This window comes from Triticum aestivum, chromosome 6A (assembly GCF_018294505.1).
Source record: "Triticum aestivum cultivar Chinese Spring chromosome 6A, IWGSC CS RefSeq v2.1, whole genome shotgun sequence".
Classification (NCBI taxonomy): Eukaryota; Viridiplantae; Streptophyta; class Magnoliopsida; order Poales; family Poaceae; genus Triticum; species Triticum aestivum.
The window spans coordinates 598,682,022-598,754,110 of record NC_057809.1 but is presented as its reverse complement, the minus strand read 5'-3'; the positions used below and the strand labels follow the sequence as shown (position 1 = coordinate 598,754,110).

At 46.1% G+C, this 72,089-nt stretch overlaps 1 protein-coding gene, 1 long non-coding RNA gene and 1 pseudogene across 2 annotated transcripts in view; 2 read left to right on the top strand and 1 right to left on the bottom strand.

Moving 5' to 3' along the window:
- LOC123128855 (26S proteasome regulatory subunit 6A homolog) overlaps positions 1-4,834 on the top strand; it is an 11,616-nt gene extending 6,782 nt beyond the window's left edge. The window contains exon 9 of the mRNA XM_044548963.1: positions 4,634-4,834. The gene's annotated coding sequence lies outside the window, so the exon portion shown is untranslated. The remainder of the gene's footprint in view (positions 1-4,633) is intronic.
- A 10,127-nt stretch (positions 4,835-14,961) lies between these two features.
- LOC123128856 (uncharacterized) lies at positions 14,962-17,858 on the bottom strand. Its single transcript, XR_006463467.1, has 3 exons — positions 17,073-17,858; positions 16,112-16,238; positions 14,962-15,012 (listed from the first exon to the last, which is right to left on the bottom strand). It is a non-coding gene; the product is annotated as an uncharacterized lncRNA (long non-coding RNA).
- A 12,679-nt stretch (positions 17,859-30,537) lies between these two features.
- LOC123129783 (26S proteasome regulatory subunit 6A homolog) lies at positions 30,538-33,463 on the top strand (annotated as a pseudogene).
- Positions 33,464-72,089: the final 38,626 nt, after the last annotated feature.

The following is a 72,089-nucleotide window of genomic DNA, read 5'->3' as shown; positions in this document are numbered from 1 at the left end:
GAGCCCTCTCAAGAGCGGCCAGCCCAATGACTCTTCTTTTTAGTCTTCTCCTAAGATCACACTCTTCCGGCGTCAACCGTCTGCACTCTTGGGCGAAATCGAGACGAAGAATGACATCCAGAGCCATATGTAGCTGAACCTTGGTTCTGGAGAAAATGGTTTTACTCCAAGAACGGAGCCTCCGACTAGTCGTCTTGAGTTTATGGAAGAGGGCCTGACAAGGATCGTTCCAAGCCTTTTGGACGGCATGCTTGAAGCCCGGCATTTTGATCCAAAAGTTCTCGAAGCGGAAAGTCTTAGGACGGACCGGGCCATCAGCATTGGCAAGGAGCAAAGGGCAGTGATCGGAGAGGGAGGAAGACATCGCGTGTAGGATGTGATTAGCAAAGGTGATGTCCCAGTCCTCGTTGCAGAAGAAAGTGTCCAGTTTGCTCATGGTAGGGTTGATTCATTCATTGCTCCAAGTAAATTTGCGGTTTTGAACATGGATTTCCTTAAGCTCACAAGCATTGAGAGCATATCTGAATTTAAGAATCCGCCTATGACATGCGTTTGGGCGGTTTTTGTCCCGGGCTCGGTGTATTTGGTTAAAGTCTCCATTAACAAGCTATCTATCCCCAGGGGGTGGTTTTTCCAGAATGAGCTCTTGGAAAAAGGCATCCTTGAGGTTTGAGCGAGTTGGGCCGTAAACCGATGTGATCTTGAAAGGGAGACCGGAGCTCACTAGGGTAATCTTGGCCGACAATGAGTACACGCCGAAATGAACATCCTCAACCTTCACTGACAGCTCATCCCAGAGCATCAGGATTCCACCATGGGTGCCGACAGCAGGGCGTTGGGCGAATTTACCCAGCCTCTGCCCACCGATGGAGCTTGCGATGAAGGAGTCGACGTGCTCGAGTTTAGTTTCTTGGAGGCATATAAGGTGACAAGGAGTAGCGGCAATGGTTTCGCGAACGGTCGCACGGCGAGCAGGACAGTTTAGGCCACGAACGTTCCAGTTCAGTACAACAAGGTTGTGGCTTTGATCTGTCATTGAGCACTAGACAAACATCGTTGTGAGCAGAATAGGAAACAGACAAGGTTCAATATCAAAGGGCACTTCCCAGTTACAGATAAAGGCCTCACACATGGCCAACGCCTCGCCAAGGCAACCTCCAGCAGACACAACAATGGTCTGGGACAAACAGGCGTACAAACTGGGACCATCCGCTGAACTAAAATGGCTACACTAATCAGGTAGTTGTCTAACATTGGCAACAAATTAACTCCAGCAGCAGGCAATCTTCCCAGGATCAGCATGAGGTCGAGGCGCCGCCAAGTCCATCCTGTAGCTCAGGAGCCGCCACACCTCCGTGCTCAATCAGAGCATCTTCAATGGCAGTAGCAAGGTCGCAATCGAGCTGGAAAATGGCTCGCAAAGCCGCCACGGCGATGTCAGGGAGTTGGCCCTTGAACAGCTCCACGTACCTGCCAATGGCCGCCTCCGTGACAGGCTCACCATCAGCAACAATCCCCAACCTGCGGTAGAGGAGCTGCTCAGCCAGTTGCGCGATGGGGACGGTTTGCTGCTTCTCTTTGAGTCTGGGCTACACCTTCCGAGGTTGAAGCCAGTGATGCCGGCGAGCGTCTTGCGCCGGTTCTTTAGAGCTCTGGGAGCCACTGCAATTGGATCAGCAAGGATGGCGGGCTGCAGCGGTACAAAGAGCGGCGACAAGCTTGAGGGAGCGTGAGCAGGGGCCGGGGCAGCAATCCCTGCCTGGAAGACGGGAGTGACAGGCGAGGACTGGGCTGGGGAGATCGCCGCAGAGACCGGGCAAACTTGAACCCTGCGTAGCCAGTCTCCACCTGACGGAGAAGCCATGATCTTACAGGAGGCTGACCTCGGAGCTGGTGGTGGGGAGCGGCCACGACCTTCATCTTCAGTTGGTGCCGCAGGCGCCGGACCCCATCCATGGCCTCGGGAAAGGAGGCGGAGCGGACTCGAGGTAGCCTCCTCGGCGCTGAGAAGTGGCGCGAAGCCCCTCGCAGGAGCAGGCTGGACGTGCGACTCCAGCACGGCAGGAGGGGAGGCGCCATCCGGCTCTGCAACCACCACGGTCGAAGCAGGCGAGGCGTCATGCACACGCTCGCACGCAGCTGAGGACGGCGTGGTCAAAGCTGGGGAGAAGCAGGCGCCAAGGCTTGTCCCCAACTTCCTGATGCGCCATGCTAGAGCAGCCACAGGGGAGCGGGTGCGTCTTCTGGGCATGGCCGAAGCGCGGGCAGCAAAGGCAGTACCGGAGCGGCGGCGAGACACCGGGGACACATCCCTCCGACGACGGCCAGCAGTAGGGATGACGGCACCTCCAGGAAGAACCTGCACCTTGGAGCGATCGACACGGCGGTAGTAAGCCTCCTGCTCGTACCCGTGTCTGTGTCCTCCATCTCTTCTATCTTCACGGCCGCGGCTACGCGCATCATCACGCCGGTCTGCAGGACGCGAACGGCTTCGGAAAAGCCTGTCCCGCCACGAGCCGCCATGATCTTCGCGACGACCACGGGTCTCCACATCCCGACCATGGCCGTCCTGCCAGTCCCAGTCGTCATCGTCCCTGCGACGCCGCCGGTCATCGGAGCGTCGAGGTACGGCAGGCTGCCTGTCGCGCTGAGAGGACTCGCCGTCGACGATCTGATAGTGCCAGTCAAACTTGTCCGAGGAGTGCGGGCGTGAAGGGAAGTGCCCATCACTGGAGGGTGAGAAATCTTCCGACCGGTGCATCGGTCCAGATGCACGAGGACCCGATAGGTGAGCCCTCTGCGGCCACGCAAAGGGGATGCCGAAATCGAAACCTCATTGTCGACAATGGTCACCCACATGACCTTGGGTATGGCAGAAGGGTTTGAGCACCAAGCCCACAGATTGAGGGTCTCCGCGTCTTCCCTCTGCACCGTTGCCACGTCAAGGTAGTGCTTGATGCAGGAGCTGCCAACAATCTTGCTGACTACATCAACATCCCAGGCTTGAAGTGGCACTTCCTCCAAGCAAAGGTGAACATGGTGGTGGAAGGAAGCGGCCGTGGCCCTAGTGAGTGGGGACCAGGGGGCCGCATGAATGTCAAGGCTGCCATGACGAAATCTTCCCAGCAACGTAACCTGAGCTTGGTGGTGCGGGAAGTCGAACCGCACCAGGAAATCCTCTGGCTGATGCGGCACAACACGGAAGACCTCCAGGGGCACGCCAAACTTGCTGTGGATGGCTTCAGCAATGGTGGCTGCGTTGACTCGAGGCCGGTTCCCGCCGAGCCAGACAAGAGCAGCAAGGGAGGCCAGGCCGGCTGCCTGGGCGTCCATGGCCGGAGTAGAGACCGTAGCAACGAAGCCCTCCGCCGGGCGTGAGGCCGCATCCCCCAATCGAGCCTGGTTGCGACGCGGAGGCATGGCCGGGGCTTGAGCTTGGCGTGGTGGGGAGGGGCGGCTGTTTCTTGGGTGGAGGCTGCAGCAAGAGGTGCGGTGACCTTGCCTGCCACAGAGGTTGCAGACAATAGGGTCGCGACACTCAGAGGATTTATGCCCCCTCTGCTTGCAACGGCAGCATCGCCGCTTGCTAGGCTTGATTTATCTGCACCAGTCACTTGAATGAGAACCTCTTGAATGTGAGCTTGACCGGGATCTGTCTCCATTGCTGCTTGACGGGACACGCGCGCCGCGCGGCTGCTGCCTCTGACCCGTCGCGCCTTGATGGCGCCACCAGTGAGCAGGGCGCACCAACAGCCATGGGTGTTGATGAGCTTCCGCCGAATCTCTTGAATGGGAGTTGGGGAAGCAACCAAGCGCATTCATGGCCGGATCTTCGACTTGAATGCATCGCGAGAGGGATTTCCAGCTGGAGCTGCGGGGGCTTCATTAATGGTGGTTGCCGCTTTTCCCCTCTTGGCGCCAGAGCTTGGGGAGCAGCCATCGAAGCGCACCCTCTTGGGACCGAGCGCGTCGGGGCGCGGTGCACGCGAGGCGCCGACCACCGCAAACTCTGGGGACTCGGGGACCATCGAGGAGCCCGACCTCGTGGATCTCGGTGGCGACAGGTCCGGGTCCCAGATCCGCGGCCTGGGGGGCGGGGGCGGGGGCGGCGGCGTAGGGAATCCAGGGGGTCGCCGCGGCGTGAGCGAGCCAGGCGCGGGGGAAGGGGAAGGAACGGGATGGGCTTTGGTGGCTGCGGCGGTCGGAGCGAGCGGCCGCAGGTGGGTGGCTGCGGTCGCCGGAGTGGGGACGCGCAGGAGGCTCGTGGTCTGTTGCATTTTTTCACCGCTGTAGTGAATGAGGCGCATAATGGAAGATGATAACCGCAGATAAAATCGATTAGGATCTTGATGCTCAGAAAATGAAATTTTAAACAAATCAGCATTAGTTCTATGGTATGATTTTTTAGGACAGTTCTACTGTATGTTCAGTATGAACTGAACAGCCTGAAATATAATACAGTACACAATAGAGAATCATAGTGGAACATAAATACAATATGTAGATGCTGCTTTGATATCTCGAAGCATTTTTTGTGGCCTGGTAGCATGTGATTTACTGCCTGAAGTGCACTTCCTCACGAAGCATGTTTAACTGTATTGTTTCGCTCAACCCTATCTGTTTGCATATGCAGGTGATCAATGCAACGAAGGCATTATCCAAGTGCAAGCAAAGAAGAAATCCAGCTTGAATTATTACGCTTAGTTTCCCTGAAGTATTCAGAACGCTTGGTCCGGTGACGACTGCTGTTTGTAACACTCGGCTACCATTTTCATTTGGAATATAGTTTAATTCTCGAATCCTCTTGATTGCGTGAAGTAATCTTGCTTTGTGCCTGTACCTGAAAAATTGTTTCTAACCAATTGCTCTACGCCGAAAGTGTGAATTGTGGACCATACGGTTCAGGATGCATTAAAGCAACTCCAATGGGCCGATCCAAACGGACGGCGCATTTGTCTGTTTGGATCGGCCGTCCGCCCTGTTTTACATTTGGGTCGGTAGTGCGCCCAACGCGTCGACCCATTTTATATCCTCACTCAATTTTTAATAAAGGCCCGCGGCCATGTCTCATGCTGGCACCATGCCAACACCGGTATACAATGTCGGCTTTAAAAAATATCACCACACAGTTCATGCTGGCGCACTCGTCAGCGGCCGGCACGCATGCCAGCACACAAAAAGAGGTGAGACTTGAGTTTAACCACGCCATCGCGGCCCCGTGGTCATGCCGGCATACAAAAAAAGGAAGGCGCTCGCCGCCACGAGATCACTCGTCGATGAACTTGAGCATGTCGGCTTGCATCTTCTCGAACCACTGCCTCATCTTTGGCGACACGATGTTGAGATCCATCTTCATGATCTTCACCCCGGTCATCATGCTCGCAAGAGCCACTTCTTTCGCCTTGGTCTTGGCGTTGGCGGCCTCAATCTCTAGCATCTTGGCTTGCTTCTCCGCCTCTATCTCAAGCATCTTGGCTTGCTCCTCCGCGTCCATCTCAAGCCTTCTCCTTTGGATCTCCATGAAGGCGTTCATTTGCTCTTCTTTGAAACGCCGACGCTCCTTCTCCCTTGAGTCTTTCTTGTTCATCATGCCATCCACGCTTGCAATCAAGGCATTCGATGCCACATCCGCTTGTCCTCCTTCCTGGAGTTGGTCTTCCCCCGCGCCCGTGCCAGCTCGCCGTCCCCAACCTCCTCCATGGCTTGCTTTCCCCCACGCGACTTGAGGGCGGCATATTGCGCCTTGAACTTCTCCTCGTCTTTGATGACCCTAAAGCAATGGGAGAGGTTGAAGCACTTGCCATTGTGTTGGACCTTGAATGCCTCCAAAGCTTGAAATGCCTACAAATATATTTCATGCAAGCATATTGGCAAACGCTATGCAAATGAACACGCAAGCATAACCTTGAAGACACAAAAGAGGGCGGCTTGCTAGCATACCATGTCTTGCATGCCGATGCCGCTCACGAGGCGGGCCTTGACGCTCTCAAGGATGGCACAAAACTTATTGCACTCTTGTTGGATCACCCTCCATCGCTTCAAAATGGACACCCACCCACCCGCGCGTGCTCACTATTTGGTAAGGCGGAAACTTCTTGCGCTCATGAAACTCCCGGTGGACACGAATCCCAAAAGTTGAATGCTTTTGTTCGGCGCCCGTCTTGAGGTCATGTCCAATGTCTCGCCAACACTCACAAAGAAGCTTGTCCTCGGTTTTCGTGCATGCCTTCGTCCGCTTGCTCTTGTGCTTCGGCTTTGGCCCAGCGGCTTGGTTTGCGAGCTCGTCCTCGAACAAAGGCTCCACTTCGACGTCGCACTCGTCCTCTTCCTCTTGCCCGTAGTCGTCCGGAAACTCATGGTCAAGTGGGAAGCCATCCAGGTCCATGCCGACCTGATCACGCATGAAGGACGCCTGATCGGGATCGTAGCCAGCGACCGGCGTGAACGCCCCTCGATCGTCTTGGCTTTGTGTCTCGTTGGGATCGTAGCCAGCGACCGGCGCACCGCCCTCGAAGATCAGGTTCTGCATGTAGTCCTTGTTGCCGGCGGCCGGCATTCCGTTGAACAGGTTGTGGGCGTCCGACAGCACGTCGGCCGGCATCTGCCGCGCGCGTTTGCTCGCGCCTCCGGATGACGAGCCACCGGCAAACTGTGTGGCGTTGAGGTCGATGGGCGCGGGCATGGAAGGCGCCACCACGCTCACGTCGGGCGAACACTCCCTGAAAAGGCGGGAGGCCTGCAGGTACACGTGGAAGCCGGGCATCGGGGTGCAAGCCGACACGCGGGGCGAGTCGGGGAGCACCATCCAAAGGAACGCAGATGAGCCGGTGCTGACCGCGGCCACGGCGGCGTTGACGAGGCCATGTTGGCTAGGGTTTAACCCTAGCATATAGAGCACCTTCATCGTTGCCGCCACGACGCGGGCGTTGGTGACCTTCTGCTGCGCAGCGGCGACAACTTCATCCCTCGTGTCCGCGGCGTGCCTCTGTAGCTTCTTATTTGGCTTGAGCGCGGAGGGGGCGGTCGTTATGCTGGACGAGGCGAGATGAGGGAGGCGAGGCCGGTGTTGGAAATTCGCCACAAGATCGATCACGTCAAATCGCACGAACACGCGCGCACACAAAACTGATAGCCAAGGCTCTTATCGTGCCCTCTTTCTCCTCTTTATCTTTTCTACAGGACCTTCCATTGTACAAGGTCTAAGCTGGTCAAGCTTCCTGCAAGCTACCGGGGTGAGACTAACATTACAAAGCACGAGCAGCCGAGCGGGCGACTCGGCGCGAGCCGAAAAGACCAGCCCGCCTCGCTTTATAAGCTGGTCAAGCTTCCTGCAATCTAGCGAGGTGTGACCAATATTACAACTAGATCGGGATCGCGCCTTGGCGCAAGAGTGCCGGTCCCAACATTTGATTAGGCAGGTAATGCTAAGTTAATATGAATTCAGTTTTAGTATATACATTCATACAGCATAACAAAATAGTGAAGAAGAAACACTCAGTTGTGATAGGAGCAAGACACAATGATGATAAACATCGGCATGAGACTAAGACAAAATCAATTTCAGTGCGTTTGGTAACATAGGGAATTAAAGCAATTGCTCAGAATGGATTAGACCAATACAGTAAATTTACATAAAAAACAGGGCATTGCCAAACGGCAAGACAACATATATACCAAAAGTATGACAAACATGACACATTTTGTCATTACAAAAATATGTCTAAAGTAGTGATCCAATAATCCAGCGCCTGGTATTTATCAGGGGAGTATGTAAACCAATACAAATCATATAAGTGCAGTACAAAGTAAGATATGGTTCAATAAAAACCATCAAAATTCTTGATAGATCAGGATTACAGCAAGTCATTTATATAGAAATGAATGCATCCCACAAGTTGAATTACCATTATTAATAATTAGAGTAAGTTGGTTACATAGCAAGGGACCGAAAACTAAGTAGCACATTACAGGACAGCCGAACATCACAAAATACTAAAAGCAAGGCGTTTATACAAAGGCTGGTGACAGTTAGATGGCAGTCTTGATAAGTACACAAAGTTAGAACCAATGGTGGAGCTCATCATGGCGAGTGATACCGCTGGAAGCATATGATTGCCAATTCCAACCACTCGGGTATCGCTTCGTCGAGAATCTCATCGGAGTCCATGACGACTATAACTATCGCTTGTCCAGAGAAGGGGTTGCATGGAGCAAATGGATCAAAGGGAAAGAATCACAGGTGATAAGTTTAGCTTGAGGCACCAACCTTTGGATATTTTCAACCGAGAGCAGTCTCGCACAAAGGTATCTCCTCTGGCGTCTCTGCTGAAAGCCCGACCCTGGGTGGCCTGAAGTGCACTTATCCTGTCCAAAAAACTAGTGGGCCTTCTTTGTGTGGCCTGGGTGGCCTGAAATTAATCACCGAAGGAATAAACCAATACAGAATATATGTTTGATCGTTCTGTAGCATGGCATGGTACATATTGGAATGACACGGAAGATCTTCGAATAGTATATGCAACACTTACACACATGCCTCTTAACTCCTGTTCATCCGTAAAGGATACCATGTTGGATCTGTCATCTTCGTCGTATTGAAACTGATGAAAGCATGCCGCCACAAGAATTAGGTAGAGAAATTAAGGGAATCAAAAAGTAAACTTGGGTCAGTGTCATCTAAACATGGGCATAATGTGATCTCATTACAGAATATAACGGCACGGATTTACTAATTATGACATTGGCTAATTCAACAATTCATTGGAAGTTGTTTCAGGCAGAACCACTCTAATCCATCAGGAGTACCTATTTTTAGGTTCCAACAAAGTTTGTAGGGTTACCTAACAGTAATACCATACCGAAATTGTTTGAAAATTAAGAGAGGGAGAAGGAGAGGGGAGGCAAGATATCAGCAATTAGGCCGTTTTCAGAGAGGAAGGGACCCCGTGGATGGGTCCTTGCGGTCGCCGGCCAAGTTCACGCTGTCGGTGGAGTTCACCTCCGGGCTGTCGCCTAAGAGGGGAGGGGATTAGGTGGAGGATGTCTCAAAACGAAAAGGAGAAGAGGACGATGCAAGGCGTCGGAAGGGGGTTCTCGCCTCACCTCGACGACTTCGTCAGTCGCTGTTGAGGCGTCTTATGGTTCAGCCCGGCGGCTACGGCGACGGTTCGTCCTGCTACTGCCGCTGACCAATGGTGGACGGAGTGCGTGTTTCTCACCGTCTCCAGCGGTGTCGTGCCCAGGAGGTCGTCGTAGATCACCCCCCTGCGTGCACCGAGGGTGCGCCTGGATCTGCCGGTCAGCAGCGGCGCCGATGAGTGCACCTTGACCCGCCACTCCCCCCTGCGCGCACTCCTATAGCGACATGAGTGGCGGCAATTGCATCCAACTTGTCTATTTTAAAAAATAAGAAAGCAGAAGGTCATCTGTAAGGAGAGAACACCATATCGCTAAAAATCAAATGCTTAAGCTTGAAAAGGCATGCTTACATCCACTATTTAGAAATGATCCTACCAAGAAGAAACATTTAAACTAAGCACAGCAAGCACTGACAAAAATATAGGAGCAGCTATTTCAAATAAATCTGAGTGCTAAAAACTCCATTAAAGAAATGAAAATCTGGTTAGATACATTATATCTTAGTACAAGTATAGATAATTTGATATCTGATATAAAAGATGCTTTACTTAACTAAGCTCTAAGGACCGAGACTCTAGTCAGATGATTCTAAGATAATATCAAGATGCATTAGAAATAACTCGCATAATATATACCATACAAAAAATACACCTACAACAAAACCTTTTTAATTGGCTAACAATACAATAAAATAAAGAGAAGTAGTCAGTATCTGTTGGAAATATCAATCAACAAAAAGTGTTGCTCTAGATTTTGATGTGTTAGGCAAAAGAGAAAATAAACAACTGCCAGCTTAATATTGGTTGGGAAGTGACATCAATGATGTAATCCTAATAGGAAAATGAATAAGCATCTACCATATCCAAGCAGGAGCTAGAACCCAAATACTTGAACCTTCATAATATAATACAGTAATAAAAACAGAGTTTCAGAGTATCAGCTCTATAGACAAAATACTCTTATGGCTAAAATAAGGATAAGCTGTGTAAGTTCATCCTTATTTAACTCCTCTTTATGTAGGTAACATATTTTAAACTCTATAGTTGGAAGAGTGTTCAAACTACAGGATCCAAAAAAATGCAGTGGTGACGTACAGAATTGGGGAAAGCTTCAGAACAAACTAAAGAAAACGAAAGGAAATGTCTGCTCAATGGCTCGGATTAACCCAACAACCTAATCACAGCAGTCAAAAAAATGTTTATGGATACAAAATGGGACATGCTACCTCGGTCACTCTTTACATGAACAATCCAGCATTATCTCAAGAAAAATCTCAAAAAAATCCTATAGTATTATTTTCTGTAGCATGAACAAATAGCTACAACTGGTAACTTGCAAAAAATAGAAGTAATAGTATCACAACGAATTAAAACAAGTCATTCAACCGATAACTTGTTGGGAGTGAGTCTTTCTAGTATAACAAAGTGCAACTTACTCTTAACCAGATTAAATCAAAGACCAACAAGAAACAATAAAGGATCAAGAACAACTTATATGCAATAAAGGCATGAGAGAGAAGAAAACTTTACTTAAAACGGCTATAAACACTGGAGCATAAATAAGCAACACCTTTAAATACAAATGAAAAAGGGTTTAGGGTTAATTGCATAGTGGGCTCAGATTCGCCTTTCCTCGATCATATAACCTACCCCCGTCATCTCTTACCACCAGATCAATCTGTTTACATAGTGGAGCTGCCCTGGTTATCACTCAACAAGAATGACCATCCAAGGACATAACCATAAGTATCACATGACCAAAAATGATTTTAGGGATGAGAGGGAGGATCCAACTTGATACCCACAGGTGCCTCGATTGCTCAAAGGCACACTTATTTCAGCCACAGTTAATCATCATCGCCCTAGCAAGAATAGCCTCTGACACGAGCATCGGCGGCGAGAGGAGAGGAGACCCAGAGAGAAGGGGGCGAATGGGAGCACGAAGAGGCAAGCCGCTGCCCTCCCCCACTCCATAGCCGCACGGGCCAACCACCGCCCACCACGCATGAGGCCTGGACGCAAAAAGACCGAAATACCCTCGGTGGGGGCAAGATATTACGTGCAGTGGCGCGGGATATTTACCCGTTGGTGCGCGCGACGGGACGAACATGCCACACCCGCGGCCACGGTCACTGACAAACGCAGCCCACCCACGAGGGGCCCCACACGTCAGCTAGTCCCGGTCGAACAGACAGAGTAAGCGACAGCGCGAGGAGGCAGTAACTATTCATTCCTATAGTGCTACTCCAGATCCGACGGTAGAATACGTCCGATGGCTTGATCCGACGACCCAAACTCCATCAAGCGAACGCATCCGACGGCGAAAGTCGCTGAGCTCTGAGGAGGCTCGGTGAGACCCTCTTCTCTTGTTTCTGGAAGTGAAATTGCCCTGGTTATCACTCATCAGAAATGACCATCCAAGGACAGAGCCACTAAAATAAGCACATGATCAGAAGGTCTCAAAGAAACGAGGGGGGGTCCAACTTAATACCCTGCTCCAGTTTCCTAATTAATTAAAACTGAAGCAATAAAGGAGATATCTGGCACTACATCTAGTGGCATTATATGGCTATAATGATCACCTAACACAGAGTAGCAACATGCGATAAAACAGGAAATAATTCCCTACAGAATAATCTGCACTACTTATGCATATAATGAAAAGGAGATAGTTCTCCTAGCCTCTACATCGTGATCATATGGAAAATAATAAATTACCCGAGTGTCCCGAGATCTTCGCCAAGGAAATCTCTGTAGCTGTGATTTGATTAGAAGACCACCATAAGTAGTGTGTATCAGTTAATCAATATTTAAACTAAGGTACATGTACCACAAAAGAAACCAAGTTACATGAATATCCGGTAGTTCTAACAGAAAATACACCAGCTTAATAGCTTATAATTGCAAAGGCGGAATTAGGTGTCCCAGCTAGCCACTATAATTTTGCAATCACCAGAGCAAAATTTCCTGGCCAATTAACCAACTGATGTACGTACATTTTAACAAAATAGAGCAAGTAATAGGAAGTGCATTATTATTTTGAGCTTAAGTGTATGCATATAGTACAAACACTACAGGTATATTCTGATTATTCGTGCTTTAAGCCGAAAAGAATGAACAAGAAGAAATATATATCTGAGAAAAATAGATTATACATTTGAAAAAAATAATCTTGTCTGATAAAAAATCCATGCATGACAGGAGTACAGGCACACATATAGAGGTTTTGGTGGATACAACCGGTTCTAGCTTACAACATATACACACTGACTCTGCTCATACACAGATAGGTTCTGGTGTGTATAAATTGTTCTAGCTTACAACATATACACACAGACTCTGCTCGTACATGAGAAATACAAAACAGAGCACAAGCCTGGATTCATGTGTGTTCTTTATCTATTTGGGTTGACCAAGATATCTATGACCACCTCTAAATTCCCGTAGTAGCTTACAAATATTGTGTGTATCTATATTTCATTTAAATTGGGGTTGTTGGTTCTGAGTCAAAAAAAATCTAGTACTGGACCTGACAGACATAGGAGACTATCTCATCAAAGAACATGTGCACAAAAATTTAAATCAAGCCATGTAAAAAATGAAGTTACTTTTATATTCTTCTTCTTTTTTAATTTCTTTGCTATTAGCAATCAACGATGCTCACACCCAAAAGGAAGAGGAAATTAAAGGGCTCCTGACATCATGGTTGACATATTTGTGGCGTGCACCCTGGTCTCAAATCTCAAAGATATGGATGGGTGAAAGACTATCTAAATGTAATTAAAGTCGAACATTCCAAAAAAAATTGATTTGCTAACTACAAGACCAAGGTAAAACCAAGAGCGGACCTCATGTATACCTGATAGTGCATCGGACACCAACGATGTGCAGCCAACTCTTCAGAAACCCATTGGATCCTTGGCGAGCACACACTTCTCTAAATGCTCATCTTTTAACATGGTGATCTGCTCAACATTGCAAGTCGATCTGCAATCACAAAAGCAAAGCATCAGCATTAGAATAGGAGGAGGAAGTAACTAAATCAGAGGAGACCCAAACTTTAAATCCTAATACAATGGCACACGCACACGCGCACGCGCGCACACACACACACAGACACACACACATGTCCACACACATACACATCTTTGTCATGAACATGATATGGGAAAATCCGATATATTACTAAAGAGTGGCAAAGGATAACCATCTACATTTAAGTGTTGCTTGTTAATTAGGCAATTTAAGAATCAGCCTCCATAAGGCAATAAGTGCCACTGAGCTACAAAAAGAACAATATTTTCCTTTTTATTAAACCAGAGAAATGATGGACCAGTTGGCTGGAGATGAAAAGAAGCACGCCAACACTTCTATGTTACAGAACTGAACGCAGAATGCAGACATTTATTCAATAATTACAGAATCAAGGATACATTGGATTTAAGGCCACAAAACAAGCCTGAAATAAACATGAAATAAAGACATAATAAACCATAGCATATCTCAACACGGGTATAACTCGCAAGACTCTGGGCATGCTTGTCACATGAGAGTAAATAAAACGACATTTTTCTGTCACAACTCCTATTTGTTAGCACCTCAAATACCAAATAAATCACAGCCAAGAAAGAAATCATTAAGTAGCTAGAGAATATACAGAACCCTCTAATAGGACAAAATTAGTGTAATCAGCAAGGTACTACCACTCTCTCCAATATGAAAGAAGAATAAATAAATCATATATGTGCACTACCCTAGTTCTGTTCTCAAGAAATGTTAGTACACATTTTAGTGTAAAAGGAAGGGAAAACTAAATATAGGCTTAAGAAATACTATTATCTTATTATCATCACTTCTGTCCCATTCTTCAGATGATTTAAACTCAATAGGTGCTTCAGCAGTATGCACACAACAGGACCAATTAGGCCATTATAGCAAGAATCACACACAAAAAGAGAAGTGGAAACTCCCTCAAGCAATCGCCCAAAGTCAGGTTTGGAATCTAATAGGATAAAATCAAGAAACTTCAATCTCAGACTGAAGCAAGAACTAGTATATAGGAATGATTCTTAAAATGGTGATTAATAGAAAGCACTGGCAATACAGAATGATGCCCAGTATATAGGAATATGATTACAAAAAAAGACTGAAGCAAGAACACAGGTAACAAGTGAGGTGCAGATGTGAATGAAGATTCCAAACCTGTGTGACGCCCTTGAACATAGCTTCATATACCACATTAGTATATCAACTTCAAGTCTTCACCATATTTGCCCATCAAGGTTACACGTGCCTACATCACAAGCCAAACAAACCACAAACATGAACATCTAGCTGACAATCGCATACACCTGAACAAATAATGCCTTGCTAACCTTCCAATGAAGTGGTCAACGTCTAGGAGGTGGATCCATGTGGAAGCGACAGCCATCTCGCTCACAAACACTCACCAGCTAAAGTAAAACCCCTACAGTACCAAGAAGTAGAATCATGTCACATCTAAAAACAACAGCTGCAACAATCTGCAAGTAAAACAAAGAATTACACACACTTTGGTAGAAATGCAACATATGTTGTTTGCCTTGAAGTGAAGAAAGTTTAATTTATTAAAATAACAACATGTTTCACTGAGCCCAGAGTAAGAACTATGAATTATATCACATTGTCCAAAACACCACATTTGGGATAGGTAAATTTCAAAACATCATTGCATATAGTATTAATTAGCAATGAACGATTTCTTCATATAATCTGTAAGAAAATGTGAAAAGAGCACATAGATAGAAACAATGAAGTTGAGATGAAGGTACCAAAAAAGGCATACCTAATGTGCGTAGGTAAGTTCCATTGAACCAGAAAGAGTATAACAAGTTCACTGCACGACAGAAAACACATGTGTTACGAATACTTCAATCTCCTTTGTATTGCCATATAAAAAGAGTAACAGTAGTGTGCCCACATAAAGCCAAAGCTAAGATATCTGGAAAAGGCCGAGTTGAGTAGAACAAAATGTGAAACTTGATTGCAGTTAGTATCACAAAGAATGCTTCAAGCGACCATACTTAATTTTGAACTGCTTGTCAAAATTGAGTCAAGCAAACCATGATACCGCCACAACAGATAGGGCGACAACTCAAGCTCTTGTTATACAAAGAAATCAAATAACTGGATTCAATGATCCTTGATGATACATTGCACTTAAATTTCTGCAGAAGTCTGGGAAGGCAACTAAGTTCTGCTATGTATGGTTAGAACAAAGTCGCTCTGAGGAATTTGAATGGCCATATTTATGAATGTTCCCAAGATAAGTTTTTACATCAGTTTATTATGTCGAAAGAGAGGTGGGCCGCTGGCCAGCATCCTCTTCCAGCTCAGTGCAATACCTACAAACAGTGTACCCCTTTAGAAATAATGAACCATTACAAATGCAGCCCCAATAAAAACAGAACCATCTTCTGATAACTAAATGTGCACCTTGGCACACCCTAGTCAGGCCAGTGGAAGGTTGTGGCGATAAAAATACACGTATGAACAAACATTAAATACTGAAGATGACAAAAACAGGGAAAGATAGAACGAACAAACATAGAATGCATTTTTTTTTCATTCCCTAAAACAACCAATCTAAATGAAATATTAAGCAAATCTCTGGAATGAAATTTAGAACCAAGATGTCCTGATATAACATAAGGTCAAACTTAGGCCTTTTATGAAATCATAACTACATGCAAATATCAAACAGACAATATATCATTATCCTCCTCTATATCTTAAGAAGAAAGAGCAGATTGTATGCTTAAGTTGGAACTGAGACTGTATGCTCAATATTTCTGAAATGGCACACTCAATATGTGCCTAATCATATCTATCAAATGCCTTTGTCAAAGAAACAGGGTAAGTACTAAGTACTCGAACATAATAGGAAAAAGGCAAGGTATCGTGATGGTACTACTCCATAAAGCAAGTTTCAATACCCTAATATCACTTTCGTAGCGGCGTGGACCAAAAAGGAAGAGGGGCCTCTTCGTCCTCGACACCTCCTCCTGTCTTCTTGCTCAACTCCGACGTGCTCAGGAGTTGGGTTCTGTAGCAGCAACGGATCTGGCAGAGCTGTCCACGGGAAAGGGTATCAGCAACATCAAAAATAATAATTACGCATCACGAAGTGGCTTAACTGTGGAGGAGCATGGTATTGGTGGTTGGCGCCATAGAATGATTGTGCAAGTTTTGCAATAAACACACCCATGGGTGACTTATAAACTGCATAACCAACTAACCAAATTGAATCATCCAACCACTCAAAGTTCTTCCAATAAATCACACTAAAATTTATGTTGCCTTATCATCTTGTCAGTCTGAAACTTATATTTTTTTTCATTAGGTGAAATTTTAACATCCTATAATCCTTCACTAAATTGCTCTTCAATAAATACTAAAACTAATTCCATAAAATTCCTAAGCAGTAGAAATACTACTTGTATGTGCTCTGAATAAATGTCAACAACTCCTCTCTCAGGCTCAATCAACTCATATGCATGTTTTTTTCTTCTCATAGTCAGATGAATACTTTCCAAATACAATATTGCCAAATTAATAGCAATCTTGATAATTAGCACACAAATATATGATACAAGATGATAAAAATTAAGAACACAGCTAGTTAAATAAAAAAAGCTTAGGAAAGGCATGAAACAAATGCTCCTGGTTGGCTAGGAAATTAGAAATTGCAAGCTTTTGCTGCAGCTTACAAGTCATGAGCAGAAAATTTAGTTTCCCTTTCCTAATCCGGCCCAATCAATACAAGAAACTGAAGTGTAAGCAAGAGATACGTAATGAGGATTAACTTCACGAAGCGAAACATCTAACAAGACTACAAACAGATGGGATTTGAGTTCACGAGGAGGTTCATGCATGGAATCGAGAAAATCCCATTACCTTCCTGCACTAATCACACCCAACAGCCGGAAATCGCAATTAGACGGTGTGGACAAGGCGCCGTTGACCTTGGCATGGCTGGTTCGTTGCCAATTGGGGAAGAGAAACCAGAGAAGATCACGCGCATGCAGCAAGCCAAGAATTAGTCGTTTTGTTACCATTTTTTTCCTTTCTCAGAATCAGTCGATCTGCTACATGGGCTAACCATCAAGTACGTATAGAGGAAACAAGCCATCGGCCGGCCCTGGTCCCTCTGCTCCATACGCTCAACCTCGCCACAATCTGCGCCATCAACAACACCAAGTGGTCAGTGCACGAAGATTAACCAAAGAAATTGAGCAGTGAACCAAAACAAAATTTGCCTGAGAAGGAAAAGGAGAAGAGGACGATGCAAGGCTGCACCTCATGGCCATCGGGAAGCGGAGCCGCGCGTGGGGGCGAGAGAGGAGACGGAGAGGAGCCGTCGGAATCCACCGGAGCCGCGCGGGCGACGAAGCCGATGCCCAGCCTGAAACCCTTGCCACGGCTCAGGGTCGCGAGCGAGCGCGAGAGGCCGTGCACCGTGGATCTGGCCGAACGAGAGTAAGAGGCGGAGCATCTGCCGTGTGCACGCGAGGACGACGGCGTGGATCCGGCAGGCAGGGCGAAGGAGACGGCGGAGCCAAAGCAGCGGCGCTTCTCGGCGTCCGGCCACCGAGCGGCAGGCGGCTGCCCTTGGGCTGCTTCTCGGAGGACTTGCCACGGGAGAGGAACAGGGAGGGGATGGTAGCGCGGTTGCGGCTGGTCGGTGGCGGCGGAGGACGGGGAGGATGGCCGGCAGGGCGAGGGGAGGCGGGGAAGAGAGGAGTTTGGAATGGGAGGGGGCGGCGGTGGCTCCCTCGAGTGAACAGGAAGAGGGGACGAAGCCGATTGGGGAGAAACCCTATGGGTGTTGCACTTTTATACAACATAGTGAAATTACGAAAATGCCCTCGGCGGGGCACGAGAATTACGCGCGGTGACACGAGATCTTTACCGCGGGACGGTAACTATTCATTTCTACAGCGCCGCAGCTTCGATCCGACGACCCAGCTCCTCCCACCTCTCGATCCAACGGCCGAAAACGCATCAAGCAATCGAGATGGACGGTCGGATGTTTCAAATCGCTGAGGAGGCTCGGTGGAACATCCTTCTCTTATCTCTGGAAGCACGAGCAGCCGAGCGGGCGACTCGGCGCGAGCCGGAAAGCCCAGCCCAGACTAGCCGATCTGGGAAATACTGCTAGCACTCAGAAAGAGAGATGCTGTGAGCAGCACTGGAGATTTTGTATATACTTTTGCGTTTTTTCTCCATGCTTATAACCTTATACGAAAATAAAAAAACTCTTAAGATCAAAAGCAAAAAACGAAAAACCTCTTTGCTCATAGAAAAAAACCAACTAAGAAAAAACGACCCTTTGACCCCCATCGTACGTGCAGGAAATGTATAACGTGATGTGTCCTCTGTTTCATCGTGTTTGGAGAGCCGGAGTCCAACAGTTGCCAGTGATCGAGCTTCCACAAGCAAAGCAAAACAATCACTCAATGCAACCAGTAATGTTCCTTTCCATTTTATACACAAAGAGAAAAAAATGCAGCAGTGGAGCTGCACGCATGCTCTCTCTTACAGGGGAACCTGGAACTAAACATACTCATTCCTTCCATCTATATAGGCTTAACGCGTTTTTCAAGGCTAACTTTGACCAAGTGTTAAAGTAAAAATATATGACATGCAAGTTACACAAAGCATACCGTCAAATTCGTACGTGAAAGGAGCTTCCAATGATATAATTTTCACATTATACATCCCATGTATTATTAATCTTATCAATAGTCAAAGACGGTCTTGAAAAACGCATTAAGCCCTATATAGATGAAAGAAGGGAGTAGCCTGGTAGGACACACAGAGAAGAGAACATAGCCTCGTACCAAACATGTCGCATGACAAGGCAAGGGTTTATTAGAGCATCAATAACAGAAGCCCTTATATTCGCCTCAAATGTCTTGGCGGCCTGACCGGTCATTATCCGGACAGAAAAGAGCCACACAATCGGATCTGGCAAATTCGGCCCAAGTGCCCGGGCGAACTGGCACTCCCATACCCGACCCATATTGGGGCAGTTATGGGATGCCTGGATGCGCCCGGGCGCGCCCGCCACGCCGGACTCATCACAAGGGCCCACACGAAAATACGTAGAAACCATTGGTTTGACAGACACCTCCTCCAGTTTTCAATGAGGACGGATTCATGTCGCCGTGTGACGCCGCTTGGGCGTGCCGCCCGAGGGACCAAGTGCGGCTATTTAAGCCGGAGAATAGAAGCCCAACCTTAGCCTGCCCAAGGATCTCATAGACCTAATAGTTTGATGCGGGGAATTCCTCGCCCTGATACCTACGCAACGCGAGCATTGCACTGGACTTGTCAAATTTACCTCTAACATCACCCACAGAATCATCTCTTATGAATCTATCCAACAGCTAGGACCAACCTCAATCTCTCCTTGGGCGTGGCTCTCGCAAAAATCTGTAGAGCCAGCTTCAGGTGCGCCTTCACCAGAGCATCCTCCGCCATCGCGTGCTCTCAAGTACACATGGCCTTTGGGAGTCACCAATGGAGTCAATGCCGCGCGTGGCGATCCTCTGGGGTTCATCGCCTTTGCCGGTAATGGATATACTGAAATGGCACCCGCACCCTCGTAGATCTCCTGCCCCTGAGCAACCCAGAGACCCACGCAGGAGGCCGGGGCTCGCACGAGTGGTGGTTTGACGATGAGGGGGTAGTGGCTAGGAATCTTGTCGGAAAGGACGGGAACACGGTACGGTGGTAGAGGGGTCGGTGGTGGAGTGAGATTGCTCACGAGAGGCCGAGTTTCTCGGTCACCTCAGGATATGTATTACATTAGAGTATAAATTCCTATTCACAAATCACGATCCAATTTCTTCCATAAGAAAACTCTCCAAAACACTTCACAACTCATTTGGCACCTCTCATTTCATTTCATTTGGTTGAAATGAAATCTATGCTGGGACTTCATTTGGTTGAATCTCGATTCCAAATCCAAACATCATGTTTGGGTGACAGTGACACTACAATTTATCAATTGAAATGATATGCATATCTTGTTTGGATACCATTTTGGCAATAATTCATTAACCCGGGCCAAGGTTACCTTGGAACGAGACAGACATAGTCTTTCCGAAATTTAAAATCCAACTAGCATAAAGGGTTGCATCACACAATCATAAGTAGCTCCATAAAGAAAAATCTACATAATCAAATTACAACCGCCATGAACAAGTTGCAACACACAATCATAAGCATTTCCATAAAGAAAAGTCCACATAATCAAATTACAGTTGTCACAAACAATTTGTAGCACACAATCATAAGCACCTCCATACAGCAAAATCCAAATAATCAAATTACAACTACCATTTTATAGTTTGTGGCTTGACTTGAGATGCATCCAAGTAAGGCTTGATGAGTGTTGAATTTGTGTCTTCTTTTTGTCCCGCAAATATGATGAGAACCATGTAAGTAAATTATTAAATGCAAAGTTGGAGGAAGCAAAAAAAAGTCACATCAATATTTTAGTTGCATTTATTGTAAAGGAATAGTAACGCTAAGAACAAGTTCAAGTACTTAAGCTAATAAAGGGAAGATTTAAATTGCACCAAATCCAACGGTAAGATTTGAAAAATATTTAGTACTACTTGTCATGAAAAAATGATCTGAACCTGAACATGAGCAAGAATCTAGCAACTCATGCTCTATTATAACGGGTTTTATCCAAACGCATAACTAAAATTACACGTGAAATTTATCGTGCAAGGCCTTTATGTTTCGGTGCATTAATAGAAAGGGAAACTACATGTGAACTTTTCATAACAACATGCACTATCAACAAGCACCCACCGCTGCCCCACGTGGGGGAGGAGCAGCCGACAGGGCAGGCGACGGCGTTGGGGAGGCACGGATTGCGCAGGCCGCTTATCGGAGCTGCACACATGCCGGAAGGGGCAAGCGTCGGCATCCGAGCTGCGGCTGTGGCGAGGGTGCAGATCCGGAACTGCCCCTAATCTCCACCTTGGACCGCTCCAAGGCGATGCGGAGATCAGGCTCATAGTCCGGATCCAGCTCAGAGCCGGAGCGGCTGCCGGAGCTCGACATTGCGCCGGATTCGGTCGAAATCGATACGGGGAGAGGAGAGGACGGAGCGAGAGAGGAGAGTGAGTGAGATCGGGTTTCGGAGCGATGAGCCAGATGTTTTTTTTTGCGGGACAGACGTGGGGTCGATGGTGGACCGGGCTTGTCAGGCAGACGCGCCTGGGTGTGCCCGGACCACCCGATATCCGCCCCATATTTTGGCTGGATATGAGGAGTGCCGGCCAGCCCGGGCGTTTGGGACCCGTTTGAGGCGTCCTTCTGGGTCAAAATATCATGACCGGTCAGTGACCGGGCGAGTGGCCCAGACGTTTGAGACTGGTTTGGGGCGCTCGACTGTAGATGCTCTAAGCCTCGGCCTTCACATGCTCTTGAGCACACATGGCTTCCTCCCCATAGATCTCCTGCCCCAGAGCAACCCAAGACCCACGCCGGAGCTCGCACGAGTGGCAGCTTGACGATGAAGGGGTAATGGCTAGGAATCTCGACCGTAATGCGGGCACCTGATTTTTAAACCTGATTCAAAACAGTTATTTTTTTGAATTTTAAACCTGATTTTTCTGTTTTTTTGCCAATCTATAAATATCAGCAATATAAATCAAAGAAGTAAGGAAAAGAATCTACCTAATCCAATGGTGGGCCATAGACCCAGGCGTGTGACACCGTCCCCTGGCTCGGCTCACGGCTCACCTAGCCGCTGGGTAGTTCCTCCAGCCGACAGGCCCGCCCGCTCCACCGTTCCACCGCCGACCCGCAACCAATACAGAATCAGCAACCGCAATACAGCCGACGCCCGCACCGCCGACCACCAGCCCGCCGTCGCCGCCCCTGCCCCCCGGCCACCCTTACTTCGCCTTCTTCCAGACCGGCAGGGCGCTCCTTCGCCACCTCTACGCCTACGATGTGGCCTGCGCCGCGCACTGGGAGGCGCTCGCCGCGCCAGAAGCTCGCGCGGCGCCGGCAGCCGTTTCCGCGTCCCTCGCCACGCCCGCAGCGAACGGGAGGGCCCTCGCGCACAACCTCGTCGCGCTAGCCCAGAGCATCAGGGCGCACGCGGAGTCGCTCCCCCCGCACGAGGCCGCGCTCGCCCACGCCTTCACGGCGCTCGCCGACGCCTTCACCGAGCACGCCCAGCGCCTCGCCGCGGACGCGAACGGCCTCACCGGGTACGCCGCGGGTCGCCGCACGTTTGCCGAAATAAGGGGCCTCGCCGCCGCGAACGCCGACTCCCACACCGTGCGAGCAGCGGCCCGCGCCGCGGGTCGCCGCACGTTTGCCGAAATCACGGGCCTCGGCGTGGTCGCGCCCGCCGCGCCCGCTCCCCTGGGGCCGCAGCAGCAGGGGCCTTTGCCAAACCAGCACGCCCGAAAGGTATTTCTTGATTTCTTCCCCGTTGGTCTCTTGAGTTCTTCTGCATTGGTTCTTTTGAAATTTTGATCCGCAGACTGCAAGAACACAGTGCATTTTGTAGATTTGGCCAGTTTTGTTTTATAGATCTTTCCTCGAAGGCTTTTTCATCTATTTTTCTTGTATCTTTGTGCGGGAGCTTTTTCAGTGGGCACGAGCCTTCGAGGATTTGGGCGTGGGGGAGGATGAGGACGACCCCTCGTAGAGTTGCAGTCTGAAGAAAAGGTAACTTGTTGCAGTCTGGAAAAACAGTTAACTGAATCTGCTGCAGTCTGAAACTGTTAGGAGTTGGCAATTGTCTAAAAACCGTTGTAGATAATCTAAGACGGCTAGTATGTTACTGTGGGGAACAGATCATTTCACAAGTAACATGCTTGCATTCAACATTGACGTGGAAAGTGTTGTTTCATACATGTTCTGATTCAGATATGGAAAGTGTTGATTTCATGTTTGATTCAGATATGGAAAGTGTTGGCTTCACAAGTAACATGTTTACAGTCATTTCATGTAAGGGAGAAACAGATTTTATATCCTTCATTATTGCACACGAGTTTGGTACACACCGGCTTACTCAAAATATTCCGTTAATAGATAGACTTAGACGTGCAGGTCACCGTCATGCGTGGATGATCGACAGTTGAGTAATTAGCAAACTCGTGGTGTGCATTTTACTTGTATAAGTCGTGCTTTTGCGGCTGCATGCATATAGCATTTCAACAATTCAAAGTGTTTAAAGGAAACAAAAATAAAATTCAAGATGAACACGCAATTATTTGCAGATCAATAGCGTGCTCGTGTTTAAAGAAAACAAAAAATAAATTAATTGATTTTTGCAGCACATATATAAAAAAACTTCTGGCTTAAAAATCTATATAAAATGCATGTTCTGAGTTCACAAAAATTATTCTTTCTTATGTATGATGTATGTAATTTATGCATGGGACTTATAAAATACACAGTCAGACCAGTGTTCCATCGGTGTTAAAAAAACAAGTGTTTGATCGAGACTTAGAGGGTGCTTAGATCAAAACATTCCATACTGTGCGAATAACACGGCAATTTTTTAGTTTTCATTTGTTGCTTTGTTGGGCTTAGCGAACAGAGTGGTAATGATGTGTTTCTCTATTTATAACTTTATAATAGTTGGTTCCTGGTCTAGACGCCACGTAAGCACACGATACGGCTGAATATGGGAGAAGTGATCGTATTTGCACGGTCGCACAAGTTTGATGACCGAAATCACGTACTTTACAAGTTTGTGCACCAAACTGACCGCCACGTGCAAGTTTTATGACTCCTAGTGTGTTTACCTCTCTAGACAATTCAGTTCCTCTATTTGGTCCTATTTGCTGCCATTTTTTTTGTAAAGATAGTAAATCAAGTTCAATCAGCTGATTTCAGTTCCTTGCATATTATATTGCTTCAGGTTTTGTCTTGTTCATTGATTATTAAGGTCTCACCTGACTGCGTTATTATTGGTTCTTTGCAGAGTAAAGCAAGATCAATTCGGACTCCTGACAGTTCACCTCTTCGGAATTTGACCTGCTTATACACGATGACCAGATTTTGGTATATAGATAGATAGAATCAGGTTTAGAAAACTCAGCAGCTGCGTGTTCAGAAAATCCAGCAAGCTTTGATACTGTTTGTCCTTGCGGTTCTATGATTCAGAACTGCTCGATTCGAAGTGTGAAATGGTGGAACAAGTTTGTAGTGATGGTGATTGTTGCAATGTCGCTCTTCTGACATTCATATCTGTTACGCCATTGCTAATGTTTCCCGGAAGATGTTCTTGATGATGATGCATTCCTGTTTGATGGATGCATTTTACATAAATGGAGTGTAGTGCTTCTTGCTGTGAACTAATGATGTTGATGGCTTCTCTAACCGTTCAACATATGCACACTTTATTTCATTGTCTTTCTATATTCAGTCCAAGTGTTGTGTTTATTTAGCAAATAGAGACTGTAACTATCTGATTTTCTCTGTCTGCAATCCTATATTTTTCAGTCTGAATATAAACACTCTGTTTTTCTCCATCTGTAAATAGGGAATTAAACACTCTGTTTTTCTCTATCTGCAAATAGAGAAATAAACACTATGCTCTTCTCTGTATGCAATCCTATATTTTTCAATGTTTCTTCAGTCATCTGACTATTCAGCCACCTTTCCGTCTTGTTTATAGTCCTCTGTACCTCTATCTCCGGTTCTTCAGTATTCAGTCTTTTTTTGGAATATCAGTTTTTTTAGTGTTTCTTTAGTCCCATTTATGTTTTGTTTTTCTGCCTCCAGGTTTGGTTATGGATATTAGGACAATCACCTTTAGATGTAGGGTCTTGCTGTCTGTTTTTCAACACGGGAGGAAACTCTGTTCTTAGGGAAGACTCAAGATAGCAATGGATATGCTTATCACCTTCCATTTCATTATTTAAGCGCTCAAGTTTTATATTAAAATCTTTTTGCACCTAAGCATTTGTCTCGAATTCAGTTTTTGTTTGTGATAAAATCAGTCTGTCTTGTTTTTGCAAGTTTGTTAATTGCATAATTATGGATTTTACCTTTTGCCTGGGAAGATCATCCGACATTTAGTTTCTTTCAGCTCTACTCCTTATCAGTTATAGGAGGGCCCGTGAACAGTGTGTGGTGGGGCAGAAGTTAAAACATGACCCGTTATGTTTTTTGTGGATCTGTTTATTTTTTTCTGAAGAAAATTCCTTATTTGACATTATCTTAAAATCTGCTTTCTTATTTGACATTGGAAAAAAAATTCTTCCCTATTTGAAACAAGTTTTAAATTTTATTTCCTATATGACATTTCCGTCCATTTTGAGCCTAAATGACACTTGAAAAGACTTTTTTGCTCCTCATATGGTATGTGTGTGGGGGGCAATAGCGCACACACGCAACATCAGGTGCGAGGGCAGGAGCACACACGCAACAACACATACACATGCACCAACACACACACGCGCACACACACGCAACAACACGCACGCGCACGTGCACACACACACGCAAACACACGCACGCGCACGTGCACACACACACATACACACGCACACACACGCCGCAACACACATGCACGCGCACACACACGCAGCAACACACACACACACATACACACACACACACACACGGAATAGCAGCACACACGCAGGCAGCACATAGGCACGCAACGGCACACACACGCGCGCACGTACACACGCAGCAGCACACATGCACACACACATGCAGCAGCAGCACACATGTGCGCGTGCACCCACACACGCAACAGCACACACGCGCGCACACACACATACCGCATGAGGGGCAAAATCGTCTTTTCAGGTGTCATTTAGGCTTAAAATGGACGGAAGTGTCGTATATGGAATAAAAATTAGGACTGGTGTCAAATAGGGAAGAAAAACTTTTTCAGTGTCAAATAAGGAACTAGATTTTAAGACAGTGTCAAACAAGGAATTTTCTCTTTTTTCTGAGCATCCAGATGCAGACACGTGCCAGCATCTGATAGGAGCAGAAATTCGACTGAAAACCAAATGAAAAACAGTCAGACTGTTGGTTAGGCACTCTCTCTTCTTTTGTTGTCTTGTTTTAACAAGGTGAGATCAGTGATCTGCTGGAACGGTTGCAGTAGTACATGTGGCATGATGCCTAAGTGCTTAATTCACATAAGATTCACCGAGATGCTCTCTTCAGTATCAGAAGGTGGTCTGAGTCCCTGCCTCTACTTCATTTAGCCTTCACAACCGTTTTTTGAATATAAGGTAGAGATCACTACCTTTCTTTAAAAAAAGGCAAATGTTATGAAATCATTTATTTTTCTTTGGAAAAAAGGGTGACCCCAGCCTCTGTTGGAAATATTAGCACTTTTTCGACTAATCTAATCTACGAGTAAACAGTAAACATGGCAAATACGGTATGCATCTCATATAGATACCTAAACATGGCAAATACTGACCGCCACCTGGGCCAATAGCTCGCAAACTTCTTGGCCAAGATTGAACGGCTGTCCAAATTGCCCCAATGGTAGAACAACAACATATGAAAGATCCATCATATTCGAGATTTTAACTAAGCACATCAACTGAAACTAATATGAGGACTTGGACTTGTGCATAAATCAATTGCATCTCAAATGCAAATCAAATGATGAATTGGCCTCATCACATATTCATGATCCATTTTGTTTGCTAATGAGTTGGAGAGGGCAGACTTTAAAAAAAACACATGACAAACTTATTTTAGATAGGACAGACGTTTAGATAAATCACCGGAGATTTCTAGTCTTAAACAACTACATACACATAATATTTCCTAAGCAAAGAGAGACTGTAATGTACTATATGCTGTAGGTTGACGGTGTCATCATGATCAAGTTGTAGGTTGACGGTGGCGAGCACTCCCCAAAGATGAACAAATTACTGGAGTTGCTCGATGGTGCTAATTTTTGCCAATGCGCGTACCCACGCCTCACCGCAAAGCTCAAAATAAACCTTCCTTCGCTTCCTGGTGGCGGTCTTGAAGAGATCCGGGGCGAGGTGTTTGCATGGGCCGCTACCCGTCTAGTTGTCATGCCAGAAAAGCACCTTCCTTCCATTTCTAGGGCAATTGTATAGGCATGAAAAAGTTTCATATCAGCGTCATGACATGCTTTGATCCCACCCAAGGTGTATTGGGGACATTGCATTCAAACCAGCATGGCCAGTGAAGCCGAAGATCCCTACTGAATCTCTCCAAGCCTGCAAATGCTAACCCGCGAAGATCATCCCATGATGAGTTCAACGAGAGGCCTGCACCCATATTTGATTATTCTCCTCACCACCATTTCATCATCATTGTTCCAAGGAAATGCTTGCTGCTCGACCATCTCCCAATCCCAAAGTCCATTGTATCGAACATGATCATCATCCTTGAGCAGGATAACACGTTGCAACATATGCACACGCTCACCACATACTTCAAAAACCATATGTGGCGCCGCAAGAATCCAGTAATGGCCAGCTCCCTGAGGCAGTGATGGCGCTGAAGCGCCTCAAGTGAGCTCATTCTCATGCTCCCGTAAGTTGGCTCCTCCTCCGAGCAAGGCACATGGATATGCATGACCTCGAGTGACGGCGTGGCCAACAGGAGGCCGCGTGGCCATGTGATGTCCCAGTTCGCAGGCAGATCGGCGACAAGGAGCTTTTTCAGGTTGAGCAATGGCTTGGCCGGTGGACTGGGCACCATCCATCTTCTCAGCCCAGTGAAGCGGAGGACGAGATCCGTCATGGTAGGGGGCATGCCGATGATGTAATGGCCGAAGTGATCCGTACACCGCTTTGGAACTATCCAGCTTTCTGTCGCGAATGTGAGGTTAGTGTGCGTGAGGCTGGGGACCAAGCCGAATATGAGTCTATAAGTGTCGGTTAGGCAGCACGCCAGGCTGACAAGCATTGGAAGGTGGCGCAGCTCGGTCGCCATGAACTTGCACTGGTCGAGGATGAGCTCCCTGATCTGTGAACACGGCGCGTCCACCACCACATAGTCCTGTGCACAGCAACAGGATATCAGGTGAAGCACCTGCAGCCTCGTGCACTCAGTGAACACCCTCTGATACACGTCAACGGGCGTGGAAGCGGCCATCTCTCGCAGGACCAGCGTGGTGGGAGCGTTGTAGCTATGCAGCGGCGGGAGCATGCAGTAGTTACCCAACGTCAAGCTGCGTAGGCCGTCCTTGAGGCAGTCGTGGTTGTGAGGAAAGCGGTATGGCGGCGCCTGAAGGACATGGCAGGAAGCTTGCCTGGCAACGACCTCCAGATCCTCCACTCCCCATGCGCCTACCGCGGCGGTGATCAGGCGGTCGAGGACGCAGCCGCCATCTTGTGTCTGGAAGAACTCCAGACGCAGGGTCTTGGCGCGCCGACGTGCGTCGCCGTCAGCAGGGCCACGGTCCGCTTCCAAGAATCCAGTGATGCCGTCGACGAACGCGGCGATCGTGTCGAATTCGCAGCGCGCCATGAGACGGTCCAGCATCTCGGCCAGGAACGTGTCACGCGGCATGTTGCGCCGGCGGAGGGCGACGGTCCGGTGGTACTCAGGCGGGATCACGTCGCTGATCCTGAAGTGGAGCTCCGGCAGATCACGAGGGATGTGCGCCCAACGTCTGGCCAGGACTCAGGGTGGACGACACGAGCGGTCTTTCGGACCGGCTCGTGGCCCGCTCGGTCCTGGCCAGCTCGGGCCTAGCCCGCTCAAAAAATCAGTCGGTCCGAGCTCAAGAATCAGGCCCGACAAAGCTTCGGTCCGGTCCAGGATTTAACCGAGCCGACCGAGCGGACCAAGAAAACGTAGTCACCGCCGCCGCCGCTCCTCGTCGTCGCGGCCACCGGCAGCCCCCGGGTGAACCATCATGTTCCCGAGCTTCCCCTATTCTTCCTTCCTCTCCTCCCCATGCGCCATAGCCTCTTGCTGCCACTCTCCATCGCTGCCGTGCTTGCACCGTTGCCAATCTGGAGTTCTCGACCATGGCCATGGCTGTCGTTTGAGCGCAGCTCGCACACTGGCCACCAGGTGGGCGAACGCCTCGCCGGCGCCACCAGGATGAACTGGACGGCCTCTTGCATGTGTGGGCGCTTCACCAGGTTCGCCATGATGTACTGCAACTTCGAGGCCACTGTTTCAGTTCATGCACCGACGAACTCGGCGCACAAGCCCACGATTTCTCCGTCGGAGAGCCAACGCTGCCGCCTTCAATTGCTACCGTTGTGGTCTTCCAGGACCCAAAGGGCGATGAGCGTGTCCACATACGCCGGCGGCTTGCTGTTAGTTTCGTCAAAATTCAGTTTCGTCAGTTTCATCAAAATTCAGTTTCGTCAGTACGGTCAGTAGTTCAGTTAGCTAGTCTGTCAGTAGATTCAGTTAGATGGTTAGCTAGTTTCGCTTGCAGGACCTAAACAGCAAGCTAGATGGTTAGCTAGATTCAGTAAATACTCTCCCTCTCTCTCTCTCTCTTGTGCGATCGGCAGCTATCTGCAGCTAAATAGGACCTAAACGCAGCAAAAACAGCCTGCGAGGCAACATCACTGGTCGGTCCATTCGGTCCTCTCGGGCTTGACCGAGCTGACCCCCAAACGGTCCGGTCTCAGGAAAGCAGCTCGTTGGACAGCTCGGTCCGGTCCGGACCGGACCGCTGGCGGCCGGTCCAAATGACGGCTCGGACCGGGACCGGACCGGCCCGGACCGTGTCCACCCTGAGCCAGGACGGCGGTGGACAGCGCGGTGCGGGTGTCCAGCCTACGTACTATGAGGCGGACGAGATCGTCGGGTAGTGCGCTGAGGCGGTCCTCGCCGTCGACGCCGGCCGTGCCCGCGCGTGGTCGCACGCGACGCAACATTGGCATGGCAGCAGGCATGGAATTGGAAGTCGGGTAAAGGGGACTTGTTGGGGCTTGATCTGTGCCGTCTTCTCCCGCCGTCGTCTCTTCCCGTCGTTGAGCTCGTCTGCGCCTCTCCAGCCGGTATGTCCCAATCTCCCTCACTCTCCTCCTTCTCTTGCCACTAGGGTTAGGTTTATGGCGTTGCTGCCGCCGCTGGGCCTAGTGTACGCCCACCCCAAGCCACCGCTAGGGCTAGGGTTAGGGCGCCGCCGAGGTGCCGACAGTAGGGTTAGGTCGCCGCCGCCTCTAGCCTAGGGTTAGGGCGCCGCCGCCGGTAGGGTTAGCTTGCCGCCATCGGTTAATTTTAATTAGGTGGTGATCAAATGTTTTCTATATATAGTTCTGCAGGTTCCCAGGTCCATCATTTTTCCACTTACTCCTCGCGCATCTGGAATATTCCCGGGTCCAGCATTTGTCCACTTAATTCTTCTGGGTATAGTTCAGGAAGATATTAACTTTTTTATGAATTGTTTCAGATGTTGATCGGTGATGGGGCAAAGCTCGTCCGAGATGCCTTTGAGCTGGCAAAGGAGAAGGCCCCCTACATTATTTTTATTCATGATATTGATGCAATTGGAACAAAGCGTTTTGACACGTGCATTTTGCATTTTTTTTTCATTGTACACTAAGCATTGCGATTTTTTCAGTTTAGTCTAGCGTGAATGCTTAGTGTCTCTTTACGTCTGTTGATCTATTATGGTTGAAGTATGTCTCGCAATGTTGTTACTCTTCTTTTTTTAATTTGGCGAATTGCTGATGAAAACCATGCTATAATCTTTGTACAAAGAAAGTCAGTTGTATCCCTGCAAGTCGACCACTCCTTCAACCTTCTATTTCATATGTAAAATAAAAAAAACTGTTCATGATTTTATACTTCAAAGATATTTTTTTTGAAAAGGAGGATGTACCCCCGGCCTCTGCATCTAGACGATGCATGCCGCCATTTTATTAATTATTCACAAACACCATACAAACTAATACAACAGTAAGCCTGAAGCCACCATGTAGGCAACACTTGTTGCTACTCCTATCCCCTTGATGAAGGGGTGTCGAATGTCCGAGCCAAATACCAAACAGATATCGCATCAAAGCCTAACATCTAAAGCCGGATGCCCCAGCCCAACCACATACCAGGACTAGGTCATACACCAGACCGACTCACTCTCAGAGGCTGTCGCCGCCATCTTCCACTAGTCCATCTCCGGAGTAGGAACTGACGCATCGACCTTGCCTGCCCTGCCGTCGATGCCACCACGGCGCCAGACAACGCCACCATCCTGCATGTATCCGTCCACACGCGCCTGTCGCCGAACCTCCGCAGCGCCATGCCGCTGGGGTCCGCCATCAGCCTTGTGGTAGATGTAGCACCGCTCCTTCTCTTGTCCACTCCAGCCAACACTTGCTCCAAAATGATGCTCCCAGGAGGGACAACGACATCGAAGGTGCCATCATCGTCCGATTCGGTAGACCTAGATCTAGGGTTTCCTCCGGAGCATTACGAGTGGGGTGCCACGACCTGCAACAACGATGCCTCGGGAAGGGAACGACGTCACGGATGCCGCCATCGTCCGCCATGACCGTAGTCAGCGCGATTTTCACCAGACGTCACGACCCCCTCGATCTCGCAGCTGACTGGAACCGTACGGAACCTCGTCGTGAAGACGAAAGCCGCCGTCGGCACACCGGCAGGGAGCCTCCAGCCGCCCCTCACCGGTTCCTCCACACGCCGCCGGTGGGCAAAAACCACGCCGGGGCAGAACTGGACGGGGCTCTAGATCCGCGGCTTTCGCCGCCACCCATCTCCAGGCACATACTCCACCGAGGGGAAGAGCACCATGCCGGCCATGGATCTGGCCGCTGCCGCACAGGCAAGGGCGCCGCCCTACCTGCTTCTCACGGATCCAACGCCGGAGTCGCCTATGCCGCCTCCGGGAGATCCGGCAGCACACCACCTGCCCTAACGCTTTGGTGTCGGGCACGCCGCCACTACGGACTTGGCCAGCAGCAACGGCGGCAGGAGAGGAGACGGGAGGGGCCTGGCGTCGCTAGGGTTTGGGTCCCCTAGCGTCGCCCAGGGGAGGCGACGTGAGGGGGTGAAGGATTGAAGGGTTATGTGTGATAGATGGGCCTGCACTAACTGACCGAGATAAATACATCTTAACAACTTTCAGCATATGCTGCACATACATATGTGATGAATGCAGTGTAAATATATTGCTTACTTGCAACTAGATATGATTTTTTACCGGGAAGTATATAATGATATTGTTTGTATTTTTCTATTTGACTACAGTGAAGTTGCTTGTGACAGAGAAGTGCAACGAACTATGTTGGAGTTGCTGAATCAGCTAGATGGATTTAGCAGTGATTAGAGGATAAAGGTCAGCATGCCCTAATATTCGTCTCTCTACTCTGAATGCATGCAAGCTCAACCTGTAATTGTTTGGTCCTGATGATCTGGCCTAGCTAGTTGTTTTGAGAACAGTAATTTGATAAAATATATTTTTTATTTCATTGTTTAATGAGTAGCCACAAATTGGCTTCAGTTGGCCATGATTCGAGAGATGATTAATACCTGATAAATGTTTATTATTCCTTTTTGCTTAACGCATTGTTGTTGTGTGACTTACAGGTGATAGCTGCAACAAATTGGGCAGATATTGTCGATCCTGCTTTATTCCGTTCTGGTCGCCTGGACCGAAAGATTGAGTTCCCTCATCAAGAAGCAAGAGCTAGAATTTTGCAAGTATGTCTCCTGAAATCTGGGAAATGCCAGTAGCTCTTGTTGCAAAAATTGCTGACGTTTTTTGGTTTTGTGGACTAAAAGAAGTTTGTTCTGTGTCATATCTTGTAGATTCACTCAAGAAAGATGAACGTACATCCTGATGTGAAGTTCGAGGAGCTGGCTCGTTCTACTGATGATTTCAACGGTGCACTGCTGAAGGCTCTTTGTGTGGAAGCTGGCATGCTTGCCCTACGCAGGGACGCTACATAGGGTTGTGCTGACTTTTTTTTGCCACATTGAGTTTGCTGTGGAAGTATCACTTTATTGGTAGATTGATTAGGATCTTGGGTATCAGAAAATAAGTTCTAAATAAATCAACATTAAGTGAACAGCCTGAAATATAATACATTATACAATGATAATCATAGTGGAGTATAATACAGTACTCCATATATAATATGCTGCTTTGATATCTCGAAGCATTTTTTGTGGCTTGGTAGTTTGTACCATCAATTTTGTTGAGTTGACTGCCTGAAGTGCATTTCCTCAGGAAGCATGTTTAACTGTTATTTTTGCTCATGCGGGTGATCCATGAAGATTCCAACGAAGGCATTATCCAGGTGCAAGCAAAGAAGAAGTCCAGCTTGAATTATTACGCTTAGTTTCCCTTAAGTAATCAGAACACTTGGTCCTGTGATGACCGTTCTTTTCTATCAGTGTTTGATTCGATGAAATGATTGCTATAATTTGTCCCGTGTTCATGAGGGTTTGAGTTAACAGTAGTTTGTTTTTGACAACATCTGGGACACCCTGTAGACTCCAATTTTTTTTCTATTAGTGTGTTATCGCTATAATTTATTCCCTGTTAATGAGAGTTTGGGTTAACAGTAGTTTGTTTTGCTGTTGACCTGCGTTGGAGGGATAAGTCTTCAACGAAAAATTATGTGGTCTGTCAAGACAACCTCCCTCTGGGTCACCCTGCAGAGGGCAGGTCAGTTGGTTGGCGCTCTGGCCCAGAGGTCAGTTGCAACGGTACGAGCCGATGTCACATATCCTGTTCAAGCGAGGACATTCGGAAAATTGCCGCGCCTTGCTTTATAAGCTGGTCAAGCTGCCTGCAAACTAGCTAGGTGGGACTAATATTACGACGCACGAGCAGCCGAGCGGCGACTCGGCGCGAGCCGGAAAGCCCAGCTCAGACTAGCCGATCTGAGAAATACTGCTAGCACTCAAAGAGAGATAGAGAGAGACTGCTGAGAGCAGCACCCTGGAGATTTTGTATATACTTTTGCGTTTTTTCTTCATGTTTATAACCTTATACCAAATAAAAAAACTCTTAAGATCAAAAGCAAAAAACGAAAAACCTCTTAGCTCATAGAAAAAAACCAATGATCTACATGAAAAAGTTTTGTATTATCAATGTGAACATCTTCGAAGTTTGGGCCATCACCATCCGATCTCATCTCGAGGGTCGAAACTATACTCAAAGTACTAAAATTTGATATTCATAGTATTATTCAGCTAATTAAGCCTCCAAGACGGCCTCAAATGATTTGTACACGAATTATCTTCGTCTCGTTGAAACGGCCGATTTTAATATAAAATGGCCTCAATCCGCGATCATATGTAAAAGTTAAAGCCATCTGAATACGGCCCTGTCACGAGCCAAAACTGGCCCGCCCCATCAGACATCATGGATAGCCCGAGTAACAGTTTGTCTTGTGCAAATGATTTGGCCTTGAAAATTGCCTCAAATTGAAACACGCTCAACATGAAAGTTATTCGCCTCGTCGATACGGTTAAATTTGCTTTTGGGGTGCATCTCCATCCGAGGTTGTTTGTGGCCGATGAGTGTCAAAAACCAAACTGATGTCTTAGACTTGTCTAAATCCGAGTTCGGTTAATTTTGAAAAGATTGGACGGGATTTGGAGTCCTTTTCTTACACGGGAAGTCCAGACGCCTCATAAATAGATGAGAGGTGATAGCGGATTGAACAACACACAATCGAACAAATCATCTATCACTTTTTATCTTTTATGTTTTCTTCTTAACCCTAGTTCTTCTTCTTTTCGTTCTTCTCTCGTTCTTCGTTTGCAGGGCGGCGATCCACGAGGCCCTAGGGGCGACCATGTCGATCTAGGGCAGTCCATAGCCACCACGCGCCTTGACGGGGTCCCTCCCAGGCATGTGGAGTTTCGGGTCATCAAAAGTGCCCGCTGGATTGCTTGCGTACCGTGCTTCCGGACGGGTCTCCTTCGACGTGAGCTGCGGTGCATCACCCTCGATGTTGGAGGTACACGGTGACGTATTCGTGTGCGAACAGACACACAAAGAAGAGAAGATATCATAGCCTCGTACCAAACACGTTGCATGGCAGGGCAGGGGTTTATTAGAGCATCTACAACAGGAGCCCTTATATTCGCCCCGGACCGGTCATTACCCGGAAAAAGAAGAGCCACACAATTGGATATGGCAAATTCGGCCAAGTGTCCGGGCGAACCGGCACTCCCATACCCGACCCATGTTGGGGCAGTTATGGGACGCCTGGATGCACCCGAGTGCCTGCCACGCCAGACTCATCACAAGGGCCCACGCGAAAAGACGTAGAAACCATTGATTCGACTGACACCTCCTCTGATTTTCAATGAGGACACATTCATGTTGTCGTGTGACGCCGCTGGGGCGTGCCACCCGAGGGACCAAGCGCGGCTATTTAAGCCAGAGAATAGAAGCCCAACCTTAGCCTGTCCAAGGATCTCATAGACCTACTAGTTTGATGTGGGAAATCCCTCGCCCTGAGACCTACCCAACGCGAGCGTTGCACTGGACCTGTCCAATTTACCTCTAACATTACCCACAGAATCATCTCTTATGAACCTTTCCAACAGCCTGGGACCAACCTCAATCTCTTCTCGGGCGTGGCTCTCCCAAAAATCTGCAGAACCAGCTTCAGGTGCGCCTTCACCAGAGCATCCTCCGCCATCGCGTGCTCTCAAGTACATATGGCCTTTGAGAGTCACCCAACGGAGTCAGTGCCACGCGTGGTTATCCTCTGGGATTGATCGCCTTTGCGGGTAATGGATACTGAAATGGCACTCGCACCCTCGTAGATCTCCTGCCCCTGAGCAACCCTGAGACCCATGCAGGAGGCTGGGGCTCGCACGAGTGATGGTTTGACGATGAGGGGGTAGTGTATAGGAATCTTTGTCAGAAAGGACAGGAATACGGTACAATGGTAGTGGGGTCGGTGGCGGAGTGAGATTGCTCATCAGAGACCGAGTTTCTCGGTCACCTCGGGATATGTGTTACATTAGAGGATAAATTCCTATTCTCGTTGAATATAGATCACGATCCAATTGCTTCCATAAGAAAACTCTCCAAAACACTTCACAACTCGTTTGGCACCTCTCATTTCATTTCATTTGGTTGAAATGAAATCTATGCTGGGACTTCATTTGGTTGAATCTTGATTCCAAATCCAAATATCATGTTTGGGTGACACTACAATTTATCAATTTAAATGATATGCACATCTTGTTTGGATACCATTTTGGAAATAATTCATCAACCCGGGCCAAGATTAACTTGGAACGAGACAAACATAGTCTTTCCAAAATTTAAAACCCAACTAGCATAAAAGGTTGCATCACACAATCATAAGTAGCTCATAAAGCAAAATCTACACAATAAAATTACAACCGCCATGAACAAGTTGCAACACACAATCATAAGCATCTCCATAAAGAAAAATCCACATAATCAAATTACAGTTGTCATGAACAATTTGCAGCACACAATCATAAGCAACTCCATAAAGCAAAATCCAAATAATCAAATTACAAATGCCATTTTATAGTTTGTGGCTTGACTTGAGATGCATCCAAGTAAGGCTTGATGAGTGTTGAACTTGCGTCTTCTTTTTGTCCTGCAAATATGACGAGAACCATGTAAGTAAATTATTAAATGCAAAGTTGGAGGAAGCACAAAAAGTCACATCAATATTTTAGTTGCATTTATTGTAAAAAGCAATAGTAATGCTAAGAACAACTTCAAGTACTTAAGCTAATAAAGGGAAGATCTAAATTTCAACAAATCCACCTGTAAGATTTGAAAAATATTTAGTACTACTTGACATGGCAAAATGTTCTGAACCTGAACATGAGCAAGAATCTAGCAGCTCTTGCTCTATTACAACGGGTTTTATCCAAACGCAGAACTAAAATTACACGCGAAATTTATCGTGGAAGGCCTTTATGTTTCGGTACATTAAAAGAAAGGGAAACTACATGTGAACTTTTCATAACAACATGCACTATCAACAAGCACCCACCGCTGCCCCACGTGGGGGAGTAGCAAATGGAGGGCAGGGGACAACGTAGGGCAGGCGCACATTGCGCAGGCCGCCTATCAGAGTTGCGCACGGGCCGGAAGGGGCCAGCGCCGGCGTCCGAGCTGCGTCGACGGGGAAGCTGTGGCCGTGACGAGACTGCAGATCCGGAGCTTCCCCTAATCTCTGATACGTCTCCAACGTATCTATAATTTTTATTGTTCCATGCTATTATACTATCTGTTTTGGATGTTTTATATGCATTATTATGCTATTTTATATTATTTTTGGGACTAACCTATTAACCTAGAGCCCACTGCCAGTTTCTTTTTTTCCTTGTTTTAGAGTTTCGTAGAAAAGGAATATCAAACAGAGTCCAAAAGGGATAAAACTTCACGATGATTTTTCTTGGACCAGAAGACACCCAGAGGACTTGGAGTCCAAGCCAGAAGGGTGGAGGACACGCCCTGGGGGGGGGCTACCTTGTGGCCCCCTCGGGGATCCCCTGACCTACTTCTTCCTCCTATATATTCACAAATATTCCAGAACCTCCAAAAGCGTCCACAAAAATACTTTTCCATCGCTGCAACCTTCTGTACCCGTGAGATCCCATCTTGGGACCTTTTCCGGCAATCTGCCAGAGGGGGATTCGATCATGAAGGGCATCTACATCAACCCTATTGCCCTTCCGATGAAGCGTGAGTAGTTTACCACATACCTACGGGTCCATAGTAGTAGCTAGATGGCTTCTTCTCTCTCTTTGATTCTCAATACCATGTTCTTGTTGATGTTCTTGGAGATCTATCCGATGTAATCTTCTTTTGCGGTGTGTTTGTCGAGATCCGATGAATTGTGGATTTATGATCAGCTTATCTATGAATATTATTTGAATCTTCTCTGAATTCTTGAAAGATCGTGGATGTCGCATAGAGGAGGGTGAATAGGCGCTTTAAAATAATTACGGTTTAGGCTTGAACAAATGCGGAATAAACCTAGCGGTTAATTTGTCAAGCACAAAAAACCTACAAAAACTAGGCTCACCTATGTGCACCAACAACTTATGCTAAGCAAGATAAACTACTAGGTGATAGCAAGATATATGACAAGAAACAATATGGCTATCACAAAGTAAAGTGCATAAGTAAAGAGCTCGGGTAAGAGATAACGGAGGCACGCAGAGACGATGATGTATCCCGAAGTTCACACCCTTGCGGATGCTAGTCTCTGTTTGGAGTGGTGTGGAGGCACAATGCTCCCCAAGAAGCCACTAGGGCCACCGTAATCTCCTCACGCCCTCGCACAATGCAAGATGACGTGATTCCACTAAGGGACCCTTCAGGGCGGTCACCGAACCCGTACAAATGGCAACCCTTGGGGGCGGTCACCGAACCCATACACGTTGGCAACCCTTGGGGGCAGTCACCGAAACCCGTCAAATTGCTCAGGGCGATCTCCACAACCTAATCGGAGACCCCAACGCTTGCCCGGAGCTTTACACCACAATGATTGAGCTCCGAACACCACCAACCGTCTAGGGCACCAAGGCACCCAAGAGGAACAAGCTCTAGGGTGCCCAAACACCCAAGAGTAATAAGCTTCTCAAACTTCACTTCCACGTATCACCATGGAGAACTCAAACCGATGCACCAAATACAATGGCAAGGGCACACGGAGTGCCCAAGTCCTTCTCTCCCAAATCCCACCAAAGCAACTAATTCTAGGGAGGAAAATGAGAGGAAGAACAAAAGAAGAACACGAAGAACTCCAAGATCTAGACCCAAGGGGTTCCCCTCACTTAGAGGAGAAAGTGATTGGTGGAAACGTGGATCTAGATCTCCTCTCTCTCTTTTCCCTCAAGAACTAGAAAGAATCATTGGAGGGATTGAGAGTTTGCAAGATCGAAGAAGGTCAACAATGGGGGAAGAGCACGAGCTCAAAAGATAAGGTTCATTGGGGAAGAAGACCCCCTTTTATAGGTGGGGAAAAATCTAACCGTTATGCTCACAGCCCGCACCGAGCGGTACTACCGCTCCAAGGAGCGGTACTACCGCTAGGGCGGTAGTAGCCCTTTGAAACACAACAGCGAGGAGGCAAAAAAGCCAGAAGAACCGTCGGAGCGGTAGTACCGCTTGACCTCACGGTACTACCGCTAGGGGTAGCGGTACTACTGCTCAGGGTAGCGGTACTACTGCTTGCGAGCGGTACTAAAAAAATTACATCCGTGCCTACCACCGCTGGACTTGTGACGAGTTTTTGGTCCCGAGCGGAAGTAGCCATGGAAGTAGTCGCGGTAGTACCGCTCCCAAGAGCGGTACTAAAAAATTACACCCGCAGCAGCCCCTTTTAAGGACACCAAAACTAACACAACTTTTGCAAACGGACTCCGAATTCGACGAAACCAAGTTTGTTGGAAAGCTAGCAAAAAGGGCTAACACAATCTTGATAGAAATATCAATAAGAAGCAAATGAGTAAAGGCCCAAAAGAAAATGGTGAGAACCCTTCCTCGGATAAGACCGGTAAAACCTCCAACACCGAAAACATCATAGAAGACGCATGCAAACTCCGTTTTCGATGAACTCAAGCTTGTCATCAAGATGACCATAAGCTCTAAGACTCACAAAGAGAACCAAACAACAACCAAGAAACATAATGCAAGGATGCAATGGTTTGAGCTCTTGACGAACGATACGATCAAGCTACTCACTTGAGAGCCCCCCTTGATAGTACGGCTATCGATCCTATAACCCGGTCTCCCAACTACCACCATGAGACCGGTAAAATAGAGAACATATCAAGGGCAAACCTTTGCCTTGCACATGATCCACTTGAGCTAGATGATGACGATCTTGTCCTCCTCAAGATGGACCACCTTTCTTGATTGCGTTGGGTCGATGGAGACTAGATGATTGCTCCCCCATACTCCACTATGGGTGAGCCACTCTTCGGCATATCTTCACAAGTCCATTGACACCACAATGGATGGCAAGATTCAAGCACTTGATCTCTTCGTGATGCTCCACTTGAACTTGCACACGGCAATCTTGATGATGATCACCACTTGATGTCATCCTTTCCATGGGTTGTATGCTATCTTCCTCTTGACGCAAGCCCATGGACACATACCTAACCCCACATAGACTCTCACATAGACCATGGGTTAGTACAGAAAGTGCAATGGACAATGCTTACCATACCATGGGATCACTTGATCCCTCTCGGTACATCTTCTACGCTTTGTGAGTTGATCAACTTGATTCACTCTTGACTTAGTCTTGATCAACCTTGAATCTTTCCAACTCTCTTCGTTTGGATGATGCCTTGAAGGTAAACATGAATGATCACACAGTCTTCTTCTTCAAGACATGCTTGCAATAAGCTCAACACTCACATGACCAATCTTTGGATAATTCCTTAACAGCACCTTGGTCAACCCATAAACTCCTTGAAACCAACACATGGACTTCAAGAAATTGTTGGGGAACGTAGTAATTTCAAAAAAATTCCTACGCACACACAAGATCATGGTGATGCATAGCAACGAGAGGGGAGAGTGTGATCTACATACCCTTGTAGACCGACAACGGAAGCGTTAACTTGGTTGATGTAGTCGTACGTCTCCACAGCCCGACCGATCAAGCACCGAAACTACGGCACCTCCGAGTTTTAGCACACGTTCAACTCGATGACGATCCCCGGACTCCGATCCAGCAAAGTGTCTGGGAAGAGTTCCGTCAGCACGACGGCGTGGTGACGATCTTGATGTTCTACCGTCGCAGGGCTTCGCCTAAGCACCGCTACAATATTATCGAGGAGTATGGTGGAGGGGGGCACCGCACACGGCTAAGAAAACGATCACGAGGATCAACTTGTGTGTCAAGGGGTTCCCCCTGCCCCCGTATATAAAGGATCAAGGGGAGGAGGCCGGCCGGCCCTCTATGGCGTGCCAAGGAGGAGTCCTCCTCCTAGTAGGAGTAGGACTCCTACTAGGAGGGGGAAAGAAGTAGGGAGGGAGAGGGAAAGGGGGGCGCCGCCCCCCCTCTCGTAGTCCAATTCGGACCATGGGGGGAGGAGGCACGCGGCCCACCTTTGGCTGCCCCTCTCTCTCTCCACTAAGGCCCATATGGCCCATTACTTCTCCCGGGGGGGGGGGGGGGTTCCGGTAACCCTCCGGCTCTCCGATTTTCTTCGAAATCACCCGGAACACTTTCGGTGCCCGAATATAGCCGTCCAATATATCAATCTTTATGTCTCGACCATTTCGAGACTCCTCGTCATGTCCGTGATCACATCCGGGACTCCGAATTAACTTCGGTACATCAAAACTCATAAACTCATAATATAACTGTCATCGAAACCTTAAGCGTGCGGACCCTACGGGTTCGAGAACAATGTAGACATGACCGAGACACGTCTCTGGTCAATAACCAATAGCGGAACCTGGATGCTCATATTGGCTCCTACATATTCTACGAAGATCTTTATCGGTCAGACCGCATAACAACATACGTTGTTCCCTTTGTCATCGGTATGTTACTTGCCCGAGATTCGATCGTCGGTATCTCAATACCTAGTTCAATCTCGTTACCGGCAAGTCTCTTTACTCGTTCCGTAATACATCATCTCACAACTAACTCATTAGTTGCAATGCTTGCAAGGCTTATGTGATGTGCATTACCAAGAGGGCCCAGAGATACCTCTCCGACAATCGGAGTGACAAATCCTAATCTCGAAATACGCCAACCCAACATGTACCTTTGGAGACACCTGTAGAGCACCTTTATAATCACCCATTTACGTTGTGACGTTTGGTAGCACACAAAGTGTTCCTCCGGCAAACGGGAGTTGCATAATCTCATAGTCATAGGAACATGTATAAGTCATGAAGAAAGCAATAGCAACATACTAAACGATCGGGTGCTAAGCTAATGGAATGGGTCATGTCAATCACATCATTCTTCTAATGATGTGATCCCGTTAATAAAATAACAACTCTTTTGTTTATGGTTAGGAAACATAACCATCTTCGATTAACGAGCTAGTCAAGTAGAGGCATACTAGTGACACTTTGTTTGTCTATGTATTCACACAAGTATTATGTTTCCGGTTAATACAATTCTAGCATGAATAATAAACATTTATCATGATATAAGGAAATAAATAATAACTTTATTATTGCCTCTAGGGCATATTTGCTTCAGTCTCCCACTTGCACTAGAGTCAATAATCTAGTTCACATCGCCATGTGATTTAACAGCAATAGTTCACATCACCATGTGATTAACACCCATAGTTCACATCGATATGTGATAAACACCCAAAGGGTTTACTAGAGTTAGTAATCTAGTTTACATCGCTATGTGATTAACTCCCGAAGAGTACTAAGGTGTGATCTTGTTTTGCTTGTGAGATAATTTTAGTCAATGGGTCTGTCACATTCAGATCCGTAAGTATTTTGCGAATTTCTATGTCAACAATGCTCTGCACGGAGCTACTCTAGCTTATTTCTCCCACTTTCAATATGTATCTAGATCGAGACTTAGAGTCGTCCAGATCTGTGTCAAAACTTGTATCGACGTAACTTTTTACGACGAACCTTTTTGTCACCTCCATAATTGAGAAATATTTCCTTATTCCACTAAGGATAATTTTGACCGCTGTCCAGTGATCTACTCTTAGATCACTATTGTACTCCCTTGCTTAACACAGTGTAGGGTATACAATAGATCTGGTACACAGCATGGCATACTTTATAGAACCTATGGCTGAGGCATAGGGAATGACTTTCATTCTATTTCTATCTTTTGCCGTGGTCGGGCTTTGAGTCTTACTCAATTTCACACCTTGCAACACAGGCAAGAACTCTTTCTTTGACTGTTCCATTTTGAACTACTTCAAAATCTTGTCAAGGTATGTACTCATTGAAAAAACTTATCAAGCGTCTTGATCTATCTCTATAGATCTTGATGCTCAATATGTAAGCAGCTTTATCGAGGTCTTTCTTTGAAAAACTCCTTTCAAATATTCCTTTATGCTTTCCAGAAAATTATACATTATTTCCGATCAACAATATGTTGTTCACATATACTTATCAGAAATGTTGTAGTGCTCCCACTCACTTTCTTGTAAATACAGGCTTCACCGTAAGTCTGTATAAAACTATATGCTTTGATCAACTTATCAAAGCGTATATGTGACGCCCCGAGACCGATGTGCCATGCGTCGTGCAGTTATTCGATGTTGTTGCATTGTCATTGCTTGCGTGTCATGCCTTGCATATCATGTCATCATGTGCATTTCATTTGCATACATGTTCGTCTCATGCATCCGAGCATTTTCTCCGTTGTCCGTTTTGCGTTCCGGCGCTTCGTTCTCCTCCGGTGGTCATTTCTACCTTTCTTTCATGTGTGGGGTGTAAACATTTCCGGATTGGACCGAGACTTGCCAAGCGGCCTTGGTTTACTACCGGTAGACTGCCTGTCAAGTTTCGTATCATTTGGACTTCGTTTGATACTCCAACAGTTAACCGAGGGGCCGAAAAGGCCTCGTGTGTGTTGCAGCCCAACACCCTTCCATTTTGGCCCAAAACCCACCTAAACCCTCTCCTTCTTCTAGAGCGTTCGATCACGATCACGTGGCCGAAAACCGCACCTCATTTGGACTCTCCTAGCTCCCTCTACCTATATATATGTGTTTCCCTCCGAAAATCTCGCGCAGATCAAACCCTAAAACTCCTCCGCGCGCCGCCGGACATGTCCGGCCACGCCCGCCACCTCACTCCGGCCTATCGGAGCCCACCACCTCAGCTCCACCGCTCCGCTCGACCACTCCCCTCGCGCCACCTCAGCCCCGCCTCCCTCTCTCTCCTCACCGCGCCGCCACCGGCCCGCGGGGCCCGAGGCAGGCCCGCGCGGGCCCAGATCCCGCCGCCGCCCAGCGCGCCTCTCCCTGCCGCGCGCCGCCCGAGTCCCCGCCGCCTTCGCCGCTCTCCTCGCTACCCCGTGTCGTCCGCCGGCGACCGGCGCCTCGCTGGGACACCACTGCGCTGCCCCGAATCGCCACCGGCCGCCGCCCTCGCCACGCCACGTCGACGCCGGCGCCATGACTCCAGCGAGCCCCGCGGCGCCCCGGTTGGCCGGACTCGGCCATCCCCACCGCCACACGCCTACTCCGGCGATCTCCTCCAAATCCGGCCATCTCCATCGTCTCCGGCGAGATCCCGTGGATCGGGATCAGATCCACCATTCCCCGAACCAAACACCCGTCTCAGATCTGCACCGCTCCGTCCCGTCCCGGGTTGACTTTTCGCGAGGGTATAATTTTCTACTAAGTCCCCGTATTTTTAGATTCATGTGCCCTTCTTCATCGCATCGTAACTTTGCATCCGTAGCTCTGATTCATGCATATAGCATATCAAAATGTTCATCTCAGAGAGTACATCATTTCATTCCATTACATCATTTTCATTTGAGTTCATTTTGATGCCCAAAATTCTGTTAGAAGAGGGCTACTTGAGTTAATTGTCAGTTCTGCTACTCCGTTTAGCTTTTTGTCATTTTTGCCATGATTAATGTGTGCATGATATGCCCTGATGCTCTACATGTGTTTTGTTAAGGGTTTTGTCATTTTTCCAGAGGTGCAACCCATGTATTTTTGTGATGTGTGAGGTGACTTGTGCAAGCTTGCAAAGTGGTGCATTTGCTAATTCTGTTTTCAGGGACTTAGCATTTCCACCAAGTCCTTGAGCTGTTTATCTCATGATGCCATATGTTCATGTTGTTTCCTAGTGATCCGTGCCTCTTTTGAGGATGATCAGTAAGGATGTTTTGTTAATATTGTAGTGCTCTATCCATCCATGTCTTTGTTTGCAATTATGGAGCACCCTAGCTTGAGTCAATCAAGCTCTACTTTTGCTACTTTGTGAATCTGGGCAGATTGTCAACTTGTTTGCAATTTTGCCGATGATGTTGTAGTTGATCCGTGCATGCTATGCTATTGATCTTGCCATGTATAGCTCGCATTTTGTGCCTTCTTGATGGATGTATGCTTATCTTGTCATGACTTGCACCGTAGTGAGTGCATCGAGCTCGTAAACATGCCTACTTGATATCTGTTTTCAGCATGCTCCAGTTTTCACTAAGTCTGAAAACCGATTATGTTTTTGCTATGTTCACATGCTTGCAATTGTATTTTCTGATCCCTTTTGGCTCAAGGTCACTAAGGGACTTTTGTTAAGCTCTTTGAGTAGCTCCATGCCATGCTTTACTTTACCATGTTTAGGTCCTGTAGCATGTAGTTTTGTTGCTCCGAAGAGGGCTACCTGATCTGAATTCCAGACAAGTGTTAATTTCACTAAGTCTGAGATCTGTTTGTCATATGTATTTTTGCCATGCTTGTTTGAACCTGTTAATGGATGAATTGGCCGTAGCTCAGTGCTGGATTTTGGTTAAGCATCTTGAATGCATCCCTGCCATGTATTTTGTTGCCATGTTTGGGTGCTGTAGCATGTTCATCTCATTGCATTTAGATGGCTACTTGCTGTAAATCGCAGACCGGTGCCATATTTGAATCGCTTGCCATTTCCAAACCGTAACTCCGATTCCGGCTATCTTTATATTGTTTTCAAGCGATTTCATCTCATCTTTCCAGTGGCACACTTGGATTTCCAAGTTGAGGCCAGGTTACTTCATCTCTTGTCAAATCATGCATATGCATCGCATACCGCATCTCGCATATCATACCATGTTCATGTGTTGGTTGTTTACTATGTTGTGTGCTTCTTTTCCGGTGTTTGCTTCTTCGGGTTGGCTCCGTTAACGTCGCGTTTGTGAGGACCCTTCATCTTCGTCCGTTTTTCTTCTTCATGGACTCATTCTTCTTCCTTGCGGGATCTCAGGCAAGATGATCATACCCTCGAAATCACTACTATCTTTGCTATGCTAGACGCTCGCTCTTTTGCTATGCCTATGCCGCGATACCTACCACTTGCTTATCGTGCCTCCTATATTGTTGAACCAAGCCTCTAACCCACCTTGTCCTAGCAAACCGTTGTTTGGCTATGTTACCGCTTTGCTCAGCCCCTCTTATAGCGTTGTTAGTTACAGGTGAAGATTGAAGTTTTGTTCCTCGTTGGGACATGGAGAAGTTGTTCCTTGTTGGATATGTTTACTTGTTGGGATATCACAATATATCTTATTTAATTAATGCATATATATACTTGGTAAAGGGTGGAAGGCTCGGTCTTATGCCTGGTGTTTTGTTCCACTCTTGCCACCCTAGTTTCCGTCATATCGGTGTTATGTTCCCGGATTTTGCGTTCCTTACGCGGTTGGGTTATAATGGGAACCCCTTGACAGTTCGCTTTGAATAAAACTCCTCCAGCAAGGCCCAACCTTGGTTTTACCATTCGCCACCTAGCCTTTTTCCATTGGGAGTCGCGCATCCTGAGGGTCATCTTATTTTAACCCCCCCCGGGCCAGTGCTTGTCTAAGTGTTGGTCCGAACTAGAGTCCTTTGCAGCGCCACCTCGGGGAAACTTGAGGGCTGGTTTTAGTTGTACGGAGCGCTCATCCGGTGTTGCCATGAGAACGAGATATGTGTAGCTCCTATCAGGATGTCAGCGCATCGGGCGGTCTTGCTGGACTTGTTTTACCATTGTCGAGGATGTCTTGAAGAACCGGGATACCGAGTCTGGTCGGAATGTCTCGGGAGGAGGTCTATTCCTTCGTTGACCGTGAGAGCTTGTCATGGGCTAAGTTGGGACACCCCTGCATGGTTTTGAACTTTTGAAAGTCGTGCCCACGGTTATGGGCATATGGGAATTTGTTAATGTCCGGTTGTAGAAAACCTGAAGTTGACCTTAATTAAAATGCATCAACCGCGTGTGTAACCGTGATGGTCTCTTTCCGGCGGAGTCCGGGAAGTGAACACGGTGTTGGAGTAATGCTTGACGTAGGTTGTCTAGGATCACTTCTTGATCATACTTTTATCGACTGTGCTTTACCTTCTCTTCTCGCTCTCTTTTGCGTATATTAGCCACCATATATGCTAGTCGCTTGCTGCAGCTCCACCTCATACTTTTACCTTACCCATAAGCTTAAATAGTCTTGATCGCGAGGGTGCGAGATTGCTGAGTCCCTGTGGCTCACAGATACTTCCAAAACCAGCTTGCAGGTGCCGATGAGTCCGTGCAGATGACACAACCAAGCTCAAGGAGGAGCTCGATGAAGATCTTGTCCTTTGTGTTGTTTCGTTCTAGTTGATCAGTAGTGGAGACCAGTTGGGGTCGATCGGGGACCTTGTCGCATTTGGGGTTCTTCTTTTATTTTGGTTCCGTAGTCGGACCTTGATTGTATCTGGATGATGTAATGCTTTATTCATGTAATTGTGTGAAGTGGCGATTGTAAGCCAACTATGTATCTCTTTCCCTTATGTATTACATGGGTTGTGTGAAGATTACCTCTCTTGCGACATTGCTTTCAATGCAGTTATGCCTCTAAGTCGTGCTTCGACACGTAGGAGATATAGCCGCATCGAGGGCGTTACAATATATTCCAACTCCGAGATGCTTGCACCAGTCCATAGATGGATCATTGGAGCTTGCATATTTTGTTAACACCTTTAGGATTGACAAAACCTTCTGGTTGCATCATATACAACTCTTCTTTAAGAAATCCATTAAGGAATGCAGTTTTGTTTATCCATTTGCCAGATTTCATAAAATGCGGCAATTGCTAACATGATTCGGACAGACTTAAGCATATATACGAGTGAGAAAATCTCATCGTAGTCAACACCTTGAACTTGTCGAAAACCTTTTGAGACAATTCTAGCTTTGTAGATAGTAACACTACTATCAGCGTCCGTCTTCCTCTTGAAGATCCATTTATTTTCTATGGCTTGCCGATCATCGGGTAAATCCATCAAAGTCCATACTTTGTTCTCATACATGGATCATATCTCAGATTTTATGGCCTCAAACCATTTCGCGGAATCTGGGCTCATCATCGCTTTCTCATAGTTCGCAAGTTCGTCATGGTCTAGTAACATGACTTCCAGAACAGGATTACTGTACCACTCTAGTGCGGATCTCACTCTGGTTTACCTATGAGATTCGGTAGTAACTTGATCTGAAGTTACATGATCATCATCATTAGCTTCCTCACTAATTGGTGTAGTAGTCACAGGAACATATTTTTGTGATGAACTACTTTCCAATAAGGGAGCAGGTACAGTTACCTCATCAAGTTCTACTTTCCTCCCACTCACTTCTTTCGAGAGAAACTCCTTCTCTAGAAAAACTCCGAATTTAACAACAAAAGTCTTGCCTTCGGATTTGTGATAGAAGGTGTACCCAACAGTCTCCTTTGGGTATCCTATGAAGACATATTTCTCCGATTTGGGTTTGAGCTTATCAGGATGAAACTTTTTCATATAAGCATCACAATCCCAAACTTTAAGAAACGACAACTTTGGTTTCTTGCCAAACCACAGTTCAGATTGTGTCGTCTCAACGGACTTAGATGGTGCCCTTTTAAACGTGAATACAGCTGTCTTTAATGCATAACCCCAAAATGATAGTGGTAGATCGATAAGAGACATCATAGATCGCACCATATCTAATAAAGTACGGTTATAATGTTCGGACACACCATTATGTTGTGGTGTTCCAGGTGGCGTGAGTAGTAAAACTATTTCACATTGTTTTAACTGAAGGCCAAACTCGTAACTCAAATATTTTACCTCTGCGATCATATCGTAGAAACTTTTATTGTCTTGTTACGATGAATCTCCACTTCACTCTGAAATTCTTTGAACTTTTCAAATATTTCAGACTTGTGTTTCATTAAGTAGATATACCCATATCTGCTCAAATCATCTGTGAAGGTCAGAAAATAATGATACCCGTCGCGAGCCTTAACACTCATCGGATCTCATACATCAGTATATATTATTTCCAATAAGTCAGTTGCTCGCTCCATAGTTCCGGAGAACGGCGTTTTAGTCATCTTGCCCATGAGGCATGGTTCACAAGCATCAACTGATTCATAATCAAGTGATTCCAAAAACCCATTAGCATGGAGTTTCTTCATGCGCTTTACACCAATATGACCTAAACGGTAGTGCCACAAATAAGTTGCACTATCATTATTAACTTTGCATCTTTTGGTTTCAATATTATGATTATGTGTATCACTACGATCGAGATCCAACGAACTATTTTCATTGGGTGTGTAACCATATAAGGTTTTATTCATGTAAACAGAACAACAATTTATTCTCTTACTTAAATGAATAACCGTATTACAATAAACATGATCAAATCATATTCATGCTCAACGCAAACACCAAATAACACTTATTCAGGTTCAACACTAATCCTGAAAGTATAGGGAGTGTGCGATGATGGTCATATCAATCTTGGAACCACTTCCAACACACATCGTCACTTCACCCTTAACTAGTCTCTGTTTATTCTGCAACTCCCGTTTCGAGTTACTAATCTTAGCAACTGAACTAGTATCAAATACTGAGGGGTTGCTATAAACACTAGTAAAGTACACATCAATAACATGTATATCAAATATACTTATGTTCACTTTGCCATCCTTCTTATCTGCCAATCACTTGGGGTAGTTCCGCTTCCAGTGACCAGTCCCTTTGTAGTAGAAACACTTAGTCTCAGGCTTAGGACCAGACTTGGGCTTCTTCACTTGAGCAGCAACTTGCTTGCTGTTCTTCTTGAAGTTCCCCTTCTTCCCTCTGCCCTTTTCTTGAAACTAGTGGTCTTGTCTACCATCAACACTTGATGTTTTTCTCGATTTCTACCTTTGTCAATTTCCGCATTACGAAGAGCTTGGGAATCGTTTCCGTTATCCCTTGCATATCATAGTTCATCACGAAGTTCTACTAACTTGGTGATGGTGACTAGAGAATTCTGTCAATCACTATCTTATCTGGAAGATTAACTCCCACTTGATTCAAGCGATTGTAGTACTCAGACAATCTGAGCACATGCTCACTAGTTGAGCGATTCTCCTCCATCTTTTAGCTATAGAACTTGTTGGAGACTTCATATCTCTCAACTCAGGTATTTGCTTGAAATATTAACTTCAACTCCTGGAACATCTCATATGCTCCATGACGTTCAAAACGTCTTTGAAGTCCCGATTCTAAGCCATTAAGCATGGTGCACTAAACTATCAAGTAGTCATCATATTGAGCTAGCCAAACGTTCATAACGTCTGCATCTGCTCCTACAATAGGTCGTCACCTAGCGGTGCATCAGGGACATAATTCTTCTGTGCAGCAATGAGGATAAACCTCAGATCACGGATCCAATCCGCATCATTGCTACTAACATCTTTCAGCACAATTTTCTCTAGGAACATATCAAAATAAACATAGGAAAGCAACAACGCGAGCTATTGATCTACAACATAATTTGCAAAATACTACCAGGACTAAGTTCATGATAAATTTAGGTTCAATTAATTTACTTAAAGAACTCCCACTTAGATAGACATCCCTCTAATCCTCTAAGTGATTACGTGATCCAAATCAACTAAACCATGTCTGATCATCACGTGAGATGGAGTAGTTTCATTGGTGAACATCACTATGTTGATCATATCTACCATATGATTCACGCTCGACCTTTCGGTCTCCGTGTTCCGAGGCCATATCTGTATATGCTTGGCTCGTCAAGTATAACCTGAGTATTCCGCGTGTACAACTGTTTTGCACCCATTGTATCTGAACGTAGAGCCTATCACACCCGATCATCACGTGGTGTCTCAGCACGAAGAACTTTCGCAATGGTGCATACTCAGGGAGAACACTTCTTGATAATTAGTGAGAGATCATCTTATAATGCTACCGTCAATCAAAGCAAGATAAGATGCATAAAAGATAAACATCACATGCAATCAATATAAGTGATATGATATGGCCATCATCATCTTGTGCTTGTGATCTCCATCTTCGAAGCACCGTCGTGATCACCATCGTTACCGGCGCGACACCTTGATCTCCATCGTAGCATCATTGTCTTCTCGCCAATCTTATGCTTCCACGACTATCGCTACCGCTTAGTGATAAAGTAAAGCATTACAGCGCGATTGCATTGCATACAATAAAGCGACAACCATATGGCTCCTGCCAGTTGCCGATAACTCGGTTACAAAACATGATCATCTCATACAATAAAATTTAGCATCATGTCTTGACCATATCACATCACAACATGCCCTGCAAAAACAAGTTAGACGTCCTCTACTTTGTTGTTGCAAGTTTTACGTGGCTGCTATGGGCTTAAGCAAGAACCAATCTTACCTATGCATCAAAACCACAACGATAGTTTGTCAAGTTGGTGTTGTTTTAACCTTCGCAAGGACCGGGCGTAGCCACACTCGGTTCAACTAAAGTTGGAGAAACTGTCACCCGCAAGCCACCTATGTGCAAAGCACGTCGGGAGAACCGGTCTCGCGTAAGCGTACGCGTAATGTCGGTCCGGGCCGCTTCATCCAACAATACCGCCGAACCAAAGTATGACATGCTGGTAAGCAGTATGACTTATATCGCCCACAACTCACTTGTGTTCTACTCGTGCAAATAACATCAACATATAAAACCTAGGCTCTGATACCACTGTTGGGGAACGTAGTAATTTCAAAAAAATTCCTACGCACACACAAGATCATGGTGATGCATAGCAACGAGAGGGCAGAGTGTGATCTATGTACCCTTGTAGACCGACAACGGAAGCGTTAACTTGGTTGATGTAGTCGTACGTCTCCACGGCCCGACCGATCAAGCACCGAAACTACGGCACCTCCGAGTTTTAGCACACGTTCAGCTCGATGACGATCCCCGGACTCCGATCCAGCAAAGTGACGGGGAAGAGTTCTGTCAGCATGACGGCGTGGTGACGATCTTGATGTTCTACCGTCGCAGGGCTTCGCCTAAGCACCACTACAATATTATCGAGGAGTATGGTGGAGGGGGGCACCGCACACGGCTAAGAAAACGATCACCAGGATCAACTTGTGTGTCAAGGGGTGCCCCCTGCCCCCGTATATAAAGGATCAAGGGGAGGAGGCCGGCCGGCCCTCTATGGCGCGCCAAGGAGGAGTCCTCCTCCTAGTAGGAGTAGGACTCCTACTAGGAGGGGGAAAGAAGTAGGGAGGGAGAGGGAAAGGGGGCGCCGCCCCCCTCTCCTAGTCCAATTCGGACCAGGGGAGGAGGCGCGTGGCCCACCTTTGGCTGCCCCTCTCTCTCTCCACTAAGGCCCATATGGCCCATTACTTCTCCCGGGGGGGTTCCAGTAACCCTCCGGCACTTCCCATGTACGAATATAGCGGTCCAATATATCAATCTTTATGTCTCGACCATTTCAAGACTCCTCGTCATGTCCGTGATCACATTCGGGACTCCGAACTAACTTCGGTACATCAAAACTCATAAACTCATAATATAACTGTCATTGAAACCTTAAGCGTGCGGACCCTACGGGTTCGAGAACAATGTAGACATGACCGAGACACGTCTCCAGTCAATAACCAATAGCAGAACCTGGATGCTCATATTGGCTCCTACATATTCTACGAAGATCTTTATCGGTCAGACCGCATAACAACATACGTTGTTCCCTTTGTCATCGGTATGTTACTTGCCCGAGATTCGATCGTCGGTATCTCAATACCTAGTTCAATCTTGTTACCGGCAAGTCTCTTTACTCGTTCCGTAATACATCATCTCGCAACTAACTCATTAGTTGCAATGCTTGCAAGGCTTATGTGATGTGCATTATCGAGAGGGCCCAGAGATACCTCTCCGACAATCGGAGTGACAAATCCTAATCTCGAGATACGCCAACCCAACATGTACCTTTGGAGACACCTGTAGAGCACCTTTATAATCACCCATTTACGTTGTGACGTTTGGTAGCACACAAAGTGTTCCTCCGGCAAACGGGAGTTGCATAATCTCGTAGTCATAGGAACATGTATAAGTCATGAAGAAAGCAATAGCAACATACTAAATGATCGGGTGCTAAGCTAATGGAATGGGTCATGTCAATCACATCATTCTTCTAATGATGTGATCCCATTAATCAAATAACAACTCTTTTGTTTATGGTTAGGAAACATAACCATCTTCGATTAACGAGCTAGTCAAGTAGAGGCATACTAGTGACACTTTGTTTGTCTATGTATTCACACAAGTATTATGTTTCCGGTTAATACAATTCTAGCATGAATAATAAACATTTATCATGATATAAGGAAATAAATAATAACTTTATTATTGCCTCTAGGGCATATTTCCTTCAGAAATGCCTATGGAAAAATCCTTCAAATATAACTCAATGCAACCATTAGTCCATAGAGGATGTCATCAATTACTAAAACCACACATGGGGGCACCGCATGTCCTTTCAATTCTTATATGCATGATTTAATATCTTCGTATTTCTCTTTGAATTATCCATTTGGTTTGGCCAACTAGATTGGTTTTTATTACAATGGGAGAGGTGCTTAGCTTTGGGTTCAATCTTGCGTGTTTTCACCCAGTGACAAAGTATGGGTAGCGAGACACGTATTGCATTGTTGCCATCAGGGATAACAAGATGGGGTTTTCATCATATTGCTTGAGTTTATCCTGCTACATCACGTCATCTTACTTAATGTGTTACTCTATTGTTACGAACTTAATACTCTAGATGCAGGCAGGAGTCGGTCGATATGTGGAGTAATAGTAGTAGATGCAGGCAGGAGTGAGTCTACTTGATACGTACGTGATGCCTATATTCATAATCATTGCCTTGGATATTGTCATAACTTTGCACTTTTATATCAATTGCTCGACAGTAATTTGTTTACCCACCATATTATTTACCTTCAAGAGAGAAGCCTCCAATGAAACCTATGGCCCCGGGTTTATTTTCCTCATTATATTTTCAGATCTATATATCAAAAATACCAAAAATACCTTTTTGCACTTTATTTATATTTATTTTATTTTACGTTTTAGTAATCTTTTATATCAATCTCTGTTGGATCTTACCTTTGCCATTGACCGTGAAGGGATTGACAACCCCTTTTCCGCGTTGGGTGCAAGTGTTTGATTGTTTGTGTAGGTGCATATATTGGGGACTTGTGTGTTTCTCCTACTGGATTGATACCTTGTTCTCAACTGAAGGAAATACTTATCCCTACTTTGCTTCATCACCCTTTCCTCTTAAAGGGAAAAAAGAAACGCAAGCTCAAGAAGTAGCAGGAAGAATTTCTAGCGCCGTTGCCGGGGAGATCTACATCAAGCCTACCAAGTACCCATCATAAACTCTCATCTCTTGCATTACATTATTTGCCATTCGCCTCTCGTTTTCCTCTCCCCCACTTCTAAAATGTCTTCATAAAAATACAAAAATATTTTCCTTTTTATTTGCCCTCCTTCCGTTCGTCTTTTCGTTTGCTTGCTTGTGTACTAAGTTGTTTGCTTCGTCTTTATACTCTCACCATGACTAGCTCTACAATACCTCCTTTGTCTCCAGACTTTGAAGTTCTTCACTTAAAACAGAAACAAGAAGAAATTTTAAAGGATTCTTGGTATATGATGTTAGAATCTTTTCACATATATACTAAAAAGGGGGTATTAAGATTTTACTTCGTAATTTTTATATTGGTCTAACCATGCCCCATAGGCAACTTTTGGATTTCGCTGCTAAAGGAAATTTTGTTGAGATTGATGCCAACTTTGCTTATGAACTAATAGAAAGTGTGGTAGGAACATTACCCTCACAAAAGGGATTCCATCATACCCATGAGGGAACACAAGTTTTGGAAAAGTTGTGTGAAGTACAGAAAAATCTGGTTGATTTGCAAAAATCTTTTGAACCTCTCAAAAATATTAGTGGAAACCTCCACCGCATGAATATGTTGATCACTCTTTGCAACAAGCGGTTAGATGCTCTAGATATTAAGATTTCTGAAGATGATGGGAAACGCAAAGAACTTCCCGGATGTGATCATAACTCCACTAAAAAGATAAGGGCCAAAGATGACATTACCTAGATTTATTGCTTTATGCCTAGCTAGGGGCGTTAAACAATAGTGCTTGTTGGGAGGCAACCCAATTTTATGTTTTTGTTTTAGCTAATGTTTTTCAATAATCACACAATTATGCTGCTTTTATGATTGTGTTTAACAATTTTAATTATTGTTTGAGCCAAGTAAGACCTTTGGGATGGCTTACAGTGATAGTTAATTTGATCTTGATGAAAAACAGAAACTTTTGTGCCGAGTAAAATAATTTTAATAAATCACAGAAGCGTGCTTTTGCTCTGAATTTTTTACGCAAGATTGATATACAAATTGCCTATGTTTTCCTAATTTTTAAGAATTTTATGAGTTACAGAAGTATTCTAAGTTTACAGATTGCTACAGACTGTTCGGTTTTTGACAGATTCTATTTTCTATGTATTTTTCACTTATTTTGATGAATCTATGGCTAGTATCGAGGGGGGGGGGTATGAACCATGGAAAAGTTGGAATAAAGTATATATTACACCAATATAAATAAATAATGAGTTCACAACAGTACCAAAAGTGGTGATTTATTTTCTTATACTAACGGATCTCATGAGTTTTCTGTTGAGTTTTGTGTTGTGAAGTTTTCAAGTTTTGGGTAAAGATTTGATGGACTATGGAATAAGGAGTGGCAAGAGCCTAAGCTTGGGGATGCCCCGGATGGCATCCCCTCTTTCGTCTTCGTCTATCGACAAATTTACTTGAGGCTATATTTTTATGCACCACATGATATGTGTTTTGCTTGGAGCGTCTTGTATGATATGAGTCTTTGCTTTTTAGTTTGCCACAATCATCCTTTCTATACAAACCTTTTGAGAGGGACACACAAGAATCGTGAATTTATTAGAATACTCTTTGTGCTTCACTTATATCTTTTGACCTAGGAAATTTTACTCTAGTGCTTCACTTATATCTTTTTAGAGCATGACAGTGGCTTTATTTTATAGAAATTATTGAACTCGCTTGCTTCACTTATATTATTTTGAGAGTTTCTGTAAACAGCATGGTAATTTTCTTAGGTTATGAATTTAGTCCTAATATGATGGGCATCCAAGAGGGATATATCAAAAACTTTCATATAAAGAACATTGAATACTATGAGAAGTTTGATTCCTTGCACTTGTTTTGAGATATAGAGATGGTGATATTAGAGTCATGCTAGTAAGTAATTGTGGATTGGTAATAATACGTGTGTTAAAGTTTGTGATTCCCGTAGCATGCACGTATGGTGAACCGTTATGTAACGAAGTTGGAGCATGATGTATTTGTTGATTGTCTTCCGTATGAGTGGTGGTCGGGGACGAGCGGTGGTCTTTTCCTACCAATCTATCCCCCTAGGATCATACGCATAGTACTTTGTTTCGATAGCTAATATACTTTTGCAATAAGTATGTGAGTTCTTTATGACTAATGTTGAGTCCATGGATTATACGCATTCTCACCCTTCCACCATTGCTAGCCTCTCTAGTACCGCACAAATTTCACCGGTGCATTACACCCACCTTATACTTTCCTCAAAACAGCCACGATACCTACCTATTATGGCATTTCCATAGCCATTCCGAGATATATTGCCATGCAACTTCCACCGTTTCGTTTATCATGACACGCTTCATCATTGTCATATTGCTTTGCATGATCGTAAGATAGCTAGCATGATGTTTACATGGCTTGTCCATTTTTTGATGGCATTTGCTACGCTAGATTATTGCGCATCCCGGTACACCACCGGAGGCATTCACATAGAGTCATACCTTTGTTCTAGTATCGAGTTGTAATTTTTTAGTTGTAAGTAAATAAAAGTGTGATGATCATCATTATTATAACATTGTCCCATGTGAGGTTATGAAAATAAAAGAGGCCAAAGAAGCCCAAATAAATAAATAAATAAATAAGAGGCCAAAGAAGCCCACCAAAAGAAAAAATGAAAAAAATAAAAAATGAGAGAAAAGAGAGAAGGGGCAATGTTACTATCCTTTTCCACACTTGTTCTTCAAAGTAGCACCATGTTCTTCATGATAGAGAGTCTCCTATTTTTTTCACTTTCATATACTACTAGTGGGAATTTTTTTTATAGAACTTGGCTTGTATATTCCAACGATGGGCTTCCTCAAATGCCCTAGGTCTTCGTGAGCAAGCAAGTTGGATGCACACCCACTTATTTTCTTTTTGAGCTTTCATGCACTTATAGCTCTGGTGCATCCGTTGCAAGGAAATCCCTACTCACTCACATTGATATCTATTGATGGGCATCTCCATAGCCCGTTGATACACCTAGTTGATGTGGAACTATCTCCTTTTTATCTTCTCCACAACCACCATATTCTATTCCACCTATAGTGCTATATCCATGGCTCACGCTCATGTATTGCGTGAAAATTTAAAAGGTTTGGGAACATCAAAAGTATGAAACAATTTTTTGGCTTATCATCGGGGTTGTGCATGATGTAATACTTTGTGTGACGAAGATGGAGCATAGCCAGACTATATGATTTTGTAGGGATAACTTTCTTTAGTCATAGTATTTTGAGAAGACATGATTGCCTTATTAGTATGCTTGAAGTATTATCTTTTATGTCAATAATGAACTTTTGTTTTGAATCTTATGGATCTGAACATTCATGCCACAATAAATAAAATTACATGGATAAATATGTTAGGTAGCATTGCACATCATTTTTTTTGTTTTTATCAATTACCTACTCGAGGACGAGCAGGAATTAAGCTTCGGGATGCTTGATACGTCTCCAACGTATCTATAATTTTTTATTCTTCCATGCTATTATATTACCTGTTTTGGATGTTTTATATTATTATGCTATTTTATGTTATTTTTGGGACTAACCTATTAACCTAGAGCCAAGTGCCAGTTTCTTTTTTTCCCTTGTTTTAGAGTTTCGCAGAAAAGGAATATCAAACGGAGTCCAAACGGAATAAAACTTCATGATGATTTTTCTTGGACCAGAAGACACCTAGAGGACTTGGAGTCCAAGCCAGAAGAGCCGCGAGGAGGCGACAAGGGTGGAGGGCGCGCCCTAGGGGGAGGGTGCCCCCTTACCTTGTGGCCCCCTCGGGGATCCCTTGACCTACTTTTTCCTCCTATATATTCACAAATATTGCAGAACCTCTAGAAGCATCCACAAAAATACTTTTCCGCCCCCGCAACCTTCTGTACCCGTGAGATCCCATCTTGGGACATTTTTCGGCAATCTGCCGGAGGGGAATTTGATCACAGAGGGCATCTACATCAACCCTATTGCCCTTCTGATGAAGCGTGAGTAGTTTACCACAGACCTACGGGTCCATAGCTAGTAGCTAGATGGCTTCTTCTCTCTCTTTGATTCTCAATACCATGTTCTCGTTGATGTTCTTGGAGATTTATCCGATGTAATCTTATTTTGCGGTGTGTTTGTCGAGATCCGACGAATTGCGGATTTATGATTAGCTTATCTATGAATATTGTTTGAATCTTATCTGAATTCTTATATGCATGATTTAATATCTTTGTATTTTTTCTCGAATTATCGGTTTGGTTTGGGCAGCTAAATTGGTTTTTCTTGCAATGGAGAGGTGCTTAGCATTTGGTTCAAACTTGCGTGATTTCACCCAGTGACAAAGTAGGGGTAGGGAGACACGTATTGCGTTGTTGCCATCGGGATAACAAGATGGGGTTTTCATCATATTGTTTGAGTTTATCCCGCTTCATCATGTCATCTTACTTAACGTGTTACTCTGTTCTTATGAACTTAATACTCTAGATGCAGGCAGGAGTCGGTCGATGTGTGGCGTAATAGTAGTAAATGCAGGTAGGAGTTGTTCTACTTATAGACGTGATGCCTATATTCATAATCATTGCCTTGGATATCATCATAACTTTGCGCTTTTCTATCAATTGCTCGACAGTAATTTGTTTACCCATCGTATTATTTGCCTTCAAGAGAGAAGCCTCTAGTGAAACCTATGGCCCCCGGGTCTATTTTCCTCATTGTATTTTCAGATATATATATATATATATATATATATACCAAAAATACCTTGTTGTACTTTATTTTTATTTACTTTATTTTACATTTTAGTAATTTTTATATCAATCTCTATTGGATCTTACCTTTGCCATCGACCCTGAAGCGATTAACAACCCCTTTTCCGTGTTGGGTGCAAGTGTTTGATTCTTTGTGTAGGTGCATATATTGGGGACTTGCATGTTCCTGCTACTGGATTGATACCTTGATTCTCAATCGAGGGAAATACTTACCCCTACTTTGCTGCATCACCCTTTCCTTTTCAAGGAAAAAACCAACGCAAGCTCAAGAAGTAGCAATCTCCAGCTTGGACTGCTCCAAGGCGATGCGGAGGGCAAGCTCATTGTCCGGATACAAACGCAGAACTAAAATTACACGCGAAATTTATCCTGCAAGGCCTTTATGTTTCGGTACATTAATAGAAAGGAAAACTACATGTGAACTTTTCATAACAACATGCACTATCATAAGAGCACTATTTTTGAAGCTGTTATCATGGTTAAACTGTTGGAGAACGTAGCAATAATTCAAAATTTTCTACGTATCACCAAGATCAATCTATGAAGTCATCTAGCAACAAGGGAGGAGTGGATCTACATACCCTTGTAGATCACGCGCGGAAGCGTTCAAGAGAATGGGGTTGATGGAGTCGTACTCGTCGTGATCCAAATCACCGATGATCCTAGCGCCGAACGGACGGCACCTCCGCGTTCAACACACGTACGGAGCAGCGACGTCTCCTCCTCCTTGATCCAGCAAGGGGGGAGGAGAGGTTGATGGAGATCTAGCAGCACGACGGCGTGGTGGTGGAAGTAGCAGGATTCCAACAGGGCTTCGCCAAGCGCTGCGGGAGGAGGGAGACGTGTCATGGGAGGGAGAGGGAGGCGCCAGGGCTTAGGTGTTGCTGCCCTCCCTTCCCCCCACTATATATAGGGCCAAGGGAGAGGGGGGGGGGGGCGCAGCCTTGACCCTTCCTCCAAGGAAGGGTGCGGCCAGGGAGGAGTCCATCCTCCCCAAGGCACCTAGGAGGTGCCTTCCCCCTTCTGGACTCTTTCTTTCCCTTATCTCTTGGCGCATGGGCCTCTTGGGGCTGGTGCCCTTGGCCCATATAGGCCAAGGCGCACACCCCTACAGCCCATGTGGCCCCCCGGGGCAGGTGGATCCCCTTGGTGGACCCCCGGACCCCTTTCGGCACTCCCGGTACAATACCGATAATGCGCGAAACTTTTCCGGCGACCAAAACAAGACTTCCCATATATAAATCTTTACCTCCGGACCATTCCGGAACTCCTCGTGACGTCCGGGATCTCATCCGGGACTCCGAAGAACTTTCAGGTTACCGCATACTAATATCTCTATAACCCTAGCGTCACCGAACCTTAAGTGTGTAGACCCTACGGGTTCGGGAACCATGCAGACATGACCAAGACGTTCTCCGGTCAATAACCAACAGCGGGATCTGGATACCCATGTTGGTTCCCACATGTTCCACGATGATCTCATCGGATGAACCACGATGTCGAGGATTCGATCAATCCCGTATACAATTCCCTTTGTCTAGCGGTACGATACTTGCCCGAGATTCGATCGTCGGTATCCCGATACCTTGTTCAATCTTGTTACTGGCAAGTCTCTTTACTCGTTCCGTAACACATCATCCCGTGATCAACTCCTTGATCACATTGTGCACATTATGATGATGTCCTACCGAGTGGGCCCAGAGATACCTCTCCGTCACACAGAGTGACAAATCCCAGTCTCGATTCGTGCCAACCCTTTCAGAGATACCCGTAGTGCACCTTTATAGCCACCCAGTTACGTTGTGACGTTTGGCACACCCAAAGTATTCCTACGGTATCCGGGAGTTTCACAATCTCATGGTCTAAGGAAATGATACTTGACATTAGAAAAGCTTTAGCATGCGAACTACACGATCTTGTGCTATGCTTAGGATTGGGTCTTGTCCATCACATCATTCTCCTAATGATGTGATCCCGTCATCAACGACATCCAATGTTCATGGTCAGGAAACCGTAACCATCTATTGATCAACGAGCTAGTCAACTAGAGGCTTACTAGGGACATGGTGTTGTCTATGTATCCACACATGTATCTGAGTTTCCTATCAATACAATTCTAGCATGGATAATAAACGATTATCATGAACAAGGAAATATAATAATAATCAATTTATTATTGCCTCTAGGGCATATTTCCAACATAAACAAGTGCAATCCAACCAGTAGATATGGTATTGATGGAACTTTAGATTGTAAGCAATAATGGTGAATGTAGTGACGTCGATGACCGGAGTCTCCCACTTGCACTAGAGTCAATAATCCAGTTCACATCGATATGTGATTAACACTCAAGGTCACATCCCCATGTGACTAACACCCAAAGAGTTTACTAGAGTCAATAATCTAGTTCACATTACCATGTGATTAACACTCGATGAGTTCTGGGTTTGATCATGTTATGCTTGTGCGAGATATTATAGTCAACGGGTCTGAATCTTTCAGATCCGTATGTACTTCGCAAATCTCTATGTCATCTTGTAGATGCAGCTACTACGCTATATTTGGAGCCATTTCAAATAACTGTTCTACTTGGAGCTATTCTAAATTGTTGCTCCATTATACGTATCCGGTATCTCTACTCAGAGCTATCCAGATAGGTGTTAAGCTTGCATCAACGTAACTCTTTACATCGAACTCTTTATCACCTCCATAACCGAGAAACATATCCTTATTCCTCTAAGGATAATTTAGACCGCTATCTGGTGATCTACTCCTAGATTACCTTTGTACCCTCTTGCCAGATATGTGGCAAGGCACACATCAGGTGTGGTACTCAGTATGGCATACCGTATAGAGCCTATGACAAAAGCATAGGGGACGACATTCGTCCTTTCTCTTTCTTCTGCCGTGGTCGAGCTTTAAGTCTTAACTTCATACCTCACAACTCAGGCAAGTACTCCTTCTTTGACTGATCCATCTTGAACCCCTTCAAGATCATGTTAAGGTATGTGCTCATTTGAAAGTACCATTAAGCGTTTTGATCTATCCTTATAGATCTTGATGCTCAATGTTCAAGTAGCTTAATCCAGGCTTTCCATTGAAAAACACTTTCCAAATAACCCTATATGCTTTCCAGAAATTCTACATCATTTCTGATCCATAATATGTCAACAACATATACTCATCAGAAATTCTATAGTGCTCCCACTCACTTCTTTGGAAATACAAGTTTCTCATAAACTTTGTATAAACCCAAAATCTTTGATCATCTCATCAAAGCATACATTCCAACTCCGAGATGCTTACTCCAGTCCTTAGAAGGATTGCTGGAGCTTTGCATACTTATTAGCATCTTTCAGGATTGACAAAACCTTCCGGTTGTATCACATACAACCTTTCCTCAAGAAAATCATCGAGGAAACAATGTTTTGACATCCTATGTGCAAGATTTCATAAATAATGCAGTAATCACTAATATAATTCCAACAGACTCTTAGCATCGCTACGAGTGAGAAAGTCTCATCGTAGTCAACTCCTTAAACTTGTCGGAAAACATCTTAACGACAAGTCGAGCTTTCTTAATGGTGATACTTACCATCATTGTCTGTCTTCCTTTTAAAATCCATATGTACCTAACAGCCTTACGACCATCAAGTAGTTCTTCCAAAGTCTACACTTTGTTTTCATACATGGATCCTATCTCGGATTTTATGGCCTCGAGCCATTTATCGGAATCCGGGCCCACCATCGCTTCTCCATGGCTCGTAGGTTCACTGTTGTCTAGCAACATGACTTCCAAGACAGGATCACGTACCACTCTGAAGTAGTACGCATCCTTGTCATCCCACGAGGTTTGGTAGTGACTTGGTCTGAAGTTTCATGATCACTATCATAAGCTTCCACTTCAATTGTTGTAGGTGCCACAGGAACAACTTCCTGTGCCCTGCCACACACTAGTTGAAGAGACGGTTCAATAACCTCATCAAGTCTCCACCATCCTCCCACTCAATTCTTTCGAGAGAAACTTTTCCTCGAGAAAGGACCCGATTCTAGAAACAATCCCTTATTGCTTTCGGTTCTGAGACAGGAGGTATACCCAACTGTTTTGGGTGTCCTATGAAGATGCATTTATCCGCTTTGGGTTCGAGCTTATCAGCCTGAAACTTTTTCGCATAAGTGTCGCAGCCCCAAACTTTTAAGAAATGACAGCTTAGGTTTCTCTAAACCATAGTTCATACGGTGTCATCTCATCGGAATTACATGGTACCCTATTTAAAGTGAATGTGGTTGTCTCTAATGCCTAACCCATAAACTATCGTGGTAATTCGATAAGAGACATCATGGTATGCATCATATCCAATAGGGTGCAGTTATGATGTTCGGACACACCATCACACTATGGTGTTCCAGGCTGTATTAGTTGTGAAACAATTTCCACAATGTCTTAATTCTATGCCAAACTCGTAATTCAGATATTCATCTCTATGATCATATCATAGATATTTTATCCTCTTGTCACGACGATCTTTCAACTTCACCCTGAAATTACTTGAACCTTTCAATAATTCAGACTCGTGATTCATCAAGTAAATATACTCAACATCTACTCAAATCATCTGTGAAGTAAGAACATAACGATATCCACTGCATGCCTCAGCACTCATTGGATTGCACACATCAAAATGTATTACTTCCAACAAGTTGCTTTCTAGTTCCATTTTACTGAAAACGAGGCTTTCAGTCATCTTGCCCATGTGGTATGATTTGCATGTCTCAAGTGATTCAGAATCAAGTGAGTCCAAACGGTCCATTTTCATGGAGTTTCTTCATGCATATACACCAATAGAGATGGTTCGCATGTCTCAAACCTTTCAAAACAAGTGATCCCAAAGATCCATCAACATGGAGCTTCTTCATGCGTTTTATACCGATATGACTTACGTGGCAGTGCCACAAGTAGGTGGTACTATCATTACTATCTTTTGGCATGAACATGTGTATCACTACGATCGAGATTCAATAAACCATTCATTTTAGGTGTAAGACCATTGAAGGTATTATTCAAATAAATAGAGTAACCCTTATTCTCTTTAAATGAATAACCGTATTGCGATAGACATAATCCAATCATATCTATGCTCAACGCAAACACCAATCTTGATGGTAGAGGGAGCGTACGATATTTGATCAACCATGGAAATACTTCCAACACATATCGTCATCTCACTTTTGGCTAGTCTTCGTTTATTCCGTAGCTTTTATTTTGAGTTACTAACACTTAGCAACCGAACCGGTATCTAATACCCTGGTGCTACTAGGAGTACTAGTAAAGTACACATTAACATAATACATCCAATATACTTCTATCAACCTTGCCAGCCTTCTTACCTACCAAGTATCTAGGGTAATTCTGCTCCAGTGGTTGTTCCCTTTATTACAGAAGCACTTAGTCTTGGGTTTGGGTTCAACCTTGGGTTTCTTCACTAGAGCAGCAGCTGATTTGCCGTTTCATGAAGCATCCCTTTTTTGCCCTTGCCCTTCTTGAAGCTAGTGGTTTCACCAACCATCAACAATTGATGCTCCTTCTTGATCTCTACTTTTGTGGTGTCAAACATCGCGAATATCTCAAGGATCATCATATATGTCCCTGATATATTATAGTTCATCACGAAGCTCAAGCAGCTTGGTGGTAATGACTTCGGAGAACCATCACTATTTCATCTGGAAGATCAACTCCCACTCGATTCAAGCGATTGTTGTACTCAGACAATCTGAGCACAAGTTCAACAATTGAGCTTTTCTCCCTTAGTTTGCAGGCTAAGAAAATCGTCGGAGGTCTTATACCTCTTGACGTGGGCACGAGCCTGAAATCCCAATTTCAACCCTCGAAACATCTCATATGTTTCGCGACGTTTCAAAACGTCTTTGGTGCCTCAACTCTAAGCCGTTTAACTGAACTATCACGTAGTTATCAAAATGTGTATGTCAGATGTTCGAAACATCCATAGACAACGTTCGAGGTTCAGCACACTGAGCGGTGCATTAAGGACATAAGCCTTCTATGAAGCAATGAGGACAAACATCAGTTTACGGACCTAGTCCGCATAATTACTACTATCAACTTTCAACTAAATTTTCTCTAGGAACATATCTAAACAGTAGAACTGAAGCGCGAGCTATGACATAATTTGCGAAGACCTTTTGACTATGTTTAGGATAATTAAGTTTATCTTGTGAACTCCCACTCAGATAGACATCCCTCTAGTCATCTAAGTGATTACATGATCCGAGTCAACTAGGCCGTGTCCGATCATCACGTGAGACGGACTAGTCAACATCGGTGAACATCTTCATGTTGATCGTATCTACCATACGACTCATGCTCGACCTTTCGGTCTCTTGTTTTCCGAGGCCATGTCTGTACATGCTAGGCTCGTCAAGTCAACCTAAGTGTTTCGCGTGTGTAAATCTGTCTTACACCCGTTGTATGTGAACGTTAGAATCTATCACACCCGATCATCACGTGGTGCTTCGAAACAACGAACTGTCGCAACGGTGCACATTTAGGGGGAACACTTTCTTGAAATTATTATGAGGGATCATCTTATTTACTACCGTCGTTCTAAGCAAATAAGATGTATAAACATGATAAACATCATATGCAATCAAATAGTGACATGATATGGCCAATATCATATTGCTCCTTTTGATCTCCATCTTCGGGGCTCCATGATCATTATCGTCACCGGCATGACACCATGATCTCCATCATCATGATCTCCATCATCGTGTCTTCATGAAGTTGTCTCGCCAACTATTACTTCTACTTCTATGGCTACCGGTTAGCAATAAAGTAAAGTAATTACATGACGTTTATGTTGACACGCAGGTCATAAATAAATAAAGACAACTCCTATGGCTCCTGCCGGTTGTCATACTCATCGACATGCAAGTCGTGATTCCTATTACAAGAACATGATCAATCTCATACATCACATATCATTCATCACATTCTTCTTGGTCATATCGCATCACATAGCATACCCTGCAAAAACAAGTTAGACGTCCTCTAATTGTTGTTTGCATGTTTTACGTGGCTACTATGGGTTTCTAGCAAGAACATTTCTTACCTACGCAAAAACCACAACGTGATATGCCAATTGCTATTTACCCTTCATAAGGACCCTTTTCATCGAATCCGATCCGACTAAAGTGGGAGAGACAGACACCCGCTAGCCACCTTATGCAACTAGTGCATGTCAGTCGGTGGAACCAGTCTCACGTAAGAGTACGTGTAAGGTCGGTCCGGGCCGCTTCATCCCACAATGCCACCGAATCAAGATTGGACTAGTAACGGTAAGAATATTGAACAAAATCAACGCCCACAACTACTTTGTGTTCTACTCGTGCATAGAAACTACGCATAGACCTAGCTCATGATGCCACTGTTGGAGAACGTAGCAATAATCAAAATTTTCTCCGTTAATGATGCCACGTCACCACGGTTACTGTTGCTAATCTCGCGTTAGTTCGGAACCGATTCGAATTCAAATTCAAAAAAATCAATGAAACAATAAAAGTTTTCAAATATTAACACTAAAATGTTCGGAGTGATCCAACTAATGCATAGGTAATTATGGTGGAGAAACCACATTTTTATAAAATGTTTAAATGCCCTTAGGTGAATAAAACAGTAGCAAAAACCAATATTTAAATGCTTTTATAATTAACAAAATACTAAACTAATTTGTTTTGGGGTAAGACCTATTGTTATAGTGGGTTTTAATGTATTACTAAATTCGGGATCATTTTAATATTAGATAAAAACTAAATGAAAGAGAAACCAGAAATAAAACAGAAAGGAAAAATAAATAAAGAGTAAAGAAATAAAAGAAAGAAAATACAAAAAACAGAAAACAAACTAACCAAAAAAAAAGAGAGCAAACCCCCTCCCCCATTGGGCTTCGGCCTTGCTGGCCTCTGGGCCACCAGGCCGGCCCACCCCACTCCCCATAACCCCCATCGACCGAAACCCTAAATCCACACACCCCCACTCGCTCGATCCCCACGTCGCCCGCTCCTCCTCGATCTGAATCGGGATCGCCCCGATCCCGCCCCGCTCGCGACCTCGACGACGGCGCCCGTCGCCGGCGCCGCCCTGCTGCCGTCGCCTCGCCTCCCTCCGCAAGCCTCCCCCTTTCCCCTCCTCCGCGCCCCCGATTGGATCGGGGGGATCGAACCGCCGCCGCCGCACGGAACGCCACTGCCGCGGCCTTCCTCGCCGGACCACCTCAACGGCCTGCCTCCTCGTCGCCCGATCGTCGCCGTCGACCACCCCGAGCCCCGCTGCCCTTGACCCTGCGAACCCGCGGTGAGGCCCCGGGCTCCCGCCCCCTCTCCTCGCACTCCCTCTCCCCCGCGACCGTCGCCGCGCCTCGTGCGCTCCGGCCCCGCGCTCACCGCGGCCGGCCGCGCCCTGGCCACGCGCTACACCGACCGGGTCGTGCCCGTCGCCCCCCCCCCCCCCCCCCCCGCCCGCTGGTCACCGCCCCTTCCCCTTTGGTCGTCGCGAAGACTCGCGCCACAGGCCTTCCCCTGTTCGCCATGGACGCGCCCCTGTTGGTCACCGTGGACCCGGTGTTGCCCCGCCACCGCCCTGCGGCTCCCTGCCTGTGACGCCCCCGATTCAATCGTACACTAATCATGCACGCAAATGTGTACGATCAAGATCAAGGACTCACGGGAAGATATCACAACACAACTCTACAAATAAAATAAGTCATACAAGCATCATAATACAAGCCAGGGGCCTCGAGGGCTCGAATACAAGTGCTCGATCATAGACGAGTCAGCGGAAGCAACAATATCTGAGTACAGACATAAGTTAAACAAGTTTGCCTTAAGAAGGCTAGCACAAACTGGGATACAGATCGAAAGAGGCGCAGGCCTCCTGCCTGGGATCCTCCTAAACTACTCCCGTTCGCCATCAGCGGGCAGCACGTAGTAGTAGGCACCTCCAGTGTAGTAGGGGTCATCGTCGACGGTGGCGTCTGGCTCCATGGCTCCAGCATCTGGTTGCGACAACCAGAAAGAAAGGAAAGGAAAAAAAAGGGGGGAGAAAGCAACCGTGAGTACTCATCCAAAGTACTCGCAAGCAAGGAACTACACTACATATGCATGGGTATATGTGTAAGGAGGCCATATCTGTGGACTGATCTGCAGAATGCCAGAATAAGAGGGGGATAGCTAATCCTGTCGAAGACTACGCTTCTGGCAGCCTCCGTCTTGCAGCATGTAGAAGAGAGTAGATTGAAGTCCTCCAAGTAGCATCTCCAAGTAGCATCTCCAAGTAGCATCGCATAGCATAAACCTACCCGGCGATCCTCTCCTCGTCGCCCTGCGGAAAAGCGATCACCGGGTTGTCTGTGGAACTTTGAAGGGTGTGTTTTATTAAGTATCCGGTTCTAGTTGTCATAAGGTCAAGGTACAACTCCAAGTCGTCCTGTTACCGAAGATCACGGCTATTCGAATAGATTAACTTCCCTGCAGGGGTGCACCACATAACCCAACACGCTCGATCCCATTTGGCCGGACACACTTTCCTGGGTCATGCCCGGCCTCGGAAGATCAACACGTCGCAGCCCCACCTAGGCAAAACAGAGAGGCCAGCACGCCGGTCTAAACCTAAGCGCACAGGGGTCTGGGCCCATCGCCCATAGCACACCTGCACGTTGCGAGGGCGGCCGAAAGCAGAACTAGCCCCTTAATACAAGAGCAGGCTTACGTTCCAATCCGGCGCGCGCCGCTCCGTCGCTGACGTCTGAAGTGCTTCGGCTGATACCACGACGTCGGGATACCCATAACTACTCCCACGTAGATGGTTAGTGCGTATAGGCTCGTAGCCGACTCAGATCAAATACCAAGATCTCGTTAAGCGTGTTAAGTATCCGCGAACGCCGAACAGGGCCAGGCCCACCTGTCTCCTAGGTGGTCTCAACCTGCCCTGTCGCTCCGCCACAAAGTAACAGTCGAGGGCCGTCGGGAACCCAGGCCCACCTCTACCGGGATGGAGCCACCTGTCCTTTCAGCCCCCTCGTCAGAATCACTTGCGGGTACTCAATGAGCTGACCCGACTTTAGTCACCATCTGTATAGTATGTATGTATGTATAGTATATACCCGTGATCACCTCCCAAGTGATCACGGCCCGATAGTATAGCAAGGCAGACTGACAAGAATGTAGGGCCAATGATGATAAACTAGCATCCTATACTAAGCATTTAGGATTGCGGGTAAGGTATCAACAGATGTAGCGACAATGTCAGGCTATGCATCAGAATAGGATTAACGAAAGCAGTAACATGCTACACTACTCTAATGCAAGCAGTATAGAGGAGAATAGGCGATATCTGGTGATCAAGGGGGGGGCTTGCCTGGTTGCTCTGGCAAGAGAGAGGGGTCGTCAACTCCGTAGTTGAACTGGGCAGCAGCAGCGTCGGTCTCGTAGTCTACCGGAGAGAAGAGGGGGAAGAAACAATGAATACCAAGTAAACAGATGCATATCGATGCATGACATGTCAAGAAGCGATGCTAGGCGTGCCCTAACGTGGTATGAGGTGGTACTGGTTAAGGGGGGAATCATCCGGGAAAGTATTTCCGGTGTTTCGTGTTTTCGGGCAGAGGAGCCGGAGGGGGAAAGTTGCGAGTTTGATATGTTAGGGGTGTGTGGCGGACGAACGGACTGCGTATCCGGAATCGTCTCGTCGTTCTGAGCCACTTTCATGTTGAAAATATTTTAATCCGAGTTACGGTTTATTTTCTATGATTTATCAAAGTTTTAGGCATTTTCGAAATTTATTTAATTATTTAAATTGAACATTATCCAGAACAGTGAAAGGTGATGTCAGCATGACATCACCATGACGTCAGCAGGTCAAACCCAGCTGACCAAGGTCAAACCTGGCCCGTGGGTCCAGCGGGGCCCACCTGTCATCCTCTGTTTAGGTTAGTTAGGGTTTAGCTAATCCAGTTACTGTTTAATTAAACTAACTAATTAATTAGGTTAATTAAATAGAATTAATTAACTTAATTAATTCACTAATTAATTAATTTAATTAATTATTAAATTAATTAATTCATTTTATTTTATTTTCATTTTCATTTTCTTTTAAAACGTTTTGTGGGCTGGGCCCCCCTGGTCAGTGGCCCGAAGGGGCCTTAGCGGGCGTGTGGGCGTCGGGTCACCTGGACGCAGCCGTAACGGGTGCAGCCCAGCGCCACGGGGCGCCGGCGGCCACGGCACCGGCAGGCGGCCGGAACGGCGCGGAGACGGAGGGGGCCGTGCGGCGACGGGGTTTGCCACGGGGAGCAAGGGCGACGGCTGGGCGCTGCACGGGCGGGTGCCGCGCGGAGCAGCAGCAGTGCAGCAGCAGGGGCCGGGGCGCGCGCGAGGCCACGGTGAGCGCGGGCCGCCGGAGTGGAGCGGAGCGGGGCGCGCGGGGCATGGTGGCGCGGTCGACACGGGAGGGAGAGAGGAGAGGGAGGGGCTTGCTCACGGCGGGGAGTAGGGCACGGGGCAGCGGGGCTCGTGGGGGAAGATGGGGACGACGGCGATGTGAAGGTGGCGTTCCGGCGAGTCGGCGACGCGGGCTCGTGGAGGCCATTCGGGGAGGAGGACGAGGACGGCCGCGCGACGGGGAGACGAGCGGCTGTGGCAAGGGACGGCTCCGGCGTCGTCGTCGAGCGGCAGGGGCGATCCAGGCGGCGTGGGGCGGCGTGGCGGCGGACGAGGGCGAGGTGGAGGCGACGGGTGGCGGCGTCGGGCGGGAGGTTCGTTCCCCCCGATCCGATCTGGATCGGGGAGGAGGGGGAAGAGCGACTGGGGGAGGGGGCGAGTGGGGGGAGTGGGTGACTAGGGGAGGGGTTAGGGTTTCGGGGTGAGGGGCCATATAGGCCAGGCGCGGGGTGGGCCGGTTGGGGCCAGTTGGGCTGGCCAGCAGCTGGGCCGGCCTGGCTAACAGCTGGGCCAGCTGGCCCAGTGGGGGGGGTCCTTTTATATTTTTTTTGTTCTGTTAGTTTCTTTCTTTTATTTATTTTCCTTTTCTGTCTTTATTTATTTTAAAATACTTAGGCAGTTTATAAAATTGTGTTTATTACACCATATTGACCTATGTAAAATATGGCATCTCCCGAACACTTTTGTTTTAAATTTTGAAAAACTTTTATTGTTTGCTTGATTTTGATTTTGAATTTGTATCGTTTCGAACTAACGCGAGATTACTAACAGTAATCAAAGTGACATGGCATCGTTAACGTGGGATTACTGTAGCCTAATTATCCGGGCGTCACAATTCTCCTCCACTACAAGAAATCTCGTCCCGAGATTTAAGAGGTAGTAAGGGGGAAGTCCTGGTTATGAAAGTCTAACGGATCTTCTTGTCTTGGTTGCTCTCCTCGAAGAGGTCGATCCATTACATTGATGTCTTCATTTCTCTGCTTCAGGTCCTTATGATGAAGTCGGCATCTTTTCTTCGGGATCTTCATCGTATTTACGAATAGGTAACGGGGTAGATCGAAAACGACAGAATGCTATAAGGGTAATAACCCGGGATTAACCCATGAATGAGCATATGAGTACCTCTCGAGTTGAACAAATAGAACACATCGAGAGTAAAGTTGGAAGGTCCAACAAGAAGTTTCAGGCAGCCAGGCAATCGTTCAATGCCTAGTCAAAAGGTGAAAGGGGTTTCAAGCAACGGAATAATTATTGTTTTCATTGCCAGAATTGATGATCTCATCGAAAGGTGGCTCATGAATTATGTACGAGTCCACG